This window comes from Silurus aristotelis (assembly GCF_946808225.1).
Source record: "Silurus aristotelis genome assembly, chromosome: 26".
In the NCBI taxonomy this organism is placed as follows: domain Eukaryota; kingdom Metazoa; phylum Chordata; class Actinopteri; order Siluriformes; family Siluridae; genus Silurus; species Silurus aristotelis.
The window spans coordinates 4664501-4736118 of record NC_139599.1 but is presented as its reverse complement, the minus strand read 5'-3'; the positions used below and the strand labels follow the sequence as shown (position 1 = coordinate 4736118).

General features: G+C 39.4%; 5 protein-coding genes across 8 annotated transcripts in view; 1 reads left to right on the top strand and 4 right to left on the bottom strand.

Annotated features, from left to right (window-relative positions):
• The window catches only part of LOC310720699 (mediator of RNA polymerase II transcription subunit 13-like), a 102093-nt gene extending 79670 nt beyond the window's left edge, over positions 1 to 22423 (bottom strand). Inside the window, exons 1-2 of one of the 2 annotated variants that reach the window (XM_083531561.1) lie at positions 20928 to 22423; positions 4386 to 4623 (exon numbers count right to left, since the gene is read on the bottom strand). In XM_083531561.1, the coding sequence (XP_083387687.1) occupies positions 4386 to 4623; positions 20928 to 20999 (310 nt within the window). In that variant the 5' untranslated portion in view covers positions 21000 to 22423. The remainder of the gene's footprint in view (positions 1 to 4385; positions 4624 to 20927) is intronic. The other variant, XM_083531560.1, reaches the window with a different exon arrangement.
• Positions 22424 to 35188: 12765 nt separating this feature from the next.
• Positions 35189 to 39566, bottom strand: LOC310720557 (zona pellucida sperm-binding protein 3). 2 transcript variants are annotated; one of them, XM_083531213.1, is made up of 10 exons: positions 39462 to 39566; positions 39139 to 39314; positions 38507 to 38604; positions 38351 to 38418; positions 37403 to 37586; positions 37178 to 37292; positions 37012 to 37100; positions 36590 to 36675; positions 36292 to 36381; positions 35189 to 35359 (listed from the first exon to the last, which is right to left on the bottom strand). In XM_083531213.1, exons 1-10 carry the CDS (start codon positions 39535 to 39537, stop codon positions 35205 to 35207), a joined length of 1137 nt encoding a protein of 378 aa, XP_083387339.1. In that variant the 5' UTR covers positions 39538 to 39566; the 3' UTR covers positions 35189 to 35204. The 2 variants fall into 2 exon arrangements, with proteins under 2 accessions (XP_083387339.1, XP_083387340.1); XM_083531214.1 differs by having other exon boundaries at positions 37187 to 37292.
• A 2717-nt stretch (positions 39567 to 42283) lies between these two features.
• On the bottom strand, positions 42284 to 48931 carry mtfp1 (mitochondrial fission process 1). 2 transcript variants are annotated; one of them, XM_083531650.1, is made up of 4 exons: positions 48768 to 48929; positions 44201 to 44328; positions 43413 to 43645; positions 42284 to 42657 (listed from the first exon to the last, which is right to left on the bottom strand). In XM_083531650.1, exons 1-4 carry the CDS (start codon positions 48835 to 48837, stop codon positions 42591 to 42593), a joined length of 498 nt encoding a protein of 165 aa, XP_083387776.1. In that variant the 5' UTR covers positions 48838 to 48929; the 3' UTR covers positions 42284 to 42590. The 2 variants fall into 2 exon arrangements, 1 of the variants encoding a protein (XP_083387776.1); XR_014531808.1 differs by lacking the exon at positions 42284 to 42657 and adding an exon at positions 42844 to 43007 and having other exon boundaries at positions 43115 to 43645; positions 48768 to 48931.
• Positions 48932 to 50292: 1361 nt separating this feature from the next.
• On the top strand, positions 50293 to 56998 carry lman2la (lectin, mannose-binding 2-like a). The gene is made up of 11 exons (XM_083531054.1): positions 50293 to 50526; positions 50879 to 50997; positions 51910 to 52027; positions 52116 to 52198; positions 52337 to 52369; positions 53217 to 53378; positions 53475 to 53589; positions 54284 to 54403; positions 55142 to 55510; positions 55605 to 56228; positions 56701 to 56998. Exons 1-9 carry the CDS (start codon positions 50400 to 50402, stop codon positions 55282 to 55284), a joined length of 1020 nt encoding a protein of 339 aa, XP_083387180.1. The 5' UTR covers positions 50293 to 50399; the 3' UTR covers positions 55285 to 55510; positions 55605 to 56228; positions 56701 to 56998.
• A 7908-nt stretch (positions 56999 to 64906) lies between these two features.
• wbp1 (WW domain binding protein 1) lies at positions 64907 to 71266 on the bottom strand. Its single transcript, XM_083531053.1, has 4 exons — positions 70993 to 71266; positions 69050 to 69152; positions 67973 to 68140; positions 64907 to 67422 (listed from the first exon to the last, which is right to left on the bottom strand). Exons 1-4 carry the CDS (start codon positions 71080 to 71082, stop codon positions 66953 to 66955), a joined length of 831 nt encoding a protein of 276 aa, XP_083387179.1. The 5' UTR covers positions 71083 to 71266; the 3' UTR covers positions 64907 to 66952.
• Positions 71267 to 71618: the final 352 nt, after the last annotated feature.

Genomic DNA, 71618 nt, shown 5'->3' with positions numbered 1-71618 from the left:
GATCCTGTCCTTCCCCTGACCCCTTCAGCAAAGGTCACTTGAAAGAGGAGGAGTGTGGGAAAACAAAGGTATTTCCTGACATTCAAGGGATAGGTTTTCTCTTGACCAGTGCAGCTTGAATTGTGCAGTGTTTGACTACAACTCGGGTGTTTCAGACTTCCTAAAAATCTTATTATTTCTAGTTAGTTCAGTTAAATATAGAATAGAATATGCCAAAATGACTGCTGACACCAGAAAGTACCACTTTTCTTTTAAATAAGATTTGTGAAAAAAAATACAAAGAAAGACAAGGAGTGAAAGAAAGAAACAGATATACATAAAGAGGCAGTGACTTTAAGTAACCTTGTAGCAAAAGCACTAAGTGTATCTGAAGCTCCAGTCAAAGTTAAATCGTGAAGTTTTTATGTCCCATTTCAAAAATAAGAACATAAGATTAGCATTAAAAAACGTCTCATTTTCAGACGGTTAGCAGTATATAAGCCATCATTTTTATGACACTTCATAAATACACAATATACTTTTTTTTCTAATTGACATTATGGTAATGAAATAAATTATACGTACATGTAAGGTTCGGCCTTAGCTATTTGCCTGTTGAAGCTGTTAGCAAGGTTCTAGTTAGCCGCTTAGCTAGCTCGCAAACTCACCAACTAAAACCAAGTAGCAAAAGTACAAGCAAAAGTAACAGAACCATACCAACAAAAGCATTTCAGTTAGGGCGTTTGTAGAAAATGTCATCTCTGCACACTGATAAAAATTAATACTTCCTCAATTAAATCAGATATTAAGAAATTAAATACTTCCTCTGTAGACTTCTATTCCGAATTAGATGTGATTGGTGATTGGTGCATGATGTAATGCCAAGTATATCTCATTACACCTTAAAAATTTCTCATACTATTTTTCTGAAAACAATCCGCATCGAAATAAAATTCCGCTAAACGAAAAGCTAATGTGACACACAATGTGGTACAAATTTGTAAAAGATATGAAGAAAGTCAAGAAGTAGAAGCCTTTTTACAACGTTTATATAAAAGCCAAACATATTTTCTAGGTAATTTTCATGAGATCAAAGTTCAACTAAAGGACTGAGGACGGAAATTAGGAAAAGTTGGCATTCGAGGTGCACCCTTGGATTGTTACTTTTACATTGCATTATGAATCTAATATTCACATCTCTGCAAATATTTTGACAAGCAAGACATGCCTGGCATGCCACCAGCCCAGGCTAACAAGCAATATCACACACAATAACTGAAAGGCGTGATTTAAGGCTTCACATAATCCTTAATGCTAATGGGATTATTACAGAGCGACATTATCTGCCTTTTATTCTGCCACTGTCAACAATCAATAAATCTGGCACAGCGAGTCAAAAAAAAAGGGGTGTAGTGTAGAGATTATTGGACTTAACCTTGTTCTGTCATTTACTCGATGCAGTGTGTTGTGCAAAACTGTGTGTGAATGTCTATAAACTGTGATGAACACAAATATATCCAACCAATTTTCGCTCTGTGAATGAAATGTAGCCTGCTTTTAACCAGAGCTAAGGACTTGTACTTGAGTTTCACTTGAGTTGCTCACTGAATGACTTGCGCCTTGACTCGACTTGACTGACGGAATAAGCTCCAGAATTCTGAAACACTTGCAGCAGGTGCCAGGTGGAAGGAGCCAGCCCTCAGTCCTGCTGTCTGCCAAGGACTCAGACACTGGGTTCTCTCACTGCCATAGCTCTGTCTTGAAAAAGAGAAGACAAGAACTCTCCTCTTCCATCTTGCCTGGCCGCAGCATAAAGCAGTCTAGGCGGGGTATGTTTTTCCACCCTAGAGAAGTCACCCACCTCACTGCACAATGCCCAACATGCCCACGAATGTAAGAGGCTCTGCTAAGGGGAAAGTGCATGGTAGACGTGCTTCATGCAAATGCGATGAGTCACAAACTATCTTCTCCTTTACCACCTTTTCATACTTAAGGTGGCATTACCTAATTTGTTTGTTTTTCAAGCACCCATCTGCACAGGAGCCATGGGGAAATCAAGAGCTTGACTCAGAGTTACAAACCCATACATCAACTGTATGTACTTCAGGGCTTGAATAGCCAGAACAGTAGGGGTAAGTGCTCTCGCCCCTTGCATCTCATTATTGAGTCAGCAAACAGTGTTCTAAGCCAGGCTGAGATCACATGACTGGAAACAGGAAATCTTTTTTAATCTGTATTGCATTGTCTGTATTGTCTCAGATCGTCTGTTTTGTCTTGTATAGTCTAAGCTAAATATATAGTGTTGTTTATGTCTGTACTTTGAAAGTCACCAACAGCTGGAACCAAATTCCTTGTGTGTGTCAACACACATGGCCAATAAACCTGATTCTGATTTCGATTATGATTATGATACAGCTTCACCCAAGTCCCCAGTTTCTCCACGACTCCTTTAACTCCAAAAGTACAAACCTAAATTTCCCTGGTCGTCAATACAAAACTCCTGTATGAAAAACTCCTCAATTAACCTTGACACAAATATTGATATTGACATTATTACCCCTGATATACACAATATCAGTTAAAAAGTACATGGACACCTGACCATCACACCCATATATCAGCCTTCCCCAATCTGTTGCCACAAAGTTGGAAGCACACAATTGTGAAAGATGTCATTGTATGCTGTAGAATTCGATTTCCTTTTACTAGAGAAGGCTTACTTTATGTCCCTGTTCCAGTATGACACTAAAGACATTGTTTTTATTTGACAAGATTTGGGTGGAAAAATCTGAGGGATTTGGATCAGGAAATTCACACCAGGTATTTCCACCCAATATCTTACTAATGGAAAGTATTCTCAAAAGAATCAAACTTATTCTAAAAGGAAATGGACTACTAAATCTGGAATAGGGTGTTTAGCTACGGCATATATGAGTATCTAGACAAGTGTACACATACTTTTTTGCTATGCAGTGTACCTTCATGTTTCTCAGAGCACAACAAAGTTTTTAGTAAAGCCCAAACATTTGCCCTTCATATAGACTGCATCTACCACTAATACCCAAAATTTGGTGTGTGGCTTTTGGAAAAGTCTGGAGATGGAAAAAGCAACGAGACAAAATAACACATTTGTAGATCATCACCATGTTCCACAAAACTTTTAAGAGCCAGCAAAGCTGAGGGCCAAATATGCAGGAAGATAATGGTACATCAAGCCCCTGAGGATTTTTCCAACAAATCCATGAGGTAGTCTGTAAACTTAAACAATTTAGACTGCTGACAAAGTATTACTCAAACATCATATGTCCCTGATTGCTAGTTCTTTAGAGGAATGATCACCACAACCATGACATAGACACCTCTAAATCTGGAGGTACAGTGGACAGATGTATGGTCTTTAAGTAGGAACCATTACGTATGTCAAGGATGAAATAAGCTAACACACCATTACCTCAAACCATGTAAGATTCTTCAACCTATTCCTGAGGTGACTTATACACTCGCACCTCTGAGAAAGTGTTGCATTTCCCCCACATTTCAAAGCCTTGGCTCCTAGTGGTTTTGATAAAGGGTCAGCAGCAAACTACTATTAGGGAAATCACGGAATTTTGTTGCATGCTTGGTGGGACAATGCGATGGCTGATGAACTAGGAGAAATGTTGTCCTGAGGGGGTTGGTGACTTGTATAACATGCAACGTGGTCGAACAGACATTTTGAACAAATATACAGTCTGAGGAGAATCTTTGCATTGGAAAAGGGAGGGTTTTTTAATGCTGATATTTTAGTGCCTTTTTCTTCCACCCTTCCCCCCACTACAGGTTATAGACATGGTTAATAAAGAGCTATGAGATAATGCAAATGGATCTATAAATAGTGTAGATTCAGCTGAACCCACACTCAATGAAACACTCAAAGAGTCGCACACCATGCAAAATCAAAGTCGCCTGCATACTGACATTCTCTCTCTCTTTCTCTCTCTCTCTCTCTCTCTTGCTCGCTTTCTCTCTCTCTCTCTAGCATCTGTGTGTCTCCCTAAGGTCCCGCAAATCCTGGGGAAGAGCATCTGGAAAATGATACGGCTCTACTTTTATCTCAAGAGTCCATTTCGAAGGTTACAAGGGCTCGTCGTAAAAGCTCCATGCATTATTAGCATCGTCGTAGCCATAATATGGGTAATAATAGAAATTAGGCCACTCCTGCAACATCCGTTTAGGGAACTCTAATGAGACGAGGAGGAAAGCGGTACGCATCAGCAGTTCATGTGTTCTTGAAAACCCCTGTCTTTAACACAAACATCGAAGCGCCGCGAAAAATATCGAACACTCAAGCGGCCGAAGCGTACAAACCCGCTCCGCACAAACACACACTCGTACACAGAATCTAGGGTACTATTCCGCAGACTCACCTTCAAGCTCATGGTGTATGATGTCACTCAAGTTGGGCTCATCGCCCCACCAGAAGATCCAGAGCTCCTTGGCGTCAGGTTTGAGTTTGCGTCGCCAAACACACAGCAGGTTGGCTTGCACGCAGCGTGTAAAGCTGCACAGCACCGGGTCATCCTGCGCTGGGGCCGAGATCACGGGTCCGTATTCGCCGCCACCACGAAAATTGTAGCAGCGCCATTTGATGCCCGTCAACTCCGCCTACCAGAGACCAACAGAAAGAAGCTTAAAATTGGAAGGACAAGAGATGAAACAGAATGTATGCAGTAATGTACTACAGAATGTTAACATTTATATAGGCTTCTTCATTATATACATTTTTTCACCACTACAATCCCAAATTATGTTTATTCTTTGACATATACACTAATAGATACATTTTTGCACTGCCTTCTAATAAATTGTATGGCATTTTGTTTAACGTTGGTTTGAAAACTGTGCTTTAAAAAATATAAGTTAAACAGAAACATAGTGGTGTAGTGAGTTGACGAAACCAAATCTGAAACATTAAAGTATATTATAATAAAATATTTTAATATTTTCCCACTTTTTCGCCTCACGCAATTGCTAATGTTTACCTTGTGTAAAACTGTACGCTCAATATTATTAAAAAAAATCTTTCTATTTCAAGAAATGAATAAATCGTGTGGGTCGACTCTAACATAAGCCATGTCACCTAGCTTGCAATTAGCGAATGCTAGTCGCATTTGAAAGTCAGACACTTCCTTCTTAATACTCAGGTAGTACTTAGATGACTACTTTTACTTTTTATAGGAGACATTATTTGGTTTTAATGCCAATACTTTTACTTTAATTTGGGTTTTTTAGCTTCTTGTGTTAAGGCTCATGTGAAGTGCTATTAAACAACCTTCTCTATTACCCGAAATGAGCAGTGGCGGATAAGAGATACAATGAAAAGGTCCTTGGCAAAGATTCTCCAGATAATTCACAAGTATCTATTAATGGTGTGTTTATGACCATCGTTTTCCCGGGTAGTCATTTCCTGAAAATTACTGTTGCTGTATAAACGCTAGAACAATTTGCATATGGGGTCGAAACACAAGTTTCTCTTAGCATTACTGGTAGGAGCAGAGAGGATAAAGAGGCAGCAGAAAAAGGAAAACCTTCACTCCAAAGACATGAAATCTAGAATGGATGATTTTAAAGAGTGAGCTATAAAAAAAAAAAAAAAAAAACATGAAATGAGAAGAAGACTGAGACAGAAAAAAAACAGGTAGGAGAGAGTGAGCGAAATCCTGTCAGAGTGAATCACTCGCTATTTGACGTCTCCTTCGTGTGGCTTGATGGAAAGCCGTACGGTACTCCCTTGCCGCAGCCGGGCTCTGTCAAACACAGGCTGACGCTCGGCCTATTGATGAGCAGTCAAAAGAGCAGCGCGCCGACGTTGTTTAAACAGAGATATCGCTGTGTTGTGTGGAAAACAGAAACGAGGCCAAAAGTGGAACGTCCTGGTTCAAAGCAGGACGCAAATTTTGGGTTTTCTAACAAGAGGACAGAAGGGAAAGGATAGCTGAATACTCAAAAAAATACTGTTATTTAAACTAAAGCAAATATATATATATATTCAAAAAAATGGTTGCAATAATAATTAATTGCTTATCCATATGATCTGTCTTTCACTAAGTGTGTTCGTATGTGTATATGTAATAGCTTTTATACCTGTAATGAGATCCTGTGCTATAAAGCACAACCCTAATGGCTTCATAACAGTACGTAATGCTGTGTTACTCTTACTGGCAGGTAGTAAAGAAAATGTCTGGGCGTCCTATTCAATATCATTGCCAGCCGTCACCAAAAATAACTCTAATAAAAGCATCAGAATTATTACCTCAGTAAGACCTAGCAAACTCGAGTAACGTGCTAGTCATTACACAGGATTTCAAACCAAGCAGTCAGAATTCTTAAAACCATTCAGTGTAAATTAACAGAGATGTTGCTTCTGAGGTAAATCAAACTGAAGGTTGACTTTTGTCTATGAATACGCTCAATATGCTCAGCATTCTCGACTCGCTAGTTAGGTGACACGGCTAGTAGTAGAAGTTTTCTTCACATAATATGGATGTTTCTGATTCCACTGAATTCCAAATACATGTATGCGTTTTAAGTTTAGAGTATGTCTTTCACAGAAATAGAAAAATGGTTTACTCTCTGATTTACCATATATATATATATATATATATATATATATATATATATATATATATATATATATATATATATATATATATATATATATATATATGCTCATTACCTGTGGTATAAATGTTTCTATAGTATTGTCAATAGAACGCTATTTAGGATTTGGCTACACAGACAAAAAAAATGACAGACTGTTGCAAGGGCTTAATTTTTTCCTTGCAACAAAGATACAAGTATGAGAATTATGAGTACAATTTTGTACAAGCGTGCTTCAATATAACAAAAATGTAACGCCATGCTACTCAGACTAAAGCACTGAAAGCTCAAAGGAAAAAGGAAAAAAAAAAGTTTGAGGTAATGCAGCCCTTCTTGGCACCGTCGTCCAGAAATCACGTCACACTGGTCTTTGAAAGCGTTTAAACCACACGTGCACTGCTCCTGGATTGCAACCTGGCCACACGTGTTACACCCGGTGCGATGAAATCTGTGTTCATACACGCGTTCTTGTGTATGCATCTATACTAGGAACATGTTGTCTCTGTTCTTATGAAAGCGAGAGCATCCATCCATATCAGGATCTGCCAACATGTAAGCGAGAACTCCAGGCCTGAGCCATAACATCATGCAGCTGCTTAGTTTCAGTGTGTGTGTGTGTGTGTGTGTGTGTGTGTGTGTGTGTGTGTGTGTGTGTGTGTGTGTGTGTGTGTGAGAGGGTGTGTGTTCGAGACAGAAAGAAAACCGGAGAAAGAAAGAAAGAAAGAAAGAAAGAAAGAAAGAAAGAAAGAAAGAAAGAAAGAAAGAAAGAAAGAAAGAAAGAAAGAAAGAAAGAAAGACTGTCACAAGACTATATACACAAACACATACACTCGCTACGTCCTATCATGTATAGCAGAAATATAAACACAGCCGTGTCAGTACCCAGGAACAGCCCAGAAGTTTAAAATGAGGCCATAAGGGAATGTCACAGAACGTGTAACGTAGCACAGACTATAAAATGAACTAAAGCTAATTCAGGTCTGTCTGAATGCTCAATTTTGATTGGCTGGAAGGTGTATGTTCAAATGGTATCATAGTGTGGTCTGAAGTGGTCATTTATATTTAGTGACATTGGACTACTGATCGGAAGGTTGCGAGTTCAAATCTAAGCATCTTCGAGCTGCCACTGTTGGTACCTTGAACAAGACCCCTCAACTGCTCTGCTCTATAGTTCAGATCACTGCCTTACAAACAATTGCATGCATAATAGCATACAATTATAGTTGCATACAGAATAAAGCAGCTACTGTAAACATTTCCTAATGACCTTACTGAGCTAAATGGAGTTTTTTGTGTTTAACCTAAATGGTGAATATGGCGATTTGTGTATGTGAGTCGTGGAACAAGGCTGCTTCGATGAAAAGGAGAAGAAGTTAAAATAAAGAAATATATTAAAAACGGTAAAAGGCGATAACACCAACAGCTTCATTATTAGTAACACTCTGTCGGCATCACACATTATATACCTCCACATCATGCTTCAAAAAGGCTAAAACTGTGATGTTTCAAAATGGAAAATGCAAATAAAACCTTCCCAGTACATTACTTACTTACTTATAAAAGTAAACAAAATATTTCTAAAACGATAAAACTCTCGCTGCTGTAAAAGTTGCTGCTGAAAATCCACTCTGATACATTCATTCATTCATTCATTTGCTCCCGCTTATCCGTAATCCGGGTCGCAGGGGCAGCAGTCTAAGCAGGCCCCCGCCTTCAACTGCTGCCCAATCCTCACAGCACCGTCCCTTACGGTCCCTCCTGCAGGTGGTGAGCCCACGGGAAGGCGGCCCGACGTCACTTCGACGTCACGGAGCTTGATATTTCCCTCGTAAGGGACCCCCGGAGCATAGAGGGTTAAGGGCCTTGCTCAAGGGCCCAAGAGTGGCAGCTCGGCGATACCGGGGCTTGAACCCCAGACCTTCCGATCGGCAACCCAGCGCCTTAACCGCTGGAGCCACCACTCCCCCTACTCTGATACATACAAGGGCTAATTGTTTCAACTGCTTTCCAAAAAGAGTAGAATATTGACCATTGGGAAATAATAGAAATATAACATGTAAGTAAATGATTGTACAACATTCATGTCGAAGCTTCTTTAGAAAGAAATCACTGTCTTAGTTCGAGAAATAATGCATCAGGTCTCTCACTTCTCTTCAAACTTTGCAGCTGGTGATTCTCTCAAATTAAGACTCTGGTTCCACGTTGTCGGTGTTGCGCACTAAAAAACTATCTTTATATCATGTTAGTGCTGTGAACAGACTTCAGGTAATGACATGCTACAGGCTGTTTCAACATTATCTTTCATACATTTCCAAGGTCAATATAAAACAATGAGACTGTAGGCCATGTAAAGCCGGCAGAGCCTGAATTGGCATAGCAGTCGGTAGCCCTAGAGGCCTTTGTAACAAAACTGCAGAGCCTTAAATGCCATGCTGAATTATTACAGTTTTACAGCCCTATAGGTCCCACTTTGCTAGATGTGCACAAACATCTAAGGAGGCTCTGTGTTACTAAAGGTGCAGTCTTAAATATCCCTTTCTACAGCAGCCTGGAGCCATAGAGGCCTTTATACCAGAGCTGCACAGCCCTAAAGGTCACTCTGTATTAAAGGTATCTAGTCATATAGGGCTTGTCTCATTAGGTGTAAACATTCCTAAAAAAATCCCTCTTTAATACAAGTGTTAAGCCTTTTATGCTACAGAGCCTAAAATGCCACTCGTAAGGTTTAATAATAATTTAACAGCCCTATAGGTCTGTCTATGCTACATGTGCACAACCCTAAGGGTCCTGCGCTACTATGGTTGTTTAACCTTAAAGATACCAGTAGCTATAGAGGCCTTCATAATGGAGCCCTAAAGGACACTTTATTAAAGCTCAACAGTCCTAAGAGCCCCTTCCTGTTAAGAGTGCACATCCGTGAAAGTCTCTCTTTTCTACAAGTGTACAACCCTCTCAGTAACACCCAGAGCCATAGAAGCCATTGTAATAGAGCCACAGCCTCTGTAGTAAAGTTATATAGCCTTTTGGGCCTCTCTTTACTACAGCTACACAGTCCTAAATGTCCCTCTTCATGGATGTAACGGTCCTTAAGGAACCTCTGTACACAAGCGACAAGTACCATAGTTCTTTAGGTCCCATAACAGCCAACATCCCTAAAGGCCACCATGTTTGTAGATCTGTATAGCCCCAAAGGCACCTTTCCACTAAACAGCTCCAAAGTTTGTTTTTATTTATTAGCAATACAAACATTTTGTGTCTATTTTTATCCACAAGGAAGTCCATGTTCCCACCAGCCAGCTGCCCTGAAAACGACATTGTAGAGCATCAGAATTCTAAAGACCACTTGGCTGCACAGCCCTAAACACCTTTTCCGATCTAGCAGCACAATCCGAAAGGCCACACTTATCAGCAATACAGCCCTAAAGGTCCCATTCCAAAGCAGCAAGCAGTTCTAAAGGCCACTCTCTGCTACAAGAGCACACACCCAAAGACCACTCGCTAATGGAGCACTCTTCAACAACAGCTGCAGTGTCCCAAAGGGGCACACTATAATATGGCTTAAAGCCTCTCCCTTAGCAGTACATCTCTAAAGAGCCCTCTAGGCAATGCCTTGATATGCCATATTGGAAAAAATTTGCAATGTCTGCCATATTGGAATAAATAATAATTTGATTGTATGCCAATAGGGATGCAGATTTGCAATAAATACTTGCAGGTAGTAAATATAAATATACACACATTGGTGCAATCTTCTGAGGGGGGGACACATGTACAGCTGGACGATAAAACTAAACTTTCTTTTCGGCTTCTCCCGTTAGGGGTCGCCACAGCGGATCCTCCGCACGTTTGATTTGGCACATGTTTTACGCTGGATGCCCTTCCTAACGCAACCCTCCCCAATTTATCCGGGCTTGGGACAGGCACTAAGAGTGGCTGGGGATGGTTCCCTGACCGGGAATCGAACCCGGGTCGCAGCGGTGGGAGCGCTGCATCTTAACCACTAGACCACCAGGGGACCTATGTACAGCTGGACGATAATGACCCTAAACCGAGAAGCAAACATCAGCAGCTTCGACATCTGAATGAAATAAAATCGTGAAGTGTAAATGCAAATATCCTGGCCAAAAGCCAGAGACTATACACGATCAAAGAGGCTAATCCTGCTAGGCAGCATTCATAGTAGTCATCAAATAAACAAACAGTTCGGCAAGTTGTTGAACTGAAATCCGATCAATAATAAATGCAAAGTGCACAATGTGCATACTTTTTACATGGTCTTTCTTTCTTTATTTATTTAAATGACCAGTTAATTCTGCACCGTGCTTCCAGAATAAAATGAGCAACATTTTCTGCCAATAATTGGAAAGCGTTTGCACGTACATAAAAGTACCGCAAGACAAGCGCATGTTTGCCAGAGGTGGGCGTGTCACATTTAGGCAAATTTACTCTGCGACAACTGTGATTTTGATAGGAAAAGTAAACACAAAGACTTTATCAAGATTTGCAAACAACGTCCTACTGCATGCATGACTGACACTGACATCTCTCCTGAGCTATGCAAAACTGAAAGTAAAAGAAGAAAGCGTTATTCAGTATGTCCTCGACTTTGCAAAATGCGTTACACAAACACTAGCGCTTAAAAACGGTTCCTAGACGGTAACACTGTATCCTATTGTATGCAAAGGCTAAACTCGAGGAATACATGTATCAGAGCTAAGGGATTCCACTGAGTCTCAGGCATGCTTTGGCACTCTCTAACCGTGTGCTTTACTGCTCCATCGACTGAACAGTCGAGCGGCCTTTTTGTTATCGTACCAGGTAAGCAAACACAAAAGTCCCCATTCATAAAAAAAAAAAAAAAAAAAAAAAAAAAAAACCCAACAAGCGTTCTCTCCGAAGAGCCGGGCTTCATAGGGAGCCTGTAAACTGTCACAGCAGTGAGTTTATGATTAGATACACAAAGTCTACCATGCTGCTGAGAGAAGCCGTTTATCACGCTGGGGATATACTGAATAATACAATCCTGACTGCAATTGTACAGTTCAGATTATATTGGCACTCTTGTTCGGGAATATTTCGCCTACCCTCGCTGCACGTGTAATTATACACCGTGTAACTTCTATGCGGCTTCGCCTTATTACATCACGACGCGGCGAGACGTCGCAAAGCGTATCGCCGCTAATTGCGCTTGCTCGAAGGGAGTGGTTGCATAAGTGATACACGTACAATGGATGGTGTTGGCCAATTATAGACAGGACAGAAGAAATTAAAAGGATATACCAGCAGGAATAACAGGTTCTTCAGCTGAAACGAAATACAGGAACAAGTGTGTATTTCTCTGACAGTACCTCCCTCTGATTACCGCTCGCAAGGTCTTGGCGGCAGACAATTGAAAACAAGTGAGGTAATCCGGACAGGAACATATCACTGGTCGTAAATTTAAGTCTCCAAGGCCGTATTTCGTAAAAAATCAAATTCTGGGAAAAAGTAAAAAAAAAAAAAAAACTGATCAGTGATCATTTGTGGATCGTTTATTGTTCTGATTTTATTCTCTTGGACTTAGAAGAGGAAAAAAAAAAAAAGATTTTCTACTTCTTTTGCTAAATATCAACAAACATTTAACATTTTTGTGTTTATCTATTGTAGTCCATGTGTTTATTCTTTTGTTTTTTTCTATCCCAAATCCGTGTTTTGCATTTCAGTGAAGGAAATAATTTTCAACTGCAAACGCTGCATTCAGATTCAAATCTTCCAGCCATTTTTGAGGTAATACTTTTGTGTTTTCAACCTCATCTCTATCCACAATATCTGGAGCCTCTGTGTAATTATAAACCACAAGAATTTCAACGCTACACTTTTCAGAAACAGACAAAAAAAAACAACACAAAAAACCAGTTTATGGGAAACTCCCTCATCGTGGAAGCCCTAAAGGCATTCACTGAACTTAAGTAATAAATGCCTAGGTGAAATGATTTTCATTTCATAAACTTTTATTTCACATCTTATTCCATGGACAAAACTTAACATTTTCATAATTTATATTCTTCTTTTAAAAGGAAGGGTCTATGGTATCCTCCTTCTGAGCTGTTTTTGTTGAATCTGAGGTAAAAGTTGTCATGGACCTAAGCAAAAAAATTCGATCATCTCAAAAATCGTATTAAATATAAAATCAAATTCAAGATTAAAAATGTTTATTGATGAAAAATTGCCCACAGATTAACAATTTGAGTCTTTCTGTTTTGTCACAAAACAAGCCTAAAGCGGAAGAGGAACTTGCGAGTCTCGGCTCATCCTTAATCCAGCGAAGGAAAACGTTAACTGTCTTTTCTCAATAAGGAGGAAGACTGACTTCCTGCTGTTTCGATGGTCTCACTATGGTGTAAAAGGTTTTTGTGAACAATTCAAGCCAGAGAAATCAAGTTAAGCTGATTGACTGCATCTGGTTTGTCCATGGATTTGTTTTTTTCATTACACTGTGCAAAAGCTAGGTAAAACCACAGCATATGTGGAAAAGCATGAACTTAAATTTTATATATAATAGCACATGTTACCTCAGCTTACTCTGAGGTAACGGCTAGATTAGCACAAAAGCAATATTGCCTTAGCTTGTTTAGTTAGCATTGGGGCTGAAACAATTCCTTCGAGTAACTCAAATAAATCAAATACAAAAAAAAGTATCAAGGCAACGTATTTGCTTCGTTTAGTCCATTTAACTACACACAGAGCACTGTGTTTCCCCACAGACCATTATTACTGACACCACCTGCTAAACTCTGGACTGCTCTGGGATCTCATTTATAAACGTGGAGGGGAATTGTAGACATAGATACATAAGGCACAACCTGGAAAGTGGCGTACGTACATTTACATCCTTGTTTTGCGCGTACGCCACTTTCCAGGATGTGCGCGCTAGCTACGTCGATAATTTCTCTTCTAGACTTCTGTGTTTCCACACTGTGCGTACGCAGGGCTCAGAGTTTACTTACAGGTACTTTCTTCCGTCGAGTTTTTCTTTTTATTATAAATTACAACCTTTGCGTGTAAATACGAGGCTGAAAACGTGTGTACGTTATATTTATAAATGAGACCACAGGACAGGTAACACAGAAGACGCTGCAGAATGAAAAATGGAGGGACTGAGGGAAAACAGCGAGGGCTGAGGAGAAAATTCAGGCCAAAGAACACAACAGAAAGTTTCCAAAGTATGGGATCATTTCATACTAATACATAAAGAAAACGCCATACGGTGCGTTTACCTTTTTTTAAATGTATTATTATTATTTTTTATATATATTTATGTTCATTTTGATGTAATATGGCAAATAAATGCACTAAATGGGTTTAGTTTTCGCAGATTGCAATTTCAGCAATAAAAATTCAACATTTTCTAAAAAAAACAAAACAAATGACTTGTTGTTCATTTTAAGAGAACCGTCTTATTTTCTCTTGTATATTTAGTATTGCTCTTTAATAAAGAAAAAGTACTTCTTATCCGATTAATCGATAAACTAAACGGCAGAACACTCGATTACTAAAAGATTGATCGCCTCAGCCCTAGTTAGCACCACACCATTTGTGAGTTCAGCTCAACTTTCTTTTTTTTTTTCTGAAAATTTTTTTTTTTTTAAATGCAAAATTAATGGACTATTGAAGGACTACAACGACAAATGAGAAATTAATAGACTATTGGAGCAACATGAATTTTTGTCGGAAATTATCTCCTGAGGGTATTTAATAATTTTTTTTAATTAAAAAAATTAAGATCTTTTAATTGCCTTGTTATGAGGATCGCTTTTACAATTGTATAGTTTACCAGAACAGAATTTTCTCTAAGATTTACGCAATCTGGAATTCAAAAAGGCAAGTCAACTGCACTTGACTGCAACATTAAGTGTCCCCCTACAATCAAACCCCTGTCCATCTCCCCCGGTGTATAATAACGTAGCATCTATTTAAGATTTTTGTATATCTCTGTGTACAGACGCACCAATAACCGTCACGCCCATATATTTGGGGCACAAAGAAAAGGCTGTGAGTCAGGTGTGCAACCCAGCGTCGCTCAGCCTCTCACCTCTACAGGGCATTCTGTGATGGGAATATGGGGCTGCAAGGCGTAGCAGGGATGTGGCCCTACAAGGTAAGAGTAAGCGACCTAATTAGAGCAGTTTGGTCTCCCTCGGGCAGAGCGATGGATGGATGTGCCAGTCAAGAGATTCACCTTTCGCATAAGGAGGGGGCTGGTGGTGGATGCGAGCCAAAGTGTGACAAACAAAGCTGCCTGGAACCCTAACATTTGCACAAAGATACAAGTCAAGGTCCATAAAGGCGGCTTCCTCGAAAGACTGGCTACCCTAAAACACTATCCCTGTTTAGCCTGAATTATTAACCAGGCAAATAAATAAAGCAGGGCCTCCTTTACCAGATTCTCTCCGGTGTAACTTAATTAACTCTGACAGGCATGGAAAGGAAGAAGAGAGAACAAGAGAACAAGAGAGGAAGGGTGGAGGGGGAAAAGAGAGGGAAGTAAAAACAGTTGCTAGGCAACATATAACATCTGTAAGACTTCAGCAACTTATTCAATTTTCAAGATTCAGTCTCCAGGGTTACAGCAGACAGATAACATTGCAGGCTGTTTAGGGATCCTTCTTTTTTATTTACCTACGTTTTTTTGTTTTGTTTTCAATGGACTGCAAAATTACAAAGAGACCTAATTCCAGATCGTCAGGCAGTCTTCTCTCGTTTCTCTAGAGTTTGACACCTGGTGCTTTTTTGTTCAGTAAAAAAAAAAACATGAGCGTCTTATGACTATCAGACTATAAAATCTGACTGTAAATTCATACCGGTGAACAGTAATCCAACTAAAGCCCCGGTCAGAACAAGTGCTGAAGGTTTAGAGGATTTGCTGAGGTTTGATTCCAAAGGTGAGGAGGGAAAACGAGCTGGCGCGGAAGATTACAGGCTTGTCAGGCCTCGCTAGTGTAATATTCCACAACCGAACGCAGGCATATAATCGAGTAAGTGCATAACAGTAGCTACCTAAAGGGAATTCACTATTATAAACAGCATCCTAACTGGGCCTTATTGTACCCACAGCTCCTTTAACAAGATCTGCATTCCTGGCTTGACAATACCGACATCAGTATTACTCTGCACTTTACTAATTGAGGAAAAAAAAAGGGTTGGGAAAACTAATTTAAGGTAAAGGCCCTTAAAAAGTTAGAAAATAACCGCATAATTCATCCATCAACAATTGTAATACAATTAGACTACAATTTCACATTTCTTAACCATGGACATGTTGCAATTGGTTTTTTGCAGAACTGCTACAGGTTCCTAGGCATTTCATGTTTAGAAAAAAAAAGAAAAGAAAACCTGAAATCCTTTGTCTTGAAGACATTCCAAGCCAGAGAAACTAGAGACTGCTTCCAGCGTAACGATTTTATAAAAATCTTACATACCGGCTTCGCTATAATCTGTTTATTAGAATTACCAGTTTAGATACAGTGGAGCATCCACCAAACAAGTCCTGTGAGCAGCTGAATTTCTCATGCTGAAAGTGCACACACAGTACTATCAAATCAGTAAAAAGAAGATATGTTTATTGGAAATAAAAAATTTCAAAACGAGTCAATGAGCAAGTCTTGACCTGCCATAAGACCTTCCTAAAACCCGCAGTCTGTCATTTCCCTACAGAATGGGTGTGCCCTTTGATTCGGCTGCTAAAACTGTGACCAAAAGCACCTGCAGCAGCCAAGATGCTAATGACTCTTTTATTACACTTATATACATAGTGGTACGCTGCTGATCAAGTTTGCTTATCACAGCATCAATGAGTCAGGACCCTTGGGGGGGCTTTATGAACTGTCTAATTAGGCAAGGCATACTTGATTCACAGACATCAACATAGCCAACATAATTACTGTTCTTCAAGGGGCTTTCCATGGACCAGGGCTGTCAAATTAGGAGATCCTACAAGCTTTTTATTACCTTTCCAAAACTGAGCACTCAGTATTACTCGGTAACTACTTTATTCTAGACATGTGTAGGATCAATGGGAATCCCAGGAATACTGGCAACAAGGTGGGAAGATGCTGTAGGTGGGAACTCCAGTCTCACACAGGCACTCACACACCCATTTACAGCATGGCCAATTTTTAGTTATCCAACCCATCTACCAGCATGTCCGGTCTGGATAAAAGGAAACCAGAGAACCTGGAGAAAACCCGCATTGCCACTGGAAAAACATTCGCAACTTAACTGTACCTCAAGTTTAGACTCAAGCAAGGGATTACATCATTGGGGATGTTCCCATTTGGTTACTAAAGTAGACTACCTTTAGAGTAGTCAAGAATTGAGAAACATTTCTAAAGAAAAAAAAAAAAAAGGAACTAGGAACTAGGAAATTCTTTAATTGCCCCTTATAATGACCTCAAAACCTCGATTTGTGGGCCAACAGATTTACAATCAAACGCATATTGTATTAAACGTCTTTTTAGTCGCTCGCCTTTCAGACCCCATGGTATCATCCCCCTGTATCAGAATACACCCTAGAGATTGAGAGTGCAGACGAGGCGTCGCTTTTTACGCAATTCAGTTCGGGCGACTCCACCGGATGAAGTCACTGCAGTCAGAAACTGGAGCGATCCAATGAGACGCTCGGATTTAGAGCCATCAATACAAGTTTGAAGGGCAGCAGACTGTCGGCGATGCCGAGGACAATCGCTATCCGTTATCTGGGCTTTCGCCCTGTGTGTGTGTGTGTGTGTGTGTGTGTGTGTGTGTGTGTGTGTGTGTGTATGTGCGTATTTCCTCTCTGCCAATTCTTCTTCTACTACTCCCTCGTGTCGCACCACGCGCAGAAGCACCAGTCGACTAAGAATAGCACACACAGCTGGCACTGCAGGGCTTACATATTTCACACTCAAATCGACTCCTAAATATCATCCACACACAGATACACATGCGCAAACTCTATACCCGAGGACCAACGCAACGGATGCTCTTTAGTCATACTTCAACCCCTCGACTTTCAGGATCCCCCCCACCCCGTACAAGATCCATCACTTTACAAAAGAAGGATTTATTCCACTTTTTTTTTTTTTTTTTTTTAGCCCCTAAAGCTTTCATTCCTCTTAATCATTGCGCTTTGCTCGGCAGAAGCGGCCAGGCTTGTTAATAGATCGATTTTTTTCTAGTGTACTGATCTTTAAGGGGCATACGTGCTTGCAGGGGGGATGATTTGGGGTGATGAATATTATTCCTAAGGGAATTATTATGAATAATATCACTTTGAGGTTGAGATTGTGCCTGGTGATTTGTTCACCTTTAGCCTGACCGTTCATCTTTTTCAAATTGATGAAAAATACGCTGCTAGGCTTTTCATTATAGTGCCAAATCTTGGACAGTTGAGCCATTAAAAAAGCTCCATGGTGGCATTTGCTGTACCCCTGTAACCCAACACCGGGGAATCCCTAGCAGTCTGAAGACACAGACAAAGCTTTTGGGTTTCCTGCCCCTCAGTTGGCTGATACCAAACCACGGCAAATCTCAGTTATCTAAGGGAATTCCTTCCATGTCCTTTTCACGCTTTTTTTTTTCTTTTCTTCTCCCCCTCGCTGGCTATGTCGCAGAATTGTTTCCAGCCTACTCACAGCTCACTGTCTGACTACAGTTTGGTTAATAAGCGCCTTTTAGATGATCACATTATACCGCCACTTGACAACATTTCATTACCAGCGTTTCAGTCGGAGCAGCCCTGTTAGATCAGACCACAGAAAATCATCATAAAAAAACTAAATAATCCTCACAAAAAGGGGAAAAAAAACGAGCTCTGCACTTTTATCATGAATCGATTCATTCTGCAATAAAATTCCAAGATTTTCACCAACATGCTGCTTTTGACTCACTGCATCGGAATTCTTCTCTAAGTATAGACGGTGATGCTGCAGCTCTCTCTGTCCAGCTTTCTCACCTTCTTAAACCCAAAGATCAGCTTCCCAAGCGTCAGCTTTCATGCTAACACCACCATCAAAGACCTCTGACTAGCCAATACTACCATTATATACGTTGCCTCATCGTATTTAGATTGTGAGGCCAGCGTTTGCACAATCCTTTCCAAATTTTGTCATTAATATGAAATAAACTAATGCTGGACAACATTGAGCAAGAACAGAAAAACTTTTTTTTTCCCCTAACCAAACTGCAAAACATGAATTATGACTTATATTGTGAGTTTGCTCCTTTTTTTTTTCTCTCTCTCTCTAAAAAAAACACCATAGCAACCGTTCTAGCGATATGACATAAGCGTGAAAAAAAAAGTAACACGGTAATTTCTACAAAGTAAAAAAACTAAGAACACAGCATAGTCCAACGATGAGCGCCGGCATCGTAAGACTTCATTTGACGACTATCTGCAATGTAAACAAATGGGGGGGGGGGGAGGTGGACGTTTCGAAGCATAGAACCCATCTTCAGAAGCCTGTAAACACATGTGTACTTTTTTTTCGGTCTCGTAATTTTTCCACCCGCACTTCATATTTCGGTGGTGACTACACCATGAGTCAGGGCAGAGCTAGAGAGAGAGAGAGAGAGAGAGAGAGAGAGAGAGAGAGAGAGAGAGAGAGAGAGAGAGAGAGAGAGAGAGAGAGAAAGAGAGAGTGACAGCTCCTTTTAAATTGGGCCCGGGCCCGAGTTCAGGAAATACATATCACACATAATACTTTCCTAAAGCGAAAACAGATTCCCCAGCTCCCACTCACTCACTCACTCTCTCTCTCTCTCTCTCTCTCTCTCTCTCATTTCCTCACTCGGATTTTTTTCTTCCCTTCCTAAACGCAGAAGAAAATAGCTCAGGAGCTGGACAACATTCTTCAAGCTTAAACCAGGGCTCTGTTTTTTAAGACTCGGCCAACGTGTTTTCCTGTCTGCTCTCGGAATTTTCCATGTGTTCCGATTTACGTCCGTTCTCTTCCGGACAGCCGAAGGTTCCTATGAACGCCTCAGTCTGTGTATTTCCGACCACTAATTTCTGTTTTATTTTATGCATTCTGTAGCCAAGAACTGTTCATCTTAGTGCCCTCGTTTCTTGCTATTTCAACAAGTGAATGAAATATTGGGGTTGTTATTTTATATCCTTTTGGGTTCACGTGATAAAAACTCTCATTTCAGCATCCAAACGTTATCTCGGGTATCTGGAGAATCTGGCTACTTGGAGTAAGTAACGCACATAATACACACAAGGCACAATCGACAGAAGCAAAAAAAAAAGCAAGAAGAAAAGGTCAGACACTGGCTAAAGCGCTCATGTTTCCTCAAACGCTGAGTATTTCAACTTCACAGGGAGTTTTAAGAAAATAAACTGGGCCATCCCATACATCTTGGGGTGAATAAAAATCTATTGCATGACCGTAAGAGCTTCTAATCACGACCAAAGCGTTTGCCGTGTAACCGCTTCTGATCAAAGACTGGAAATGGTGTTTTTGTTCTCCATAAAATCGTACGTCATTTTCCCTAATGCTGACTCAATAAAGAGTAGGTTTCAGAACGTCAGAACGTCTCTTAAATCCTCTTTAATCCACTGCAGCTCTGATAAAAAAAAAAAAAACATGACACATCGGGTTGCATCGGTGCTCTAATACAATACATGGATGGATGGATGGATGGATGATATCGATCATTGTGATGATGCAATTAACAGAGCTTGATATGCATAAATAAAAAAATCGAGAGCGGACAAAATGAAGTGTGCAGAGACATGACATGACATCTTGAGACATGAGACAAGTTTCCTTAAGGAGGATGGGCACGAGTCCTGATTTCTATGGTGTAAGGGAATTTGGCTTGTCATCCCATCATGTGTTCTTTTTCATAATATTTATGTATATATTTATGTATATATTTATATATATATATATATATATATATATATATATATATATATATATATATATATATATAAACTCAATGGGAGTCAAGTTTAGATTGGACAATTGGTCAGGAAGCAATAAATGAAACACACAATATAGGAGACCTATCAATCTATGAGATTCTTGTCTGATTGATCATTTTCATCATCGATTGTCTACTACCAGATGAAGAAAAAGAGAAAAAGAAAAGAGAGAGAAAAAAAAGATCTGCTTCACCTTTGTACACTAAAACAAGGCTGCATCCCAATCCTATGCATGCTCCCTTTCACCTCGAGCCCTTGCACACTCATCATACTCTGTTCACTACTATGGGATTCATCTATTACTAGTGATTGTTTTAAATGAAAAAAATTAGGCAGAAACTATACAATAATCCCACCGTACCAAAGAGAAAAGGTTGGAATGGCAGTCTTCGAGGCTTGCCCCGTTCGCCACCCAATTCGCCGCTGTAGTCATAGTGGTCCGCCGATGGCTTCCTCAGAGAAGGGCATGTCGAAATCCTCGATCGATCGGTATTAGGATCGAGCCCACGGTGCCGAAAAAAAAGGGTTCCGTTTTCAAACAAAACAAAAAAATAATCAAACAGGATCCCTGTTTATAAACCTGATTGCTTTCAGGAAAAGGCGTGATGAAGGTGTGTGTGTGCGCGCGCGCGCGCGCGTGTGTGTGTGTGTGTGTGTGTGTGTGTAACGGAGGATCCTGTCCTCATGCAAATCGATTCTTTGTTTCGCCGATCCGGATGTGTCCGTAAACACCGGGCCGCTTTCCACCGTGAAACCGGATCATTGTCGGCCGAGATGTGGCGTGTAGCCGTGCTTCTTTAACCCGAACCGGGAGACACGACGCGCCGTGGCCATGCCAGATTTCCTCCTCTTCTTCTCCTCCTTCTTCTTCTCCTCCTTCTCGATCTTCTTCTTCCTCCTCTTCTTTTTCCCGCTTGATTGTTTCGATCATACAAATCCTACAGTAATCTCACGCGCTGCTGTAATCCAGAACACGGCGTGTTTTGTGTGTGTGTGTGTGTGTGTGTGTGTGTGTGTCTCTGTGTCTCTGTGTGTTTTTTTTTCCTTCCTTCCTTCCTTCCTTTCTCTCGTTTCTTCTCCGAGCACAAAATCCATCCGATGGTCTGATTATTGTCCGTCGCCAAGTCGCACAAGTTTCCCCATAATCCCAGTGACACGTTTTATTGAGCTGTCTCGGTTAGGAACAATAAACCGAGCGCGAGGAAGAGAGAGTGTGTGTGTGTGTGTGTGTGTGTGAGAGAGGGAGAGAGAGTGCGTGCGCGCGCGCGATAGAGAGAGAGAGAGAGAGAGAGCGAGCGAGCGTGTGCGCGCGTGTGTGTGCGCGCGAAAGAAAGAGATACCGAGAGATCCACGGCATTCCGCGCGAGACGCGGACACGGGTGTGGGGTGGGTTTGAGAGAAAAAAAAGTGCTCGTGCACGAGATGTGTGGAGGGTTCTTCTTTTTTTTTCTCTCTCTTTCTTTCTTTTTTTTATTCTTTTTTTTTTTTTTTTTTGCACGCTCTATTTATAGCATAGAAATTGCATCGCCGCCTTCTTCTCCTGCACGAACACCGTTCCGGGGAAAGAGAGAGAGAGAGAGAGAGAGAGAGAGAGAGAGAGAGAGAGAGAGAGAGAGAGAAGGAAGGAATGTCCAAATCCCCGTTTCACTTTGTAGCAACACACCACTGCAGGGCTAAAAATAAAAGCCTGACCCTCTCCGATCAGTCACGATGTTTTCGGCTTGAGGATGCACAAGCTTCAGGAAGCAACAACATCAACAGAACAACCTCACACACACACACACACACACACACGCCTGCGCGTGCACACACGGACGTAATTCTTCCTCAAACGAAATAAAAGTTGTGAGCGCCACCAGGAACATAGCAGAACAACAGAAAAAAAAGATCTTCCTTCCTTTTTTTTGTATTCGACCATTACGAAACCTTCTTCCTTTCTTTCTTTCTTTCTTTCTTTTTGTATCTCACGTTGCTTTTTTATTTCAGATCTGATCAGATTTTGGGAAACACATTTCAAACATTGCATGCTGAGAGAGAGAGAGAGAGAGAGAGAGAGAGAGAGAGAGAGAGAGAGAAATGTGTCGACTGGTGCAAAAAAAAAAAGAAAGAAAAAAAAAAAAGAAGATGGGGAAATAAAAAAATGCATTCAGTGCGCGTGCATGTGTAACACAGTAACACACCAGTGGGCGTGCATGTGATGCATAGTTATATGCAAATGAACAGAATGGGTCTTTGCGTGTGTGTGTGTGTGTGTGTGTATGTGTGTGTGTGTGTACAGTAGCTGGAATATTCTCTCACCCTTCACGCATATCTATGTAATGGCGGCCGCCAGCGCTGCCAAACAAGAGACTCGCTTTCCCATTGAACCGAGTGGCGCGCTCACGTGATCAAAGCGCGCGCCCGCGCTACCGTATAACACAGTGTATTTAATATGAGGCAGAAGCGCGGCGGCGGCGGCGGTGGTCCGGTTCATGAGCTCTTCACCGCCGTTTATTACAGCAGGACGCAGGACGCAGGGCTCGGGGTGAAGAGCAGGCAGGCTGAAGGCGCCGGGTTTCCTGCCCTGAGAAAGTTAAAGGGATTACATCAGTGGAGTTAAAAATCTGATTACAGGATTTATAGGACTTGCCGGAAGAGAGAATGTCGCAATTTCTTATAATAAACCTTTAACCGGACTGTAAACTAATAGAAAGTATGTGTATATATACATACGCACGCGCACACACACACACACACACACACACACACACACACACACACACACACACACACACACACAGACAGACAGACAGACAGACAGACAGACAGACAGACAGACAGACAGACAGACAGACAGACAGATAGATAGATAGATAGATAGATAGATAGATAGATAGATTATCTCTCTATCTTCTATATATTTGCACATTTCTTTTCTTTGCTGCTGTAACACAGAAATGTCCCCACTGTGGGGCGAATAAAGGTATAACTTATCTTATCTTATCTTATCTTATCTTATCTTATCTTATCTTATCTTATCTTATCTTTTATATATATATATATATATATATATATATATATATATATATATATATATATATATATTGTCCTGTGTGTGTGTGTGTGTGTGTGTGTGTGTGTGTGTGTGTGTGTGTGTGTGTGTGTGTGTGGAGAGTGTGTTCAGGTTTATAAGTTGACAAGAATCTCCAAAAATAATTAGACATACATCATAAAAATTTTGTTCTGAAGTGCGTTTAACATTTAATACTACACTATTTTACACTGCACACTTCTATACAACCCACAAGACACTTTACAAACAAATTGACACAAATTACCCAGTTAAAACACACACGCGCACTACATTCTTTCTTAATATTTCTTGTTTGCTTGTGATATGTGCTGATCATATGATCATTTTATGTGTTGTGATCGTATATATATATATTGAGAGAGAGAGAGAAAGAAAGAGAGTGTTCAGGTTAAAAGTTTACATGTATTTTATTACATGTGTATAAATATATATATATATGCAGAGGGATAAAAGGTTCAAAGATAAGTTCACATGTATTCGAAATCACGTGTTTACGTAAATATTTATTTACAAGAATCTCCATAATGCTTATTATTTATAACAAAAAAACAGACATCATACAAATGTATTTCTTTTTTTTAAATAATACTTCCGATTTCACACAGTAAACTTCCATTCCATCCACAAGACAAGATAACATCTGAATTCACCAAACTGAACTAGTTGAAAAGTTTAAATCTTGATCAAACTTGATTGTCTGTGTTGTGTGTTAATCAGGCAATCCTTTTGTGTCTGTGACAGTTTCTTCATCAGAGTCAACATTCCTTTGTTTGTCCTGAGCTGCTAAACTGCCCAGAATGCCTTTGACAAAAGACAAACTTATTGAAATGTCATGGCTGAATCAAAAAGCTGTCACAAGCTCGTAAAGGTCTATAACAGGAAACATGGCAAGCACATCACACACATCACACACTGTTAACAAACTAAAAAGACTGCAAGTGGATGTGGAAATAAAGTCCACCAACATCCATTTAAACTGACAGACAGACAGACAGACAGACAGACAGACAGACAGACAGACAGACAGACAGACAGACAGACAGACAGACAGACAGACAAAATAGATAGATAGATAGATAGATAGATAGATAGATAGATAGATAGATAGATAGATAGATAGATAGATAGATAGATAGATGGATGGATGGATGGATGGATGGATGGATGGATGGATGGATGGATGGATAGATAGATAGATAGATAGATAGATAGATAGATAGATAGATAGATAGATAGATAGATAGATAGATAGATAGATAGATAGATAGATAGATAGATAGATAGACTGTATAGCTTTGAACACAAACTAGACAGACACTTGTAAACCTGGAGATTTAAGCTAGCAGTGGATATAAAACACATATAAGGACACAAACAAGGACAATACTGTAAAAAGTTTCAAGATTAAAAAAGTTTTGAAAGTTGAAAACAGTGGATAATTTGCCAGGAATTTGACCCATAAGAAAACCGAACCCAGGCTTAGTAGTGAGGAAGGTGCAGCAGGCAAAGAAGAACCGAAATATTACAGTTTAATCAAATTCCACAGCTCATCTGTGCACAGATTCTTGTCACTATAAACCATCTCTTTTACAACAAGCTACAAGAGGAGTCACTGGATTTACAACTGGTGTTGTGTGTTGTGGTCAGATTTGTCTATAAAGGAAAGTTTTTGGCTGTGATCTTTATCAACATTTTTAATAGACTGTAAACAGGAGCATAAAAACGAAACACATGCCCAAAAACATGACCTAAAATATAAAAAAGCTCTTGTGCAAGAAAGGGTGTAGCAAGATCTTCGACATCCGATTTAGGATCAATAGCAATAGGTGCTGTTGAGGCTGTAGTAAATATTTAATGCAGAGGGTGCCAATAATTCTGAAACCAAGTCATGTTCGATTAAATAAACCGCTGCAAATGTACAAAACATCGTTTTATTGAAGGATAATATTTATTCTGGCACTTGCATTAGAATCCGTATATTATATGTTCTCAGGATTACATTGTGCTACATTATGAAAAAGAAAACCGAATGACAGAGAATAAAGAATAATAAATTAGGCCACAGTCACTCTAATATATGGCTTTCAAAAAGTAATAGAGAGCACTGGGCAGATCCCATAATTCATGAGTGATAGTGTGAGTAATTACAGTCGAGCAAATTTTAAAGTACGCTGCCAACCACCATGTGCAATATTAAACGCGAACGATAGAACCATTTTCAATTACTTCTCTTTATCTTATCTGTAACAAAAATGGCAATCATAATCCAATAAGTGAATATATAGATATCATAACTCAGTAGATAACGAGAGGCTTTGTTACTGCATGAACCGCTGCAAGTAAAATGGGGTGAAAATCCAGTCAAGCCGCACCAGATCCGAAAGGAAAACACTAAACATCGGGCTGAGGGATCGATGCAGTGAGCGGTATTCAATTTGCCAAATTATGGTTATTTTGGCAAGCGTTGTAAACCCCTGCTGTATCTGATAACCCTTTCTGAGTGAAGTGGCTTTTGGCTTCGAGCCGCTTCTTATAGCTGGGAGGATACTGAGAGAGTAGAACCGAGAGGAAAGGGAGATGGAAGAGATATGTATCAGACTTGGCAAGAGCTGAGCCCAGCATTTATTGATCAGGTCTTTGTAGCAACACGGCAGAATTCATCTGGAGTTTCTTCACCTTGTTCAATATGTCCTCGAGGCCTGGAAAGGTCTTACTTAAACAGCACTGCAGCTTTGTTTGTTCGGTGTCTTACTGTGTAAATCCTTCTGACGGAGCCTTATCGTCTTTGATAAATTACAGGAAAAAGTCGACGGCGGTGTCAGATCAATCATAAAGCCAGCATTAGCAATTATTTCCTCATGGATTGCTGGATTGGGGGTTTTTAAATAATGAAAATGACTTTAGGGAATCTGTAGTCGGGTTCACTCACGATTATGGTGGCAAATGGAAGCGAATTGTTGCTATCAATTGTTTCTTAACGCTAAATAAATAGGAAATATCGACCTGTTTAGCTTTTTCTTTACCACAGCCAAGTTTGACCTCATTGCCGAAGCACTAGATTTACATTTAGAAACTACAATCTATTTTTATACTTAATCTAAGATTTCTTCTGACCACAAGTATAAACACTTGGAGTTCACTAGAATCCTCTGGAACCTTGGCTGAAACCAGTTTCTATGACCTGATGAAGCAAAACATTTTGGGAAATGATAAACTTGGTGATAACTGGGTAAAAAAAAGAAGTTTGGTTATACAGAATAGAACCTAATTCCCACTATTAGTTATGCATTTTATTCACAAGCTTTTTGTACACGTCTATACCAAAAAAGTATCACAGGGAGCACCAACCTTTATAAGTCAGTGTGCCAAAAGACATCATCCTGTGTACATCGGGAGCTGTGGAACTGGTGCTATTCTGACCACGTGCGTTACCACGTCTGCTATTCTGACCACGTATGCAACCTGTCACTGAGCTCTCTTCACACGTGAGTTTCATTTCAGCACCCACCCTACTCACTCCTGCGGACTTCGCCCTCAACGCGAACATGAAGATCCAGCTCAAAGGGTGCCCTTTTGATCTAGCACGAATAGTTACTGAGGGTCATTGACACGCTTCCAGGACATATTCCAGAAGTGGCAGGAACACTGGGAGCACTGTGTTGCTGTGCAAGGGGACTATTTTGAAGTTGTAAATAAATAAAGTACATTCTTGTAAACAGAGCCAATCTCTAAACTTTTTTTATACTTTTTGATATGTAATATGTCAAGTGTTTTATACCTTTATCTTCTTTTTTCGGCTGCTCCCATTAGGGGTCGCCACAGCGGATCAACCGTCTCCATACCACTTGTCCTCTACATCTGCCTCTTTTAACCCAACCACCTGCATGTCTTCCCTTACCACATCCATAAACCTCCTCTTTGGTATTCTTCTTTTCCTACTTCCTGGCAGCTTCATCCTCAGCATTCTTATACCGATATACCCCATGTCCCTCCTCTGCACATGTCCAAACCATCTCATTTGGACCTCCCTCACTTTGCCCCCAAAACATCCTACATGCGCTGTTCCACTAATAAACTCGTTTCTAATTCTGTCCATCGTCGTCACTCCCAACGAAAACCTCAAAATCTTCCACTCTGCTACCTCCAGCTCCGCCTCCTGTCTTTTACTCAATGTCACTGTTTTTAAACCATTCAATATTGCAGGTCTCACCACAGTCCTATAAACTTTCCCTTTCACTCTCGCAGATACTCTTCTATCACAAATCACTCCTGTCACTCTTTTTCACCCACTCCACCCTGCCTGCACTCTTTTCTTTAGTTATCTAACACACTCCCTATTACTTTGCATTGTTGACCCCAGGTACCTAAACTTCTGCACCTTCTCCAACTCTTCTCCCTGCAACCACACCACTCCACTGCCCTCCCTCTTATTCACAAACATGTACTCTGTCTTACTCCTACTGACTTTCATTTCCCTTCTATCCAGCACATACATCCAACTCTCCAGGCTCTTCTCTACCTGCTCACTACTCTCACCACAAATCACAATTTCATCCGCAAACATCATAGTCCACGGAGACTCCTGTCTGACCTCGTCCGTCAACTTGTCCATCACCACTGCAAACAGGAAAGCGCTCAGAGCCGATCCTTGATGCAGTCCAACCTCCACCTTGAACCAGTCTGTCGTTCCTACTGCACACTTCACTGCTGTCACACTGTCCTCATACATGTCCTGCACCACCCTCAGTTACTTCTATGCCACACCTGACTTCCTCATACAATACCACAACTCCTCTCTCCACTCTGTCGTACGCTTTATCTTAATCCACAAGCACACAATGCAACGCCTTCTGACCTTCTCTATACTTCTCTATCAACATTCTCAAAGCAAATAATGCATCTGTGCTGCTCTTCCTCAGCATGAAACCATACTGTTGCTTACAGATGGTCACCTCTTCTCTCAGCCTGGCTTCCACTACTCTTTCCCATAACTTCACTTTGTTACTGATCAACTTTATTGACCTGTAGTTACTGCAGGTCCGCACATCTCCCTTTTTCATAAAAACCAGCACACTCCTTCTCCATTCTTTAGGCATCCTCTCACATCCAGAATTTTGTTGGTTAAAAATCTGGTTAACAATCTGGTTAAAAAGCTCCACTGTCATCTCTTTTAAACATCTTCACACTACTGGTATGTCATCTGGGCCAATCGACTTTCCAATCTTCATCCTTTAAATAGCTGCTTTTACTTCCTCCTAACAGATCCTATCCACTTCCATCTTCACCATCTGCACCTCATCCAACCTTCTCTCTCTTTCTCTAATTTTCCTAATTCATCAGCTGCTTCATCTTCTCAACACACTCTTCTCACTAGTCAACACATTTCCGTCTCCATCCTTTATTGCTTTAACTTGTAGCACATCCTTCCCAGCTCGATCCCTCTGCCTGGCAAATCGCTACAAATCCTTTTCTCCTTCCTTAGTTTTCAACTTCTCCTACAGCTCCTCATATGCTTTTTTATTTGCTTTACCCACATCCCTCTTTAACTGCTGCCTTTTTCTTTCCAGATGTCACACCAAATACCTTTCTTGCCCTTATCACTTCTGCAGTATTTGCCCAATCATCCAGCACCTCTTCACCACCACAAGCCCCTGTCTGACCTCTTCCCTGAATCTCACACTACAGTCTTCCTTCTTTAGTTTCCACCATCTTATTCTTCTTTCAGTCCTCACTCTCCTTTACTTCTTCACCTCCAAAACCATCCTACAGACCACCATAGGTAAGTCTCGCTAGCAGTAGATTCTCTATTAGTGACTACCAATGAAACAAAGGTCTATTAAGGAGAAAAGGATGACCCATCTGTGTAACATTCATAATTGGTCAAGTTTTCATCATAATTGAAGCAGAAATACAGTGGCAAGAGATATCAAATTTCCCTTTATATGAGAACAACTTTAAAAAGCAGGGTCGCACTTGTGTATTATCCTAAACTAATTAGGCTTCTCTGATGATAGCAGCAATGACAACAACTGATATCCCTCCAAAGATTGTTTTTTACAACTCCTTTTCCAAGGCTGACGCTTTTGACTATTGCAAATCGCCCGAACAAAATTCCAGTATGAAATGACCAGCTGGGCCTGAAAGCACTCCAGGGAGTGCATAACGCAAACTTGTTATCTGGAAAGAAAAATGCCTCTACTTTTCATAAGCTCAGTCCATAAGAACAATCACAAAATAATCACATTCTGCTCCCTCTCTCTTTCTCTTCTTCTCTCCCTCTCTCTTTTTTCCACTATGGCATTTCCTGGAGAAGAGCCTGTCTGGGAGAAGAATAGATGGCATGCATTATAATGAACCGAGCCTGACACCGGCTCATCCATCATCCAGCCTGGGAAAATTATAGCACTCCGGACGGCACGAGAGCCACTCACAAGCCACTTCGCAATGGCACGGTGCTGGCTAAAAAAACCACGCTATCATTGCCTTAGCCAAAATAAACGCACTGAGAATGGAAGAGGAGTGGGTGGGGTGCTTAGGTGGGGGTGGGGGTGTTTGGGAGGCTGTGGATATGTGATGCAAGATCACAGCTATGCACATTTAGTGGTATTATTCCCAGCTGCTGATTGAGAATTGAAAAATGTTGTACCTGAAATAATTATTTAACTATTAACAGGAATGCAATGGATCATTTAGGTGTCAGACCATACTGTACATACCATACGATCATTAGATCCTGATCATTTGAAAGAGTTGTAAAGGAATCCGTTTTTATGCCATTGACAAAAGCTATTTGTTGCGAAAAATAATGTGTTGGCATTTGTTTCCCAGTAACAAAAAAAGTAAAACATTTTATAATTTAAAGAAACTTTGTATAGTTTTTCCAATAAACATGTACAACATTATGTATTTGTGTTTCTTTTTTTTTTATTTTTTTTTTATTTCTTTAAGCACTTTTCAAACATTCCCTTAATTTTTTATTTTTATTTTCGAGGCCATTACAAAACTACAGTTACTGCAATAGATCTGATATATATGTGTATATGTGTGTGTGTGTGTGTGTGTGTGTGTGTGTGTGTGTGTGTGTACAAAAACTTTTTTCAATGAACCATTTTCAGTGAAAATCCTTCAAATAACATCTTTACACACTTTTGGCATCTAAACAGTTAATTTTTCCAAACATTCAGCTGATTTATTTCTAACTTTGCGATCCAGTTCATTCCCAGAGCAGTTCAATAGGATTTAGGTGCAGTGAGTGGGCAGAACGTTCCATGATAGATATCACTCCAGTCGACTGTCTGCTCTTTAAATAACGCTTACAGCACTTGACTTAAGTACGTTTCAGGTCTTGTTGTATGGTGAAGTTGATTCCAGTTGTTGCTGTCCAGATGGAATTGCATGGTGTTGAAGTATGGAATGGTAGCCATGTTAATTCAGTATTCTTTTCGCCCAGAATAAGTCTCCAACTTTCCCTGCACCAAGAAGTTTCCGTCCACAGAACAATTTTTTGTCATTCAGAACAATATTATACTTCAATTAATCCTTATCAATTATTTCATGTTATTTTTGTACATTGTCTGCAAAATAATACAGTAAAACGATTGGTTGCTGTCTATCTGCACATCTTAGCTACCTAAGTAATAAAATTCATACTGTCCAGTTAATACAGCACTCCAATAGTGATTAGTGATTTATTAGTCCTAAAGTGTTTAAACCCCTAGTGTTTGAACGTCCACAAAACAAGTCTGAACAAGATTTCAGCTTTCGCCAAATAACCGGAAGAACGTTCTACTTTTGAGCTTTTTTACAAACACTTTAGCTGCGCTTACTCCCTGAGGATCTGAACTTCCTCCACTAAGGATGCCATAAATTTTGTATGATTATGAGAAATTTCTATTCTGCTCCCCGATTTTTTAGATTTTTTTTATGGATGATGAATTTCGGCGTCTTTACTCCTTTACAAACGAGCTCCTGATTAATTCCGTACGTCTGTTTTTTTTTTTTTGTTTTTTTTTAAGAATGCAATAACCCTGCCAAGGTCCTTGCATGCTGCAGGAAGCCTGCCATGCCCAATAGATTTCCCCTGATCTGTTGTTATTTCCAACATATGGTGACTGTTAAAATTCTTTTGTACTTTCCAGCATTCCTCATCAATACCACCGAATCTTGTTTTGTTTCTGCTCAGCCCAGAGTGCACTTTAATTACATAAAATAAAATAAAAAGAATTTGTTAAATGCTCAAGATGAGGTTTGGCATCGGTTGCACTCTGCGGATTACAGTTTAGCGCTCATCTGTTTAGACGTCGCCAGCAAGTGCATCTCAGAAGGCAAACGCCTTTCGTTCAGGCCTCACACACTGCTGCTGGCGTTCTGCTCCGAATCTGCCACATGCCTTGATGCGTTCGCGTTGGGCCACTTCACCAGAAAACAATATGTCAAACATTTGTCTTCTCCTAAAAACAGCTTTTTTTTCACCCCTCACCATTTTGACCAAATGAAAAGCATCAGTCAAGTCATTCATAGTTGGCTTTCATGACAGGCTGTCCAAGCCACATAAATAATGTTGTTTTCTAAAAGAATAATGAAGCTTAATATGACTGATTTGTTTTTGTACACTTGGAAAGGAATATCCTACTGAATTTATCATTTAGCCATACATTTTTATATTTGGCCATTATATATATAACCAAGGTACTTTTCAACACATCTCTCTGGATTTCTAGGGTTTGTAGCAACATTTATCTGTACAAAAAACTAAAACTTTGAACCAAAAGTGGAAATTACTTAATTAACTGCACTCTAAGAGGGATGTGGCAGTTCAGTATTAAAGGCTTCTGGGTTACTGAGGAGAAGGTCAAGGGTTCAAATCCCAGTAACACCAAACTGCCATTCATTGGCTCTTAAGCAAAGCGCTTTAGTGTCTGTGCTTTAGGGACACTATCATGGCTGACCCCAGGATATATACTTCAAATTGTATTATATAGAGATAACAAAGAATATACAGAGTATAAAAGAACTTCAGGAGGTTTGCAGACAGTAAAACAAGTGTTCTAAAAGGTGTAGCGTAAAGTTCAGTAGTTTAGAGCCATCAGATTTCTATTTAAACTATTTATAGTATTATAGTATTTATAATATGCCAAATGTTAATGCATGCACAAGTATATTTTCCTCCCCTTGGTAAACTACAGAGCCATAGCCAATAATTGGGGGGGAAAAAATTTTTTTTAAATTAATGCAACAATGAACTTGCAGCAAATCTCTCCAGTGTTCTAGTAAATCATTATTTTTTACTTTATCAGACATAAAAAATCAATTTGGACTTGTAGTGCATTTGTAAGGGCAGCGCAGCGTTGCCCATTAGGCAAGCCGACTGGCCTGAGCCAGAAACTGACCCCAATAAATTAACCTCCTTAAGTTACTGCCTTCGAGATAACCTCTTTTTCTTCTTCCCTACTGACCGCAGAATTCTTTTCCCTGCACGGCAAACCAAATACAAGGAATGCAAAGGTGAGGCTTATGTCCGCAGTGCCTGAATAACCACAAAGTACTGTTTATAGATCATGCACTTATTCATCATTGATACATTTTATCGTCTCAGGGTCACCATAAGGAAGTACTTTAAGACTACCCTACTTATCATAGTATTAGTGTGTGTGTGTGTGTTTACTACAAACAAGAATGAACATGTATTCAGTTTTACTGAGAAAATAAAACTGAAAACCTGTTTATTTCAGCCTCCATTATAATGGTACTATAGGGGCAGATGTTGGATTTGAAAACATAATACATACAAAAAATATATACATTTTCTTGGAAATGCACCAGCGCTATATTTTCAAAGGGAAGACTTTCCGATCCTGCGTCAAAACATCTGGAATTGTTCTTTTATTGACCAACACCGAAGTTCAGCTTTATCAAGACGTCCATCTTCTAAGAAGTCAATCTCACACAAACACGTTTACCGTCGATGCACATTCGGCTGTGTTTGAATTTGCACCATGTATCTAGAGTACTAATTGACAGTTCAACAACTGCCCTTGGACTTTCATTTCACCGTAGCAGGTTCGATTATAACAAAAAGCAAACATGTCGAGATTCTTGCTTGTGGCAATGACACATCCACTCAACATGTGGTAGATGAAGATTAGATAAAGAAGGTTTCATAGATGGGTAAATGAATTCTTTAACACTATTTGGTTGACTGTTGAAAAGGTTAAAAATAGAAAAATGAACTTAGGGAACGTAAAAAAAATAAAAATGTTAGCTGAAAATATCCATCCTAGAAGTTTATGTTGGAGTCCACTAATAAAAGTGTAAATCCACCATGGCCACGTTTAAAGCATGAGTGTGAAGAGACCCCTCCTTGCCCACTTGTGGACTTCAATACACGGCTCAAATCAAAGTGGCTCTGTGGCCATTGAAGTGAAAGATGAACAATGTGGCCATTCTCCCAGCCTGGCTGAACAGGCCCATCTATCACCGAGCGCCGCAGATTAATTCAATTCATCAGCTCTTTGTCTCCTCAGGCTTCCTAATGCGACGTGATATTGCTCAAGGGAGCCTCATAATAAATGTTTGGATGCAGCCGGAGCCCGACACTCGTGCGGGCGAATTAAAACATTACTCTCTCTCCTGCTAGCTCTCCCCACCGACCTGCCCATCGCAGCAGCATTCCCATTATTCTAATGAGGCCACGGAGGCAGCCCTAAAGCAAGACAGGGTGGAGGAGGGTGGGAGAGAACAGAGCATAAGAGAAGGAATGTTGGTGTTGAAAAATTTCAAGAGTTTGAATTAATGCATGAATTGTTTATTGATCTTGAACTAATCACTAGAAAGTGGAAGAGCTTGATCTAGATTCTCCAATTACACAGCACAAAGCCAGATTAAAATATGCATTAACGTGGTTGGGTGGGTTCGTAACAACGTGTCTTTTCTGGAAACCTGGTACGAGTGGTTGAGCCTGAAAGAAAGCAAGTGTTAAAAACAGCTCATTTTGCCCTCCATGTTCACACTCATCTAAAAGGGAAACTAAAAAGGCATGCTTGATCGAATTATTCACTCCTAAATCTTCCTCGTTTCATTGTGCTTTGTCTTTCCCCTTGCACACCCTTCTGCTGAGAAATTCAGCCGTGATCGTCCCCAGAGAATGGAGGGCTGCCAGCTCATGTTTATGCTGGCTGCCTGAACTGTTCCTGCAGATTCTCAGCCAGCCAGAAGCATGAGTGAGATCGACAGTGCTGGTAGAGCCCCCTTGTGGATTCAGCATGACACTGACTGCAGTGTATCATGTTCAGGAGCCTCACTGTAAACATGGGTTGCCCTAACATTACACCAGCATGAATAATTAATGAGGCTTTTTATATCTGGCTTAGAGGCTGAATCATGAGCAGTAGCAAGAACCATACACCTTCCAATCTACTGGTGACCCATCACCTCAAAACAAATCACATCAAGTCAAGTCAAGTTTTCTGTAAAGCTGCTTTGAGACAATGTCTGTTGTGAAAAGCGCTATACAAATAAACTTGACTTGACAAAAGGACTAGTCAGAAACCTTTTAAATCAAGAAGCTTAATATTTATTGAGAAGTTCTCGACTCGGCCGGTATCCCATCCTTCCACCCCTCCAAAAACACAGGTAGTAGCTTGTTGCAATGGCTCCAGCCATCAAGATCAACACCAGGCAAACAGTAAGTGCAACAACCCATATGGGAACTCCTCCTAGTTCTAAAAACACACAACAGTAAGTGAGTAAGTCACATGGCATTTTAATTTTCAAATGGTCACTTGAAATACACAAAACGAGACTGTAAACATTGAGGGTATGGTAAAGGGGAAGGAGCCACAACTAAAGGCGAAGCAAAACGGGCGGACAAGGAACAAAACACGTACTTGTTGATTTAGAGATACACTTGTTTACTCCAGTAAGTGTGCGCCCATTAAACTTTCACTTGAGTAAAAAATACAAAAAGTATTTGCCTTTAAAGTTACTCAAGTATCCAAAGTGCTGCGATATATTATGGCTATAATGTTCCGATTACAATTGATCACAAGACGCTTGTTCAATTAACTCCGTTTAAATGAAATGTTACTTTTCGCACTGTTAGTCTTACAACAGAATGATACAAACAGGAATCACTATTAAAATAAACTCAAAAACCTTCACAACTATTTCAGAAAAATTGCACAAATAAGGCCACAGATTATGGCAAGTTCGTGTCAGGAGTTTCTTCCATCGTTCATTACACTCAATGTTCTACTTGCTGTTAAACTGACTAAACTGCAGGTTCCTGAAAAGTAGATGCCACCAAGGGGCAATCAAAACAAGTCCAAAAACAGAGCATGCGCTACCCTGATTGGTGACTTGCTGAGTGCTTGATTAGGTGCATTTTTAGTCACCCCACTGATTTTTGCAAAAAATGTAGTTTAAAAAGTAAGATATTTGACTTTGAAATGTAGTGTAGTTAGTCTCCCTAAATGCAAATACTTCAGTAAAGTACATATGCAAAAAAGCTATTTAAATACAATAATGAATTACATTTACTTCGCTACTGTCCACCACTGACCCAATCACTGATACACCACTAATCCCAAGTCACAAAACACCACTGCCTCTAAAGACAGAATGCCAATTTCAAATGTTCACTTGACACACTAACCTTGTTCAGCAGGCCAGAATGACTCATCTGATGCACTGGATTGGGAATCAACCATTGCAAAAGGACCTAGAACCCTGTGTGTATATATTCCTTGAGAAAAGAGAAAACAGGAGGTCATCATAATTGGGGAAGCAGAGATGAAGAAACTTTAGGAGCCCCACCTAAACTTCTGAAGTCACAGTATCCAATCCCCAACACTTATACACCATTAATTCAGAACCCAAACACCTTAAACTAAAGATACAATATCCCCATCAACACCACCGATCGTTTAAAAAAAAAAAAAAAAAAAAAATACCAGACTCCGAGTTAGTGCCGTCTATACAAGTGAAGTCGCAGCAGCTACAGAGATCACTTTGGGCTGGATCATCCAGAAGCTCCCACCTACAACATTAAAGTCCATTTAGCTTTTAGTGGAACCATTGTTAAATTTCACTATTAAAGTAAAACTCTGAATGCTGAAACTATTAACCAGCCAAGGAACCCTCAAAAGGTAACAATATACTTCATAAAAGATCGACTCTAGAACTCCAAATGGTCCGTGAGCTTGTTGTGTAGAACGATTCTCTGCAGAACCCTACAGACTTTTAGTAACCCCTTAATTCCAAATTAAATGTGATTAAGAAGTCAAGAACCCAACTATCCAATAAAGCAAGTGCATGTGCTGAGTATTCTTTGCTTTGGAAATAAGCAAAAGCATTTATTCACAGTGCAGATTACCTGTTTTGGTGTTGTAAATATTGGCAGGCTTTTTGAGTGACACTAAAGGTCTGAAGATCCAACGTGGCCATGTCACAATGAAGGAACACCTGAAAAGGTACATTTTTGGATCATGTACTCAAGACATTTAAACCCAAATTAGCCATTTTATGTTTAAATACAGAACAGTTCCCACTTGCTCTCCAGTGGCAAATTTGAAGGGTTGGAAATAAAAGCGAATTTCTGTAGGATCCCGTCTGGGCAAGAACTTGGCATTTCCTTCTTTGCTTTCTTTAAGGCAGCTTTAAGATAAAGCCCAGATAGAACATTTGTCAGCAAGTTAGGTATCAAAAAACTAATTAGCAGTAGCCACATTAATCTCCCATGAGAAATTGGACAAAATAATGTTTACCCAGCATCAGAAATAAGTGTATGCAGCTGGCTGGCCTGAGTGAGGTCCGTGGTGTTTGCCAACATGCAGCTCTGCAGGTAAATCTGCACAGGTGCAAGGAGGTCCTGCTGCTGCACTTTGGCCAGGATGTTAATTCTGGTGTCGAATGTGAACATGGTGAATGGAGCAGGCCCATTAAAATCATCTACAGGGGAAAAAATAAAAAAATCATGACCTTCATTGCTACAGTCACAGCTTTGTTATGAATCTGTGCTAAATACATACGCAATGTGAGAAACTAAGTTACTTCAAATGCAATAGACATAAAACCAGGCAGTTTTGCTAAATAAATAAAATGGAGGGGCAGTATCAAATTGGGGGGAAAAAACAAACAACTTCAAGCAGCTTTTTCTTACAATTTGTTACCAGGCCAAAATCCACTTTATGCTAACTCAGGTTTGTACACAATTGCAAAGGAAAAAAAAAACCCTAATAACGACAACCTCTTTAGATACATACAAGACAAGATTATGAACTAGTATCTAGAAATGTATAGACACCAGACATGAGCGCATCTTAAGTAAAAACTAGTGACAAAATATTCTGTAATAGTCTTTGCAGATATATAAAATCACTAAAGAACATGATCATACAAACCAATACCGAGAAAGAAATCTCGCTTGTACTTTGAGCCACAAGATTCGGTTTACTAGCAGCAAACATGAGGGATTTCCAAATGCCAATGTTTATGTACATTATACTCCTAAAAACTGGAAAAGAGTAAATGTCTAGAAATGTCTCATCCAATTGAATTAATCTTAGATAAGTGTAAATTGTTTTAAATTGCACTGGCATGTTCAGGAGAACTTTTCTAGCCAAACTGGCAACCACAGCTTTTTGAAGTTTAGCCATTTACAAAGAAATTAAACAATATATTGCATGAAATATAATCAAGAATGCCAAACCTACTGTTCATCAACTCCAGAGTGAAGACGAGATCACGTTTTACATTATTCACATCAGCACTACTGCTATATCTGTTGAACATACACCACAAGAGTAAACCGGCACATATCCACCAGACATCATGCGATCAAAACTTTTAAAAGAACACAAACCACTTACCGATCATAAATACACTCCACAGGCTCAGTAATCAGAGGAAGACTGGCATGCAGGTTATAAGTCAGCAGGTTGGTGTAGGTCACCCTGTCCTCACTCACCTGAAAGTTACACATCAGCAATATAAAATACACAAGTCTTTACAGCTCCTAACAGGGAAACACCACCAGGTAACATGAGCAAACTGTAATAGCTCTGACGTGTTTAGTGATGGAGCTTACAAGATAAAAAAAAAAATTGTCAAAGATCTAAATGTGAGAATTTCACAAAAATAGCTGGAAAACTAAGACTTTGGAACCTGAAGAAATGGTTAAATACTATCATCGTGGGCATTCCTACATGGGTAATGTAAAAAATCTTCAACCTTATTATAGAACTAATCCTAGATACCTTCAAGCATTAAGTATGTGGAGAATTAGTTGTTTGACAAAATCAACAATGCAACTAAGTTTTTCAAGCCATCATTTTATGAATCAATACCATTCGTAATTCTCAAAATGAACTGCTCTCTAACTCATTCAGAAAACATGATTGTAGTGGATTGATGGCTAGTTTCTGTGATTTATTCCCACTCTATACACACACTAGGAATTTCAAATGACCTAGTCGTTTAAAACACACGACAAGCATATTACCACTTCTTTAAAACCACAGTCATGAAGCCAGACGGAGAACAGCAGCACGTCGTCGTCAATAAATATACTCGAGGGAGGGCAAGTCCCCAGGTGAGCTTTGGAAAGGTCCAGCTTTTGGTCAGAGTTTAATGCCGGCCTCCACTGAATAGTGACCGCATTAGGTGTACAGTCGATCACTAGATTTAGGAGGGAAAAAAAAAAGTCTTACATGTTTAAAACATCACAAACTCAATTGGAAATAAACAACTATGATTTCATGTGGAAACCCAATTATCTACTTTGCACTTGATGGACTGATTAAAGATTTCTGTCCATCGCTTTACCTTTATGTCCAAAAGAGGAGGCAACTAAAAGGATCACCAAAACACCCTGCATTAACAACATCTTCATGCCCACCATTGCTATAGAAACAGTGGCATGAGGTGCTTAATTACAGCAATCATTCTTAGCATTTAAGGAAAGGGATAAAGGCGGAGCTATTTCAGTCATCCAATCACATTCTCGGAAGGGAGAATCAATTATCTGTTCTGAATAATAAAGTGGAATCAGGTGTTAGAAAGCTGAGAAACATGCTCAGAAATAGAATCATGGGCAGCACCATTTCTTTAAATATAACATTTGTAAAAATCACTAAAATGGAAGTGTTAATCAAACAAAAGAATTGTATAGAATTACACATATACTTATATTACAATAAAGTATTGGGATATCTGACTTCTCCAGCCATATGTGTTTTTCCCCAAACTGTGCCCACAAAGAAGAGGCTTTTTATTTATCACATATACATTAAAGCAGCAGTCCCCGACCTTTTTTGCGCCACGGACCGGTGTAATGTCAGACAATATTTTCACGGACCGGCCTTTAAGGTGTGGCGGATAAATACAACAAAATCAAATGATACCACCACAAAAACTGGTATTTTCTAAATATAATAATAATCGTGAATCCACTGTGTTGTTTTTGGTCCATTTCACTCGCTTGGGGGTTTTAATTTAGCGGTAATGTATTATGTGTTAGCGGCCGGAGCAGACCCTTTAAGAAGGTAGTGGATGGAGGTAAGGTCATGTGACCGAGGCATCATGACATGCATCAAGAGTGAGTCATAGACAGATGTGGTAGAGAGAGTCAGGTCATTTTCCAAAATAATACATCGTTCAGATTCAGATAATAAATACAACAAAAATAATGTCATTTATGTATTCTTTCTGTGCAGCCCGGTACCAATTGACCCACGGACCGGTGCCGGGGGTTGGGGACCACTGCTTTACAGCACAGTAAAATTATTTTTTTCACATATCCCAGCGATTTTTGTAGGAAAATCAGGGTCAAATTACAGGCTCAGCCATGATACAGCACATATGGTTAAGAGCCAACAGTAGCAGCTTGGCCTTGAACCTCTGAATAATAACCCAGAACCTCTACTGCCCTGAGTTGATGGCACATCATTGTAAATGATCTCTTTGGATGCTGTAGCGTTCAATTTTCCCTTCTCTTGAACCAATAGACCCAAATCTGTGCCAGCATGACAATGCCCCTGTGCACAAAGCTAGCTCTATGAAGATATAGGCTGGGGTATTTATGAGTTGGAGTTGGCCTTAGATGGCGCCAGGTCAGTACCCGTCTGGCCGAATGAGCACAAATCTCCACAATCTAATGCAGACTGGTGGTTATTAGAACAATAAATGGAGACTAATTGTGGAATGGGATATCCAAAAAGCACAAACCAATCTTCTGTTGAGTCCACACACTTCTTTGTGTGTTTATAGGTCACATTTTGCACCATTAAAGATTAAGCAGCAGGATTCAGTAACAGACAATTTTTGAATACTTCAATTTATTAGAGACTTTGATAGCATTTCTTTTTATTACAAATTAAACATCCCTTTGAAAAGAAATATCCCAAGAAAAAGATTCCATCATAGTACAACAAAAAAAATTATAAACAATCTCATTTTTAATGTCACATTACTAATATCATACTAATATATTTTATGCCCCAGAAAAATAACAAAAGTAAAAAAAAAAAATAAATAAATCATCTCATTTTATCATGTGGTCATGTAAACAAAAAAATAACACTCTTTCTCTTATGTTTCCACATACATGTATATTCCTTTAATAAAATATGTGACTATTTAATTACAGAATAAAAATATGCACTATTCCTGTTCTTGGCATCACATTCATTTTTTATTATTATTTTTTTGCCTGGGATGAAAATTGTTTCACTTTTTTTCCCCCCAACGTTTTTGCTAGAATTAAAAAATCAGCTAAAATGCACAGGTGGCTTGGTGTCTTTTTGCATAGTGTGCTCTCGAACATTCACAACGTTCCAAATAGATCGGTTTTGGAATATTTGCAAATAATGCGCTCAAATATTATGCACCGATAGTATCATGCATATAAAATAGATACACGTTTTACAATAATGCCACTGTTTGTAGTCATTGGTTTTATCTATGAACATGTTAGACTAAAGATTTGAAAAGCAAATACGACTGTCTAAGGAAAAACCTTCAATATAACATCTATATCTATATGTGTGTGTGTGTGTGTGTGTGTGTGTGTGTGTGTGTGTGTGTGTATATATATATATATATATATATATATATATATATATATATATATATATATATATATATATATATAATGTGTGTGTATGTGTATATATATATGTGTATATGTGTGTGTGTGTGTATATATGTGTATATATGTATGTGTGTGTGTGTGTGTGTGTGTGTGTGTGTGTGTGTGTGTGTGTGTGTATATATATAATGTGTGTGTATGTGTGTGTATGTGTATATATGTGTATATGTGTGTGTGTATATATATATATATATATATATATATATATATATATATATATATATATAAATAAATAAAAAAGTGACACTACAGAACTGGGACCATTGTGCAAGAGATGCTCATATTGTGAAATACGCAAATCCAAAGGTGAAGCCACACCCTTAATAAACTTTTCTCCCTTTTTCCTTTACAACATAAACAGCATTATCACACAAAATCATCATCAATGGTGTGTTTTTAACAATGTAAACAAAACAAAAAAACACATATGGGTGTTATTTCTGATTGTTTTAGTGAAAGGTTCAAATAATAAGTAAAAGTCCAAAATGACCTGGTAAAAAATGTAATGAAAATAAATGCTTGTATGATCTAATTCAAATATAATTTGCTACTGTATTTTCATATACATCAAACTGTGTGCTGTGTTTGGTGAAAAAACACGTTATTATGCGTATTTTCGGAAATCTTGTATCAAATTATGGCTACGCTGCACTCCAAGTTACACCCCAAGAAACTTGATGTGCGTTGCTGTGACTTAATACAATCGAACAAAGAACAAAAAACAAAACAACACACTTGCTGCTGCGATCGGATGAGGTTTTTTACGTGGATGTGTATCCATTATCTTCAAGTCTCCTCTCTGAGCATCATTTGTGCTTTTCTCCTCCATGGTACATCTTTCTCAAACTGGAGTCCAGGAGAAGGTCTACAGACCTTTACACAAAACACAAAACACAAACACACACTTCAGAAACGCATCCAGTGCACAATATTATTATCGCTAGCCTCTAGCAATGTTTTGCTCTTGATTCGGCGCTTTGCTAGTTTTCTGAAGTGAACGAGAATGAAATGATAAAATCGCTCCAGGATTTGAAATGATGAGCAATTTGTCTCTTAAGGATTTTTTTTTCTGGATGATTACAGAATTAATGGCACCCTTGACCTGCCTAATATTGTGTTGGTCCCCCCTTTTGCTGCTGACCCGTCAAGCATTAACTGCATTAACGTCTTCAGCAGTTTGAGCTACAGGAGCTCGTCTGTTGGATCGGACCACACAGACCAGCCTTCGCTCCCCACGTGCATCAATGAGCCTCATCTGACCGTGACCCTGCGCCAGTTCACCACTGTTCCTTCCTTGGAGCACTTTTGATAGATACTGAACACCCACCACAGACCAGCTGCAGTTTTGGAGATGCTCTGACCCAGTCATCACAATTCGGCTGTTGTCAAACTCGCTCAAATCCTATCAAATCCTCAAGACATATCAGCATAAAAATGAAATCTTTGTTTAAAAAAAGGAAATATTTTTTTCTGCAAATACAAATTAACACTCAAATGTTGTAGCTCAGTTTTGATTAGTTTGGAGAAGGGTGCCAATAATTCTGCACAGGTAAAACATTCCTTTTAAATTGAATACAAGTAGAAATAAATAGTAAACAATACATAAAAAGTAACACACACAAACACACCTGTCGATGGGTTTGATGATGAATGGGATAGTTGAAAGGCCGATGGCGGTGGTGGTCCACTTGCGCACGGGTAAAGGCCAGCGTGTGGTTCTGCCCAACACATAGAGAGACGCAGCACACACCCGGTTGATGGTGAAGCCGGGAATGGCCACGGACGCCAACGCCTGCCAAACGAACGTGTCCACGACGGCCACAGCTACACGTGCAGTCTTACCCGGTTGATCACCGTGAGCCTTAACACACAGCAATAAACATTCAGATCATTTCTTTTTCACATCTCTATTGGCAATGAATACATCTGAGGAGTTTCTCCATAAATTCTGTTTATGCCTCAGTTCATGATATATATTTTTTTTTAAATAAATGTGTAATAGTTTTCCAGTTGTTGCTTGATAGAAATGATACCTGATGTGTCCTTCCGAGCTTGTGGCCAATATGCAATAAGTGTGTTGAACATTCTGAGGTGATTTTCTTGCCACCACAGTTGTATAGATGCACATTTATGGCATTTAAGGGCCTTACTCAAGGGCCCAACCGTGGCAGTTTGGCGTTCCTGTGATTTTCTGACCTTCTGATCCAAAGTGCAACGTCGTAATCACTAAGCTATAGTTACCTCAAGCTTTCTGTCAGCTTTCTGGCCATTTGTTTCTGAAAGCTTTCTGTTGTCCATGAAAATCCAAAGGCTCTATAATTTTTTTTCTCCATTACCTGGTAATTTAGAAGCCATGTCTCATATGTACAGCAAGTGTAGGAAGGAAAGTCTTGGATACCGCTATCCCAACACTTACCACAGCTGCCTTCTTGCCTTTATCCACTGCGTCAGCTGAGACGTATGCCGTAGCAACAGCGTAGCTCGCCCACACCATGCTGACGGGCACGAGGGCTCGAAAGGCCTCTCCCACCTCATTGGCATATCCTGAGGAAAAAATGTGAAATAATATAGAAAAAAAACTGCACGAAAAACCGACAGTTCCGTGGGTGGACACACCTTGTGGGTAAAAATGGAAATGGCAGTACTGGTTTGAACAGAAAACACATCAAACCTTCATGTGAAAGGGCTACAACAATACAGGAGCATATCAAGTCCCACTCCTTTCAGCCTAGACCAAGAATTTAAGGCTATTACCTGGTCTTTATTTAATCTTGTCAAGTCTGGTTCATGAAAGCCTCAAATTGTATATTACTATATATATATCATATATTACTACCTACTGCACCTTCTGTACATTATTTACCCTCACCCCTGTCCATATGGACCTTATACCCTATTAATCATATTGTTATCTATTGTAAATAGGCCACTTATACACTTCTGGTTAGATGCTAACTGCATTTCATTGGCTCTGTACATATACCTTGCACAATGACAAAGTTGAATCGAATCTAATGTAATATTTCTGTTTTTGTCTGCCAGGAGGGGAATCTGATGTGTTCATGTGCTGTTGGGGTCCAACCAGCTCAAGATTTGATGTGTTCTACAGTGCTTTTCTGCTCACCATGGGTTTAAAAAGTGCTTTAAAATGATTATACACTCCCTGCTTCCAGCTCAGCCTAATCCAGTGATTCACCTCTTATCGCTCTTATTAACAAGGTGCTCCAGCCTGCAGACCAGATGTTTTTTTTGTAGGGGTCGAGCGATAATGGATTTGACCGATATCGATAGATTATAGATCGTACTTGCCAATAACCGATTAATTAACCAATAGTTTTAAAATGGATACTTTAAGGCTTTAAGAGTATGGAAGGCTTTAAGAGTATTGTTTGTTCATTTCAACATTTACTTATTTAAGCTCATTTTTATCTGCTAACATTTTATGTTAACTTTAGTCAATGCACTATGACATAACGTGAATGAGGTAGCGTATGCGCAAGTGGCAAAAACAAACAGCACGCGGCGTCAGCGATTTGCCTCTAGAGGCCGCTGTCGCATTGTTTAATGACAGCAGACCCTCCGCAGAACAGACGCAACCCGGAAAAACTATCAGTATGTATTTTTGCGGATCGCCAATAGTTCCAGCAATCAACTATTGATGCCGATTAATTGGGAAAGGCGATGAATCGGTTGACCTCTATTTTTTTGATATGATGTGTACATTCCACTTGTTAGAAAACTAAAGAAAAGAGTGCAGGCAGGGTGGAGTGGGTGGAGAAGAGTGATAGCAGGAGTGATTTGTGATAGAAGGGTATCTGTGAGAGTGAAAGGGAAAGTTTATAGGAGTGTGGCGAGACCTGCGATGTTGTATGGTTTAGACACAGTGGCATTGAGTAAAAGACAGGAGGTGGAGCTGGAGGTAGCAGAGCTGAAGATGTTGCCTTTTTGTTGGGAGTGACGACGATAGACAGGATTAGAAATTAGTTTATTAGAGGAACAGCGCATGTATGACGTTTTGGAGACAAGGTAAGAGAGGCCTGATTGAAATGGTTTGGACATGTGCAGAGGAGGAACATGGGGTATACGGTAGCGGAATGCTGGGGATGGAGCCACCAGGAAGAAGGAAAAGAGGAAATTGGTTTGAAAGAGGCAGATGTAGAGGACAGGGTAATATGGAGACGGATGACCTAACAGGAGCAGCTATAAGAAGAAGAATGTGTACATCATACTGTGTAAACATTCCAGTAAACCATATAATAATCAATATGGCACCCACACCCATGCCACAATCAAATTCACAGTGATTACACCTTTTCCATATTCTGAATGTTTGACATTAATTGAAGCTCTTACTCCGTATCTGCATGATTTTATGCCCTAACAGTTATGTTAAACTAAATATAATAGCAATCGCTATATCATTTCAACTATAGCAAATATAAATGCGATTGTTTTTGTTTTTTTTTTTACCAAATTTCACAGAACAGTACAATATGTAAATTTTTAAGAGGCTCAACATTCGGCAAAAGAGAATGTGTGTGTGTGTGTGTGTGTGTGTGAGAGAGAGAGAGTTATGGTGCATGACGTTCACTACAGGACCGAATTTAGCAACTCAGCAGATTTCAAAGTCACCTTGACTAAATGTCAGTGTTCCTAAAAGCACTACACGGTGTACAGGATACGGCTTTAAAATAAAAATCCACCCTGAAAGATTCAAATGTGACCTAGATTTATTTTTGTAAAGAAATACACAACATCGGTCCGTTTCCTCACGTGAGAGCGATGCAGCAGCGCAACTGTGCCTGCAGTACTTTCTTGAACTTTGAGCCCGTCTTCTACTTCTGCATCAACATAAAATTAGATTTCGCTGGAAAGATTAAGTACAAACATACAGTGGTTGATTCGTTTTTCTCCGGGGTTTTTTTTTTTACGCCTATCTCTTACCACCATTGTAACCATGCCAACAATAACATCCTATTACCTCAGCACAACACACCAGAAATACATTACTAACCCACATATTAGCACCACAATCACAAACAAGTTCAATATAAACACATTCAAATGTGTTTCAACATGAAGATTTAGTTCAACACAAATAAAGCTGTAATGTGGGACTCTGGGATTTATCAGGAGATCATTTTTAAATGCTTTGAAGGACTTTTTGTGTAATTATTAAGTTGATACTGTTTTCAGACTAAGATTTTTCGTTTCAGACGAAAATTTTTACCGCTGTTATTAATATACTGTATACAAAAGTATCATAAATACATACATATATGTCTCTTTAGTTTATATGCAACAAACTAGTTATTTTAATGGTATGAAGATTTACTTTGACCAAACAAAAATATAAATGTACAAATATTAAACTTAATTTCATTTAGAAAAATCCACCCTTAGCATAAATAACAGCTTTTCGGGTTCTTCTTCACTAATTGGAGATTTCTTTCTGAAAGTTCATCCCAGAGCAGTTCAGTAGGATTAAGGTGCAGTGACTGGGCAGAACATTCCATGATAGATATCACTCCAGCTGATTGTTTGCTCTCTCAAGAACACATAGAGAGCTTGGACATATGCTTCGAGTCATTATCTTTGTTGTATGGTAAAATATGGTATAGTAGCCATGTTGGATTAGTGTTCCTTTCATCTGGAATACGTTTCCAACCTTCCCTGCTTCAAAACAACCCCCAAACAATTAAGCTTCCACCCCTATATTTGTGGGTGTGATGCAGCCTAACATCTCTCCTGTTCTCCGTCTTGCATAAGTTCTTCTGATAGACACAGTCAAATTTGGACTCGCAGAACTTCATTCTTGACATTCTTCAAGACATTCTTCATTCTATCACGGACATTTACACCCCACGCTGCATCCGCAAAGCCAACAGCGTTGTGGACGACCCTATACACCCCTCACACACACATTTTACCCTCCTGCCATCAGGGAAGCAGTTCTGAAGCATTCAGGCCTCCACATCCGGACTGTGTAACAGTTTCTCTTCCCTCACACCATCAGACTTCTCAACACAGAACTGCACTAAAACTCACACACACACACAACTGTGTGACTGATCTGTACAACCCGGACTCAACACACACCCGTACTCACTTCACACATCCATACCCATATTATATTACTTCATTATTAACTGTTTACATGCTGTTTTTGCACTTAAAAAAAAAAAAAAAAAACACTCCTGTACTCAGTTCTCTCCTACACACTGCACTGTGTAATATACAGTAGATTTACTGCCGGTGCTTTTTTGTGTTTTGTGTATTTGTCCTACACTGTCTTGTGTTGTCTTTGCACTGTTTGCACTTTATGTAGCGAGGATTCTTACTAGTCCTTATCCCTGTGTTTTCTGTTATGTAGCTTTATGTCATCTATGTAACACCAGGGTTCTGGAGGAACGTTGTCTCCTTTCACTGTGTTCTGCATCAGATATATATATACATATATATACATATATATACATATATATACATATATATATATATATATATATATATATATATATATATATATATATATATATATATATTCTTGACTCTATTGTCCAGCTCTTCTGTGTTTTTTTGTTTTGTTTTTTTTTGTCTTTTTTTGCTCTATAGAAACAACAGGAACATGCAAAACCCATACACGACAAGTCGTTTCCAAACTTTTGAGATGCACTGTATTAATAATACATTATGAAAGATAACAGGATGATCTGTGAAATCTGACCTTTACACGACCAAAAGTTTTGGCACCCCCATACTTTAGCTATTTTGACCTTGGCATTAAACAAGTTTAATAGAATTACAGTAAGTCACATAAGGGACTGATCGCTTTGCTTTTTTTTTCCTTTATTACACTTGAATTTCAGGATCACCAACACACTAAACGAGACAGTGTAAACCATAGTATACCTTTAATCACGTGTCTCTCTTTTTTGCCACACGTGACTTTTTTTTAACTTAAAATATACTAACTGTAAACTCACCCAAGAACCGAACCCATGTGTCACGATAAATGTCGACTTTTTTACTCTCACTCTCGGGGATGGGATCCATTGCTTTCGTTTTAGTAGTTTTCCATTTAAAACGCTGGTGTAGAAGGAAGACAGTGGTGAGTACAGACACGCGGTGTACTGCGGTAACAGCACCCAATGGGCAGCGCTTTAAAATAAGAGACTATCTACAAATTACCAACCCAGATGTGGGACGACTTTAATATTATAAAATTAAAATCGGTTGAGTTGCATTCTCGATAGATAGTAGACACGTTGGTAATTATTAGACACCTGAATTGATTACTATTTAGCTTAAAAAAACGATATTAAGTGATGTTTTTCAGATAATGGCAAAATAATGGCAATTTAAACACCACGTTTAAATACTTTTACAATTAAAATTGTGTATTTATATCATCTCGTGGTCACGACATAACAAAAGTTGTTATGTCGAGATCACGAGGAAATTAAGTGGTGATCGCGACAAACAAGAAAGAAAAAAAATGATAGCATGCACGACTTCTTAAAACTTCCGTACAACCGAGCCTCTGGATACAAATATTTTGAGATAGTCCCTTACTTTTGATTACGTCACGCAACCCGGAAGATAGGAATTGTTCTATTGAGCTTGATCAAGAAGTGAGATGATAATTATGAAGTAATAAAATGGATTATTATGTTATGTATTTACTGACTATATTCATTGTATTATATATACAATCAGATATGTGTGTATCTGTAGCTTGTTCTTTAATTGGCAAAGCAATTAGAATGTAATAATTATAAGACATTTTTCAGGAAGAGACAATAATAATAATAATAATAATAATAATAATAATAATTATTATTATTATTATTATTATTATTATTATTATTAATACTCTATTATTAATAATCCTCATCATCATCATCATCATACTTTTCATGCAATTTATGGTTGCAGATTGTTTTCGAATTGTCATTTGAAATCTTTGAACCTATTTCAATTAACACTTTTTTTGACACAAATAAATATAAATCCAGTTTTATGATCAGTGTGGAATAAATCTGATATTCTATAATCTTATTATTACCAAATACTGTACACAATCTATTCTGCGCAGATTTGCATTAAACCGTACACACCTAATGTTTGTACAATCAATAATATTAATACTATTTACCGAAAAAAAACCACAAACAAATAAATACCATTAAAATAGTAGTAAAATAAACAAAAACTTTTAATATTTTATATATTCATATATATATATATATATATATATATATATATATATATATATATATATATATATATATTTATATATATATATATATATTTATATTTATATGTAATCTAAAAAGTGTACTTTCTGTCTCTTTTCCAAATCAAAAATGTAAATAAATAATTTATCAGATAATTATTTTTATCTAAATTTTTAGGGTTAGCGACCAGTAAGTAGGATGGACCTCTGCTAGTGTGTGGATTTGATTGATTAACCAGCGGACCAATAACAATGCGCCATGTAAGAATCTCAGCCAATAGGAACCCGTCAAAGGATTGCTCTAGAAATACGATAGCCACCGCCTTCCGACCTCGTTGAAAACACACATAGGGCAGATTGAATTTGTGCAAAATAAAACATGGCTGCAATTACGCGTACCCTTTGCGTGATATTCATTGCTTCTTTAAAACCGTGCTTGTCTGATGATGGCCATGAGATGGAGGAGTTTCTCAAGAGAGAATATTCGTTGTCGAAGCCGTATCAAGGTAGGAGCCGGCGTAGTGTTCACGCATGCGCGCTTAGCTCATATAAAAAATATACTGATACATAATTATACAGAAGGAAAAGATGTGCAAAAGATGAACGTCTGTGGTTTGGTGTTAAATCAATTATGTATGACGTAGAGGAAAGGAAATGACTTGACAATCCCTGATAGAGCATCTTTCTATCTTGAAACACCAATATAATAGTATTTATTGTATAGTATTTAATAATGTATTTATAGTATTATTGTTGTGCATTAGGATCAATGGAGTCTAGGTGTAGAACATGTATGGCAGTGTTTAAAGGGATTATCTGACAGGTTGATGATCCTGCATGTGATTGTGATTGAATCAGGAATTGGCTCTTCCGGTTCTTCCCACTGGGAGCTGATGGGTGATGCCATGGTGACCACAGACCAGGTGCGCCTCACTCCTGATCTGCAAAGCAAGCAGGGGGCAGTGTGGAGCCGCATGGTGAGTATCACATCATCCAACTATTAAAGGAAACAAACTCAGCCTTTAAAGACTCCATATATAGTCATCATCAATTGTAGATTGTATTAAAACATGGCGAAAAAAAATCTCTTCCTCAACCAGTGGTTGCGAAACCCATTCATTAAGTCACTGCAAGCACCTCAAGGGCTTTTCTGCTTGCCTAAACGCCATCAGATTTAATGTTAATGTATTTTTTCAACGAACATGAATTCAGTTATTCCCAATAGTATATTCTCTTTTCTCTTGGTTGAGCTGCTTCCAGAAGTGTATGTTTATGCTAGAGTTGCGATCTGATCATATTTCAGCCGTCACGTGTTTCAGCCAGGGTCAGAGAAATCTGCCTTAAGCTCTTCAGAATCCACAATGCCGGTGCCTGTAGCTTCAAATACATGACAATGCAACTTGCTGTAACCAATCAAAGTCGAGCATTAACAATATTAACTTCTTCAGCAATTTGAGCTACAGCAGCTCGTCTGTTGGATCGGACTACACGGGCTTCTCACGTGCATCAATGAGCCTGGGCCGCCCATGTCCCTGTCGCCGGTTCACCACTGTTCCTTCCTCGGATTACTTTTAATAGATACTGACCACCACAGACCAGGAACATCCCACAAGAGCTTTTTGGAGTTTTGGAGATTCTCTGACCCAGTCGTCTAGACGTCACAATTTGGTTCTTGTCAAACTCCCTCAAATCCTTACACTCGCCCATTTTTCCTGCTTCCAACACGTCAACTTTGAGGACAAAATCACTTTCTGTCTAATAAATATATCCATCCACAAAACAGGTGCCCTAATAAAGAGATAATCAGTGTTATTGAGTTCACCACTCATAATTTTATAATGTCATAATGTCTGGTCGATGTATGTATTGTGTGTGTATGTGGTATGCAGCCGTGTCACTTAAAAGACTGGGAGCTCCAGGTGCACTTTAAGATCCATGGTCAGGGGAAGAAGAACCTGAATGGAGACGGTATGGCAATTTGGTACACAAAAGAGCGTGTGCAGAAAGGTAAAGCACTGAAGCGTGTGACAGTATACAGAATTTACTATATAGTCTCCGATCCTCAGCCTTTCCAACTCCATATCTATCGTTACAGGCCCAGTGTTTGGGAATGAAGACCTCTTCACAGGGTTAGGTGTGTTCATAGATACATACCCTAACGAGGAAAAACATATAGAGGTAGGATTCTTGTTAATGTTTCCTGTCTGGCATCAACATGCATACAAAATAATTTTGTTCCCATAATACAATATTCATAAGAAGAAAAGGTGTAATGGGTGATATTGAGTTTTTGCTTTGTGTCCATCTGGCTTTTAGGCTCAGAAGAAAAGGTACACCCCTCGCACACAGGTGCGTCTCGAATATAATAAATATATATTTTTTCTTTAAGTTGCATTTGCTTCATTTTCTGTTCATTCACACAGTCACACAGAGCTCATATTCCGAAATATTCTTATTGTTTCACAATAATTGAATTCAATGAAAGATGCAGGGAGCATATTTAGGGTTCCAGGAACCAATACTACAACTTTTACCTCAGCAATCGCAGGAAAGCAAAGGGGCAGAGGGGAAAAGGGGTGGAAAATTTCTATGGGAACTTCATCGGGGGAATTTAGGAAATAATAGTATATAAGCTGGAAACTTACCAGTTTATGAAAATGTATAGCAGTTTATGAAAATTAATTAGCAATGTATAGGAATTAATTGGAAACTTATGGAAATTAATATAAACAGTATCATATACAGACATGAACTGGACATTTTGTTTGGTCATGACATTTTTAAATTATTTAATTGTTAGTACAATTTTGTTGCAGGGACGTAAAAAAATATATATATATATATTTGTCGTTTATGTGATTCGCCAATATGGAATTTTTTTTTACAGGATTGTGTGCAGGATTTAAGAAATTGTATTGAAATGCAAAGAATGCACAGTGCATGTAGGGGGTGTGGGGTAACGGCTCCTGGGGTTATCCTGCAAGATTTCTTTCCACCAACTCTTAAATGTAACCAACTCTTAAATGTAACCAACTCTTAAATGTAACTATGAACCGATTGAAAAGTCTTTTTGGTGTTTTCCAGTTTCTGTGGTAAAATCAACTCTGAAATAGTAACAGAAGCTTCCATACATGACTCAATGTTGATATAACGATACTCAAAAAAAAAGTGTCCGTCTCGCTGAACTAATTTCCAGAGGATCTTCCCGTACGTATTGGCGATGGTGGGGAACGGCACGATCAGCTACGATCACGAGCGTGACGGCAGACCCACGGAGCTGGGCGGCTGCAACGCCATGGTGCGCAACCTCAAACACGACACCTTCATCTTCATCAGATACGTACGGCGCAGACTCACGGTGAGGAGAAGCGCAGGAGAGAACATCATAGTGGTCTCTGTTGCAAACACTTTTGCAGCATTGATTATAACTTGATCCTTCAACGTTACTCGACAGGTCATGATCGATATTGACGGTCAGCATGAATGGAGGGACTGCCTGGATATCCCTGGTGTCCGGCTACCTCAGGGCTACTACTTCGGCGCCTCAGCCATCACCGGAGACCTTTCAGGTAAGACATTTCTTTTCCCACATCTCAAACAGATGTTCCTCCTGCATTCGCACACAGCACCTTACATTGTCACTGTTTTTGTTTTTGGTTTGTTTTTATCTTACCTCATTACATTCCAGACAATTTGTACTTCACACATCTAAATATATTCGCACCATTTTTAACTACCACTTTATCATTTATCTAATTTTATTTTCTAATATTTGCGCTTATTTTATATTTATAGTGTCGTATAATTTTCTGAGCAGCCAATTAGGGTTACATTTCACTGCAAGTTGTATTCTGTATATAACTATATTTGTTCAAATAAAAACAAATCTTGAAATATTCGATAAGAATTAAACCCTGCATTTGTGTCAGAAAGCAATCCACGCTATGGCATTGCAATTCCCTTGAAGATTCCATGACGCCCAAACATCCCAGACTTACAGGCAACATGCTCCGCTGAAAGGCAGATGAGGACTAAAGTTTATTTATGTATTTATTTAAAATACATGGTGGAAGTGAACATAATTCCTCACTACATCGCACTTGTAGTTTGCGGACATGCCACAAACGAAAAGAAATCCCGTTTGCGTATCGGATTGCGAATGCTTTTTTCTTAAGACTTGTGAATGAGTAGGAATTGCTACAAACTATATTGTGATCTGTTTGTTTGTAAAAATAGAATTTTTACTTTTTCTTTTCTTTCAAGACAACCACGATCTAATCTCTTTGAAGCTGTACCAGCTGACAGTACTTCGAAGTAAGCTCGAGGAAGATGACGACGAAGAGGTCACCGTTCCAAGTGTGGACAATATGGAGTTACTTAGGAGTAAGGCAGAATTGTGTTCATATTGTGTATATATCCTGAGCAACAACTACAAACAAATGTAATCATCAAATCACAGGAGCGTTTACTTTTGTTGGAATCCAATTGGGAAACCCGTTCGTATCCTAAATGCGAACTTGGATTCATAAAAAGAAAACGGTGCGGCAAGTTGAAGTAGCTTATTTATTTCAGTTACTTATATTAGGGCTGTCGGTTGATTAAAATATCGAATCGCAAACTTAATCGCACATTTTTATCTATTTAAAATGTACCTTTAATTAATTCTAATCAACATGGGCACAGATAAATATGGATGCTTTATGCAAATGTATGTTTATTATCAGTGAAACCAAACTCAACATAGAGCATGAAGAAAAAAAACTACTATTAAGGTTTAAATTTCGCCTCATATATTTATTCATTTATTTATATTTTCACTAAAAACAGAAACGGTCACAGAAACGCACGCTGCATTAATCGCCTGTTAATAAAACGCCATCAAAATGAATTTTTGTTAACGTGTTATTAGCAGACACACAGCTGTTATTACTTAGGGTGTACTTACTTATGCTGACCGTTATTTTTACGGTAATGGCTGTGTGTTGAGAAGATTCTAAAATGGTTGCTGAAATAACTAATCTTTGTAAGATACGGTAGAAATATTAAAGAACATAAGGCCCTAAATTTTCCAGACCGTCTGGTTCATAAACTGTAGGTAAATTGTCTGTCTTTCTTTCACAGGCTACCAGGAAGAAGAGGGAATGAGTAGCATTGCTATCTTCTTCACCGTCCTCTTTTCCTTGCTGGGCATCTTCCTTCTTATCGTTGTAGTCCTTGTGGTCTACAGCCACTGGAACGAGAGCCGCCGCAAACGCTTCTACTGAGCTCTCGACAGGCTGAAACGTGACGAGAACGTGTGGATCGGGCTTCGACAGGTTCACAAGCTCCGGATCGACCCCCATGTCGGTGCTCACTGGGCAACCAGGTTTGAAAAATACAGAAGGATGAAAGACTTGACCTCGAGATCCAAGGGTTTTAAAACACTAAGAATCAAAGCATTGTGGGTAAATGGGATTCGACCCCAAAACCATTAGGGCCTTTATAAGAAAGGTATTGAAATCCAAGGGTTTTAAAACACTAAGAATCAAAGCATTGTGGGTAAATGGGATTCGACCCCAAAACCATTAGGGCCTTTATAAGAAAGGTATTGAAAAAGGTTTATTTTGTTTTTAAATGTATATAGAAAACAGCTTATTATTCCCAATATTTATGAAACGATATACTGAGCATTTATATCTGGTTTTCAATACTGCATTACATGGAAAAGTGATACTGACAATACAATTTGCTATCCAATATGAAATATTAAAAAAAGAATAAATAAAAGAAAGAAACATGCATATGTTGACCACTAGGGGGTGCAATAACGGAAAAAACTTTATTCGAATTTGAACGTGTTTTTAAGGAAAAGTTTTATCAGTGGGGTTCGTGTACGTTGCGTTCATTTGTTTACTTAATTCGCAGTGCATGGGGCAAGGGGAGGCAGTGCATTGGGCAGCGGGAGGCAGTGCATTGGGCAGGGTGAGGCAGTGCATGGGGCAGGGTGAGGCAGTGCATTGGGCAGCGGGAGGCAGTGCATAGGGCAGGGTAAGGTAGTGCATGGGGCAGGGTGAGGCAGTGCATGGGGCAGGGTGAGGCAGTGCATGGGGCAGGGTGAGGCAGTGCATGGGGCAGGGTGAGGCAGTGCATGGGGCAGGGTGAGGCAGTGCATGGGGCAGGGTGAGGCAGTGCATGGGGCAGGGTGAGGCAGTGCATGGGGCAGGGTGAGGTAGTGCATTGGGCAGGGGAAGGTAGTGCATGGGGCAGGGGGAGGCAGTGCATGGGGCAGGGTGAGGCAGTGCATGGGGCAGGGTGAGGTAGTGCATGGGGCAGGGGAAGGTAGTGCATGGGGCAGTGGGAGGCAGTGCATGGGGCAGGGGGAGGTAGTGCATTGGGCAGGGAAAGGTAGTGCATGGGGCAGTGGGAGGCAGTGCATGGGGCAGGGGGAGGTAGTGCATTGGGCAGGGGAAGGTAGTGCATGGGGCAGGGGGAGGCAGTGCATGGGGCAGGGGGAGGCAGTGCATGGGGCAGGGGGAGGTAGTGCATTGGGCAGGGGAAGGCAGTGCATGGGGCAGTGGGAGGCAGTGCATGGGGCAGGGGGAGGCAGTGCATTGGGCAGGGGAAGGTAGTGCATTGGGCAGTGGGAGGCAGTGCATGGGGCAGTGGGAGGCAGTGCATGGGGCAGGGGGAGGCAGGGTGAGGCAGTGCATGGGTCAGGGTTATTCAATGAGTGTGTAGATATTGTGCATGGTATAAAACTGTGAACATATATCTCCCAATTCCTGTCACTCTCTTCTCGCTTCTGAAAAGAACGTAATGATCCATAGGAACTTCTTGGAAAAAAGCTGGATTAAAGCCCCCCCGATGTGCGGATAGTTGATCAATTAGTTGACATCCAATTTGTTCACAAGTTCAACAAACCTAAATAACTCGAACCGAAAAAATAATATGGCAGGAACTATAAATTATCAAACAAAATATAAAACATAAAAAAACGTACACGGACCCCAGTGGGAGACTTCAGGAGATGTTTTTTTGACAATGATTTCTTCAATTGTTTGCTTCATTTTTATAGAAATTCTGAATACAGGCTGTAACACTACCGTTTCTCAAATATGGTACTGACAACAAAGTTGAAAAATTTTGTTTCGACGACATGGAAAATTTGCATCGTGATCCGAATTCACACCGTGGACAAAAACATGTCACTGTAAAGTCGCACCCTGGGACGAAAGTAATAAAGGAAAAAAGTGAAAGGACTGACAGGAGGAGAAAGGAAGTGTCGCATAAACGTGCAGGTTTCAACGGTTTGATTGGAGAGTTCCGATTCCTAAAACCCTGCCATCTTATAACAAGCAAATGTATTTTTTCCTTTTGTGATTATACGTGCGGGGTGCTGACGTTACAGTGGCAGCGTTTCACATGTACTTTATCTCCTGTGTGTATGTTGAATGTTGAGTTTGTGAACTCTGCATTGCACTGACTATAAAAACCTCAGACACTGAATGAAACCTACATTTATCATATACATCAAACTGTATTTTATGAAATAAAAACAAATGATTTTTTTTCACTTCTGGTTTGCTGAATCATTTAGTCCCCATTGCTGTTAAAAGAACCTCCACTTTTTTGGGAAGATGTTCCACTAGATTTTGGAGCGTGCGTGAAGATTTGTGCTTGTTCCGTTAGGAAGTTCGTTAAGTCGGGTACTAATGTAGGTGAGGTGAGGAGGACTGGGGTGCAGTCAGTGTTCCAATTCATTCCAAAAGTGTTCATAGGATTGATTTCAGTGCTCTTAAGCAGCAGATCTTTCACTCCAACTCACCTCATGGAGACATTACTTTGTGCACAGGAGCAGGTTTGGCTCTCTTAGTTTAAGTGAAAGGAAAAATTAATGCTACCACATCCAAAGACGTTTTCTACAATTGTGTGCTTCCAGCTTTGTGGTAACAGTTTGAGGAAGAAGCACATGTGGCTGGAAAAGACTGGTGTCCTAGTACCTTTGGCCATATAGTGAATTTGACTGCACACATGATTGTTAATTGATTTATGGAAGGAGTCTCCAGTGTCAGAATATGGGCAGAGGTAAAGCTGAAACTGTTTTCCAACACTGAAAAAAACCCACTAACATGACTTTGGTTCCAGTGTTATATATATAATAATATATATACACTACAGACAAGTTTGGACACACCTTCTCATTCAAAGAGTTTTCTTTATTTTCATGACTATGAAAATTGTAGAGTCACACTGAAGGCATCAAGGGATATTTGACCAAGAAGGAGAGTGATGGGGTGCTGCGCCAGATGACCTGGCCTCCACAGTCACCGGACCTGAACCCAATCGAGATGGTTTAGGGGTGAGCTGGACCGCAAAATGAAGGCAAAAGGGCCAACAAGTGCCAAGCATCTCTTTCGGGGAACTCCTTCAAGACTGTTGGAAGACCATTTCAGGTGACTACCTCTTGAAGCTCATCAAGAGAATGCCAAGAGTGTGCAAAGCAGTAATCAAAGCAAAAGGTGACTACTTTGAAGAACCTACAATATGACATTTTTCACACTTTTTTATGTATATAATTCCATATATAATTCCACATGTGTTAATTCATAGTTTTGATGCCTTCAGTGTGAATCTACAATTTTCATAGTCATGAAAATAAAGAAAACTCTTTGAATGAGAAGGTGTGTCCAAACTTTTGGTCTGTACTGTATACTTCGTTTACACTCCTTCGTTATTTTAGCTGTGTGCTTAGGGTCATTGTCTTGTTGGAAGGTAAACCTTCGGCCCAGTCTGAGGTCCAGAGCAATTTGGAGAAGGTTTTTGTCCAGGATATCCCTGTACTTGGCCGCATTCATCTTTCCCTCGATTGCAACCAGTCGTCCTGTCCCTGCAGCTGAAAAACACCCCCACAGCATGATGCTGCCACCACCATGCTTCACTGTTGGGACTGTATTGGACAGGTGATGAGCAGTGCCTGGTTTTCTTCACACATACCACTTAGAATTAAGGCCAAAAAGTTCTATTTTGGTCTCATCAGACCAGAGAATCTTATTTCTCACCATCTTGGAGTCCTTCAGGTGTTTTTTTTAGCAAACTCCATGCGGGCTTTCATGTGTCTTACACTGAGGAGAGGCTTCCGTCGGGCCACTCTGCCATAAAGCCCCGACTGGTGGAGGGCTGCAGTGATGGTTGACTTTCTACAACTTTCTCCCATCTCCTGACTGCATCTCTGGAGCTCAGCCACAGTGATCGTTGGGTTCTTCTTTACCTCTCTCACCAAGGCTCTTCTCCCCCGATAGCTCAGTTTGGCCGGACGGCCAGCTCTAGGAAGGGTTCTGGTCGTCCCAAACGTCTTCCATTTGAGGATTATGGAGGCCACTGTGCTCTTAGGAACCTTTAGTGCAGCAGAAATCTTTTTGTAACCTTGGCCAGATCTGTGCCTTGCCACAATTCTGTCTCTGAGCTCTTCAGGCAGTTCCTTTGACCTCATGATTCTCATTTGCTCTGACATGCATTGTGATCTGGAAGGTCTTATATAGCCAGGTGTGTGGCTTTCCTAATCAAGTCCAATCAGTATAATCAAACACAGCGGGATTCAAATGAAGGTGTAGAACCATCTCAAGGATGATCAGAAGAAATGGAAAGCACCTGAGTTAAATATATGAGTGTCACAGCAAAGGGTCTGACTACTTAGGACCATGTGATATTTCAGTTTTTCTTTTTTAATAAATCTGCAACAATGTCAACAATTCTGTGTTTTTCTGTCAGTATGGGGAGCTGTGTGTACATTCATGAGGAAGAAGAATGAACCTAAATGATTTTGGCAAATGGCTGCAATATAACAAAGAGTGAAAAATTTAAGGGGGTCTGAATACTTTCCGTACCCACTGTATATATATTCTTATATTCTATACTAATATATATATATATATATATATATATATATATATATATATATATATATATATATATATATATATATATATATATATATATAAAGAATATATATAATAGTAATAAAAAATAAAATAAATATATATATAAATTAGTTGGCCCACTGTCATTACAAGAGTGGCCTCAAGCCTAATTATTTGTTAGATTCACCCACCAACCATATGCATAAGCAAGTGAATGTTTTGATTTCAATATCAATGAATAGGGAAAAAAAAAATCATCATAATAGTAAAAATGCTCTTTTGAAGGTTATATCTCTCTAATGTTCGTCTGTACGATGCATAACGAAATAACTAATCTGGCATTAGGAGAAATAATATATAAAATTTAAAGTCATAATAAAGTCTCCACAATACTGGTAGTTACTCCAACCATTCTAATTTTATTTTACAGACTGACCCAGACTCCTATTTAGTAAAGGAAAAATTATGTGGCCCTCACAGGTAAAAGGTTTGGGGACCCCTGATTTAATGTAATGTCTGAGGAGATCAGCCTTTTTTTATTACAAGATTTGTCCACCAGGGGTGCTATCACCAAGTTAAATACCGCTTTGTTTCCCTCCTCGTGGCCTTTGATTAATAGTTCCCAAAATATCATTGTCAACTCCAAATATATCATGGATGTGGGAAGCAGATCCATTTTGTGCCTTTCTTTCCACCCAGTATTCAACATAAGAGTTCGGTCTCTCCTTGACGACGTGCCAGAGCTAAAAGGTCACGTGTCACTGAGGCGCCTGTTTGTGAATATGACTCAAGATCAGTTCATTGTTTGTGCCAAATCTTGTCAAGTTCCTGAGAGGAAATTCAGCAGAAGTACAATGACACACACACAAAAAAAATTGCAACAGCATGTTTTCTGGGAAGTTTTTGTTCGAGAACGATTGCACAGAAATAATTGCTGTTCCTATTACAATTGCTTATATCGTGGTGTTATGGAACGACTCGGGCTTCGCATTTTCGTCCAATAAAGACAAATACACAGACGTGTGCGATATGTCGATTTTATTACAAAAATAAAATACAAAGAGTACACAGCCGACCTTCTTTTTAACCCCGAGCGTTAGAAATTTCCACACATTTCTGTGATTTGCAGAATTTTTCCCACCGTTTCACCATCCTGAAGAATTTTTTGGCTTGATCTAAGTGACGGCAACAAAAAACAAACAAACAAACAAACAAACAAAAAAAAACAGTTCTGTGCTCTTCGGACGACTGCTTCTGCTAACAAATAAGTAACAAACAAAATCAAAATGTGCACTTTTTTTTTTTAACTGAACTTAATGATATTATGGATAATGAAGCTAAAAGAGTCAGGTGATGTATGACAGAAATTTTGTCCCATTTGTAACAAGAATGTAACAAAAACACAAAAAAAGACCAGACCCTTCAACAGGCTTACACAAGGACACGGCTCAATTACGCCACGTCTACTGCAAGGCGACGGTTCGGATTTCAGCCGCTCAAACCCGGATAAACAAAATTCAAAACCGGTTCTGAGGACAGGACGTGTTAAGGAGATCGCGTGTAACGTGCCAGTAACAGATCTAATCGCGAACTAAAGGCCGGTGCGAGGTATACGCACAGGCGTTACAAAAAAAAAAAAAAACGGGTCGGAAAGAGAATGGGTGCACGAGCCAGGCTGAGATGTTTCACTCTGCGTTTTTTTCTTCCTTTCCTTCCCTACTTTTTGAAGTGACAGGAAGAAAAAAAAAAATGACACTTTATGTACAAAAATCGTTCGTGTACAAAACGACCGTAGTAGCAAATTATTTTCCCGTCTCGGAGTAGACGTCTACTGAGATACAGTGCAATGTGGACTGGATAGTATTGCTTGTATTGACGACCGCTGCAGAGCTTTAACCTTTTTTCTTTGCGTGCATAGCCTATAGTTAGATACAGTACGGAAGTGTGAAGACACAAACAGAAATGAATTAAATAAAGTAGTGAGAGAGAGAGAGAGAGAGAGAGAGAGAGAGAGAGAGAGAGAATAGAGTAGAGAGATAGAGAAAGGGGGTGGGAATTTTTCCTTAGGAAAGCTTTATTGGGAAGAACAAGGCACGGCGAGTGTAAACATCCCTGTCGGATGTGTTATGAAAACTGAAACGGAGTCGAATCAGGGCTAAATTCTTGGAAGGAAGAGAGAGAGAGAGAGAGAGAGAGAGAGAGAGAGAGAGAGAGAGAGAGAGAGAGAGAGAGAGAGAGAGAGAGAGAGAGAGAAAAGAGCTGAAAGCAAAAACAGAAACCAAACTTCCCTGAAATGCTGCAAGGTGGCTTTCCCTCTAAACTAGAACAGGTTATATTCAATACACATTAGAATTCACCGTAAGGGCCATCATGCTTTCTTTTCCTGAACGTTCCAGAATTCGAGGTGCCATTACTTATTATAATTATAAAAAATAAAAAAATAAAAATAAAAAAAAAAGAAGAATCTCCACTCTAAAACCTTTGGTCAAAACCCTTGCACCTTGGTCGCCACGGTTTTTGTCGCCACGTTCGTGTGTTTGGTAAAAAAGGGGACCAGGGAGACCGACGCAGTCATGCAAATCTCCATGTTAACACACCACACATCTCCACATAGACTCACACGTATTCTCACAGGTACACAAGACATAGAGATCATTGCACGTCTCTAAGTACTTATATATACACACACATATACACTGAATTGCAGAAAACATGGCGGCCAGTAAAAAAAAAAACCCCAAAAAAACCCCGACCATTTAACCTCTAAGCGACCACAACGGCAAACAGCCTTAATTATTTACTAGTCTTTTTGTTTGTTTGTTTGTTTAAAAACAACAAAAGTCAGCGCCATACAGTTTGGGCAAAAAAATCTGCCGCAGATTATATGAAGAAGCTTAAATGCTTCGTTCCCTAACGTAAAAAAAAAAAAAAAAAAAAGAATATCGGAATCTCTTTCAGATCGTACGGCTACTCGGCAGACATGCAACTTCGCATCTACACAACCGCATGCATCAGTTTCTCAGACCACTAAGATCGTTCCAGGATGGAAGCCTGATTCCACTGAGAAGGAAAGTTATTACATTTTATATATTTATTTATTTAGTTTTTTTTCCCAGCAAAAGTAAATCATAATGTTCACGTATTTTCTTTGTCTTTACTTATATGACTTAATATCTGGCTTATATTGATTTTAATTTTTTTTTTTATTTATCAAAAGGTTTGATTCATTTAAAAAAAATAAAAATAAAAAAAATAATAATAATTCACTTCTCAAATTTTGACATTTACGGTTTTTGGCACAGACCCTTATCCGAAGCAACTTGCATTCATCTAATTCATACAACTGAGCAGCTTTGGGGTTAAGGGCCTTGCTCAGGGGCAGCTTCGTGTGGTAGGGGTTTGATCTCAAACGTGCACCTTTAGAAATTCAGATGTCCAGTGCTCTCAGAAAAAAATTTACTTCTCAACGTTATGTTTTGTCAAAACTAAAAACACTGACATATATATGTTTCTGACATATGAAAATTCTGATTTTATCCAAATTCTGCCATCTAAAAAAAAAAGAAATTCAGACTGCAAATCAACCTGACAAATGATTATTACATGAACAAAAAATGAATGAGAAAACAGTTGAACAGCTATATAGACTAAATATCGATCCATTGACCTGTTTACCTACAAAGCAGGTTAATTATTTTATCCTTTTAAACAAAATTCTGAAGTAGGGATTCAAAAGGCCACTGTGTTCCAGAGAAGTATTACATATGACGTAAAAAAACTATGAAATTAAGTCCCAATTTTTGAATTAACTCCTCTGAGCTCATATATCAAATTCATTGAGATAATAATGCTACACTTTTACATTCTGCTGCTGCCAAAAATAAGTTATTTTCTTCTTGGCAGAAATCGCATGCGTATTCCTGAAAAAATGGAAAATATCTACACTACCGAAAGTACAAACAACTTCCTGCTTGACATCATCAGTACTGTAACCAAAATCTGGGAAAATCTTCTGAACCTTAGAGGATCTGATAATATAGGTGAATTTTCCAAGAATAATTCTAGAGCGAAGTCTCGCGCAAAGAAGAAAAAGTCAATATAAAAGTTGTACGTGTAAAAAAAAAAAAAAAAGGATTATATTCTAGGTATGAATAAAGCTCTATAACAACATTAGTACGTTGTATATTACCACCATGTGATAGCACCACGGGTTTATCTACAAGCTCAAAACGTTTCCATTTAGCATTACAGCTTGGTGGTGCACGAGTTTTTCACGTTAGGAAAACGATGAGATTCGACGAAAAAACATGCCGTCCGAACTAATCGTTTTATTCAATGCGTGTTTCGCGTAGTCCACAGGATCGACGACGTTGGAGCGTCTATTAAAAGCGTGCAAACCCCCTCCTGAGAAATTCCAACGTGAACGCAAAATATCAAGTGGTTCACACTAATTCGACGGGCCCCATTAATCCAAGAACTAATTCAGTGGTAAATTAGAAATGCATATCGTGTTAGAGCTCCGAAGTCTATATATAACAGCCGACTCGCTTCAGTGGCTGAGCTGCATTACTGGGATATTTGGCGTATGCTGCGATAACGTGGAGCTCTTCAGTTTTTAGCTCACTGTAGGCATTTTGCCGTATATGTCTTGTGGGCGTGTCAAATTGCTAATTTACAACTGCCGTTGATTGGTTGTAGTTTGGTTTGGGTAATAAAATCAAACAAAAAACCTAAAAAAAAAAAAAAAAGATTCATGGGGCCCAGTGCATACAGAAAGAAAGCCAGCTGAAAGAGCGCAGTCGGACCCGGTGCAGTCGTGCGGCACAATTCGAAACAATAAGAACACGTCGGTTCATCTGTGCATAAAACTCTGTCTGAAGCCTCTCAAAAAAAGGGTGAAAATAGCAGCATTGACTTCGCTTTTCTGCTGACGACCTCTCGTGTACCTACAGAGTACACATCTGTAGCGTATCTTTGACTGCCATGGAAGTTTTTCGAGCCGACAAGGAAATCAGAGCGTTTTTTTTTCTCTTTTTTCCAGTCGATGAAACGGCTAATTCTTTTTCCAGATGTGCCCCAAGCAGAAAAAAAAAATCCTGACAAAATTCAGGTGTGATCCTACATAAGTAGCTCATCCAAGCCCTGCCTTTTTTTTTTTTTCTTTTTTCTATCGGCTCTCAAGACCGAGGCTTGTGAATTCAGTAGGTTGAAGGTTGACATGGTCAGAGAATTTGGAAGTGACCACTACCAGAGGTGCACGCATCCCGGCGTTAATCGCGCAGATCGGATAGAAAAGGGTCGAAAAATATGCTGACTTTACAAAAGTGGTATAAAATGCGAGTTTCTCTTCTCAAGAGGCGCTTACAAAAATCCAGACTCGGGTTAAAAAGTTCACGCAACGTATTCAAAGTTATCGTTCGAAAACACCTCGCTTCGTATGAGAAAAAACAAAAACAAACAAAAAAACTAATCCTTGCGATCAGAAGCTTTTAAACCCTTATTTGTATGTATTATGCATTGAATTAGATTCATTTTGGTGTAAATTGTTTGTTTATTTTTGAATTAATGCTGACTTTACTGGAATATGGTTCAAAGGTGAAGCTGGCAGTGTCACTCCTGAACAAATAGGAGCGTAAGTGGAAGTTTTCTCCGTCTGATACGCTGGCTTTAGTCACGATTTTTGTAAACGAATTGTAATTTGAGTTCTCCGAGGCTGCTTTCATAGTTTATCACAGCACACCATTTTACTAAAGCAGAGTTGCAAAAGCAAAAAACAATAATTTGCGGGGGGAAAAAAACCCCTATTATAATTTTTTTATGAACTGACCAATCGGACTTAAAAATGGAGGACAAAATGCTGGTGAAATTTATAATAATAATAATAATAACAAAAATAAAAAATAACTAAAATAAAAATAAAAAAGGAAAAAATTTGAATTATATTGTATGTTTGGGATTTTCGTGTTTTTGCTATGCAACTGCGTACAGTAGCATCAATTCTTTTCGCTGTCTGCTGCTGATGTTAGAGAGTAGCTAAAGAAAGTGTGAAAGCAGCCTAACTTCAGAGACCTAGCTATTGCTCTCTCATATCCACAAAAGGCAAAATCTTCAGTGGAACTCTAGCACCTGCCAGCACCTCTGAGAACAGCCATATCAGGTGCATTCTCGCATCGCCTTAAATCGTTTACTTTCGCTCTTGTTTAAAAAAGGGAGGTGGTATATTATTACATTGCTGATTCGCTGGTGTGGGGTTAGTATCAAATCAGTATTGTGTTGTATCGTCCTAAACCTAAATTAAAACGCTAATAAAATCAAACCTCAAAATGCGTACAGCTTGACAGCGTGCCGTCTCGCAGGTCGTGCATGACCGTAAGCAAGCTGGGTAATGTACGCAAAAAAAAAAAAAAGCACAGGGTGTGAGGGTGTCTTTCTGTGGCTTTCCTGAAGAAGGTGCAATCTTACAGTTGTGTGTGGCTGTGTCGCCCTGTTCCTGAGGGATGAGGCTCAGCTGATGTCAGACCCACAGCTGCACTCTCTTTAGCAGAGCCTTGTGGAAAACAAAACAAAGCAGGCAGTCAGACTTGTCCTGGTCCGTTGTTTTGAGCTCTGTCTTTCAGTCTAAGTGCAAGGAAAGGCAGTGACCGGCAGGCCATGACGCCATAGCTGATCTGAAATGTCACATTGAGGACATTGGGGAAAAAGGGGTTCATTCCAGGCCACAAAGACGAGTGAGATATTTGGTTAAATGAAATGTGAAGCAGCTTCAAAGCACGGATCTTTCCTTCTTCTGGCTAAAACGAGCGCCACTAAATACAAAAATCCCCTCTAGGAACAAACTAATTATGTTGTTGTTAATGGTAACACAAGAGCAAAGTATTATTCAGTTGTTATTTGAATGGCAGAACATGCCAACACCCTGCCTTGTGCACTTCAAGGCCGCCTTATGGCTCCAAAAAAGAAAAAAAAAGAAAAAGTATGCTAATCATGAACAAGCCGTAAGCCTTTCAACTACAGGCAACGGTACAAGTCATGTGGCTCACACTACATGATCTCCATTGGATGTTGGTGAGTGTGAGATCTCCTTGGGTCTGAGAGCCTGTCTCTCCGAGCAGCAGCTCCCATCGGGCACATTACACATCCTGCCCTCATCCTCCTCCAACCCAGAGCATTCGTCTGTATCCAGCTGGCACACGCACATCTCGATGCCTGAGTCACCAGTCACGTGTCTCCGTCTGGTGTTCAGCTCCTCCTCTGGGGGGACGTCCGGCTCTTCGTGCTCTGAGCATTCTGATCGGGCTGCGGCTTCTGTGAGATTCGGCTCTTGAGCCTCGCAAGCGCCGTTCTCCGCCTGTGCCGGCTCAAATACCACGGCTGACTCTGAACCTCTGAGAGGTGGTTGGGTGCAGGTTGAGCTTTCTGGGGGATTCTCAGAGTAAGGTGGAGGAGGGGTGGGAGGGTGGCCTACAACTTCTTCATAGTCAGGGAGCTTGCAGTCTGTCCAGAAGCCTGAAATAGAAAGAAGGTCAGATACCTGAGCAGCGAGTCAAAGGGTCTAAAACAAGGACCAAACTAGGGAAAGACAGAACAGAAAAACAACGAATATTAATTGAAATGATTTAAATGAACATCCTCAACTGATACATGAATAACACTCACCCTTTAAAAAACTATTAACTACACTTAAACTATTGGTTCTATCTTACTGGGTGAACTAAAAACAAGATACAGCAGACCACATAACGGAAGCTTTCATACACAAGATGAAGTCATCAATGCCGAGGGTGCTAATTCTTGGGAACAACGGAACGTGACCTTACTCCACTACTTAAATAGTTTAAACTCGTGAAAAGAAAACATATGTGGATTCACCCATATGCACAATTGGAACTGACACAGTCTTGTGATTCCCATACAAAATCTGTCATTTCCCAGTTGAGGCTTCAGAGTTATTATACATTATACATTATAATCAGACATAATGTTAACACTATTTTTCCTCCTGTCCAAAATCCTGTTCTCAGATCAAATCGCTGGTGAGGGAGTTGGTCACACTTACGCAGGTTAAGGGGTGGTGGAGAGATGAAGGAGCTGGAGGCCCCCTGATAGGCCATGAGGCTGATCTCTCTCTGCCTCTGTTCCTGTTGCAGGCGCATCTTAACACGCCGGTGTCTGTATGCACAGCAGCAGCTCAGCATGATGATAAGAGTCCAGACCAGCCAGAACCCTGAATGCATACACACACACAATATTTTTTTTAATATATCGAAATAAAGTAATACACTAGGCACTCATTTATTGTTCCAACCAGATTTTCTTCCCAGAGGCAGATTGCTCTTCTTAGGTCCATTCGGACCACATGTGCATGCTTATAATATGCTTTCGAATGACACGCCTACAAGTGCATTAGATGTGATTAAACATTTGCAGGGTGGGTGTACCGGTCAGCCAAAAGTTCAAAACAAACAAACCAAAAAAAAAGACCATTTCCCTCCATTTTACAATTTATTATTTTTTTTATTCTACTGGGCAGTTGAAGGTTAAGGGCCCAGCAGTGGCAGTCCTGGAGTTGCTGTGATGTGTGCTGAGACGTGTGCTGAGACGTGTGCTGAGGCGTGTGCTGCCGATTAAAAGTGCAAAGTTTTCACCACTAAGCTACAATATATGAACAAATATTTGTGGACACCTAACCATAAGATTGTGCTATTCCACATTTACTTTCCATTTCCAGTTATATCTTCCACTCTTCTGGGAAGACGTTAGACTAGATTTTAGTGTGCGCTTCTGGAGATTTTTGCTCATTCAGCCACAGTGTTAGCCAACTCATGTTACTGATATACTGTAGGGTGAGGCCTGGGGTGCGATCAGAGTTTCAATTCATCACAAAGTTGTTCAAGAGGGTTGATGTCAGACGTTCCACTCCAACCCGTGTAAACCGTATCTTCATGCAGTTTGCTCTGTGCACAGGTTTGGCTCTTCTGGTTTAAGTAAACAAAATGTGTGCCTCCAACTTTGCGGTAACAGTTTGGCTACAGCTACAAAAGCTAGGTGTCCAAATACTTTTGTTCGTCTGCTGTCCCACTTACACCAGAAAGCCAAGATGAAAAAACAAAGCAGGGCAGAGTATGACACTCACACCACAGTTCGTAGTAGTACGTGCAGCACTCTGTCTCGCCGCAACAGTAGCCCATCTCACATCTGTACTTCTCATTGTTCACGCCGAAACAGAACTCCTTGCCCTGTCAAGGAGTAACAACATAATCAATAACACAGGAAGGACAACACTTACATTGCATGCATATATTGCATTGCAATTCTAAAAAATTATAAAAATACCCCCTTTTTTATTATTCAATCAGCATGTTTAGAGGCATTAAAAAATATATAATAAAAATGCACATGAAGGAGTCCATAATCAGATTTTTGATCGTCAATGCATAGTCATACTTTTTTAAAACAAAAAGTAAGGAATAATTTCTTTCTAGCAACATCAAACTGGTACGTGGTTTCAGTACTGTAACATACAGTCTATATTCATCCTGTACACTTCTTACTAGTTGCCTGGATAGAAGCAGAATCTGTGTTTTAATATTCAAACTGAAACCTGGTTTATTTATATATTTATTTTGGTGGCAGCCCGTTATGTAAAAATATCATTATTTTGACATTTTGTTCTGTCCCTTAAAACAATGCCTGGCTTGTTTACTTCCTTGTACCGAATAAGAATTGAACAGTTATTAATCAGCAAATGAAGTTTACTGATTAAACTGTGGGGTGTTAGACGGTAAAATAAGCAAAATAATATGGAAAATATTAACTAAATAATGAACCTAAATAGAGGGTAAGACATTATTAAATCTATTGAAATAATAAAACATTATTCTAATTTATTGCCAGTAAATAGAAATAACCCTATAGCGCATACAGAATCCATGATATCGGATCGACATGCACTAGAAATACCGATTATTGGACTCAAATATCTGATTTCCCAAAATAAAAGTGTTACATTTAATATAAAGTTGTTTACAAACAACATTTATATAACGATAACCACCTGGTTTGCTCGATTTCTTTTTGGGGGAATTGTAGCAATAATTGTGAGATATAAAAAAAGATACCTATAATATAACGCTTATTGTATAGAGGCATGAGGTAAAAATAAACGGACAAAAATAAACTGCATTTGTTTGTAATACACAACAGGAGCAGTGGCAGATGTTTATTCTCTATTTGTTTTTCAGGCACAAATACACTACGTTATTAGACATTATTTTAATTGAGATTCATTAATTTATTAAACGTAGTAATGAAAAGTTTTTTGTAATATAAAGTAAAAGGGTTTCAGAAATTCAAAAATGCAATATGAGGCTTTAAAAAAGTGAAAATCCAGGCAGAAAAGTGAATAACAAAAGGATTGGATGTTAAAATACATTCTTCGGTATCTGTAAAATAAAATAAAAATAAAAGTCAGAGGAAAAAGGGACAAAAGAACAAAAGAGAAAGTCGGGATAGTTTCTGAAACTTGGCCAACTCGCTCATTTACAGTCAAAGAAACGGTACTCGCCTTTATTATAGCCGGCATGCTAGCTAACAAATAATACGATTTTTCGAAAGATTAAAAACGCATTATTTCTATTTCAGTTCAGGTCATTTATTTTTGCAAACTCGTAATCTAACTTTCAACCTGAACCGAGTGTCAACTTTTACAAACGTCTATTCACAATTCATAAAAACCGAACTATTGTTCACCTTGATGCCGTTACCGTTAGCCGGCTAGTTCCGTGTCAAGCTAACACCGCTAGCTTTGATTAGTGAGCAGAAAGGAGAGAAAAAAAGAACCTTCTATTAAATAACTATCAAATATTATTTGTCAGGGGAAAAAAACCCAGAAGGAAAGCAGACAGTTCAATATCATGTCGTCCTTTTCCTCTTTCATTTATCCTTTCGAATAAACGTGCACAGGTTATTTTACGTAGAAAAACAAAAACAGTGCACAATAGAGGGCCTGCACCAGCTGTGAGCCCCGGAGCTCGAGTTACACATGCAGCCGCATCCAAAGCGCTCAGCTCGGCTTACCTGCGCCAAACAGGTCCCTGTGCAAAGCAACCCCACGACAGAACCGAGCGTTTTCTGCCTCATCTTCGCTAAGAAAGCGCCGGAAACCATATAGAATGGATTTTTTTAAAAACGATTAATCGCTAGAATAACCGCCACAAAGGACAAGCGACATATTTTTGTTTCTAGTCCAGTCGCACTGAGGCAAGCCCCTGGAAAAGCAATACCGAAAGCAGTGCACTGCAACCCGGCTGTAGGGGGCGACTTTCCCTTATGTTTCCACTGAGGGGAAACTTTCACTTCACTCCTGACCAGACTCTTCAATTTACAAATGATTATTTATCATTATTGTATTGAAATATTTATTAAATTATAGAAAAATGTCTTTTCAATTTTTTAATCTACCAGCTGGATTAAATGAAGGTGAATCCAGAACCTATAATGGGAATCCTAGGGAACGACAGGAGCATAAACTGGGAAAATGATCATAATAAGATACCAATGCATCTGATAGCATTTTAACAAAGCTATAAATCCATTTGAGTGCATGCTTCTGGGACTTAATATGACACCAGAAAACTCTGAGAAAACCAACACAACCACCTGTACAGTAATTAAACTCAGGATCAAACTCCAGACCAGTGCAA

Excerpts from the sequence above, each read along its gene's own strand:
- LOC310720557 (XM_083531213.1), bottom strand. The coding sequence starts at position 39,537 with ATGGTGGGCATGAAGATGTTGTTAATGCAGGGTGTTTTGGTGATCCTT. Across the intron at positions 37,101-37,177 it reads CTGGAGAGCAAGTGGGAACT|GTGTTCCTTCATTGTGACAT; the intron begins GTTCTGTATTTA and ends GTACCTTTTCAG. Across the intron at positions 36,382-36,589 it reads CGGCACTAACTCGGAGTCTG|GAATATATACACACAGGGTT; the intron begins GTATTTTTTTTT and ends TCTTTTCTCAAG.
- mtfp1 (XM_083531650.1), bottom strand. The coding sequence starts at position 48,837 with ATGGATCCCATCCCCGAGAGTGAGAGTAAAAAAGTCGACATTTATCGT. Across the intron at positions 44,329-48,767 it reads CACATGGGTTCGGTTCTTGG|GATATGCCAATGAGGTGGGA; the intron begins GTGAGTTTACAG and ends TTTTTTCCTCAG. Across the intron at positions 42,658-43,412 it reads ATCATCAAACCCATCGACAG|GTCTGTAGACCTTCTCCTGG; the intron begins GTGTGTTTGTGT and ends TTTTGTGTAAAG.
- lman2la (XM_083531054.1), top strand. The coding sequence starts at position 50,400 with ATGGCTGCAATTACGCGTACCCTTTGCGTGATATTCATTGCTTCTTTA. Across the intron at positions 52,370-53,216 it reads GGTACACCCCTCGCACACAG|AGGATCTTCCCGTACGTATT; the intron begins GTGCGTCTCGAA and ends ACTAATTTCCAG. Across the intron at positions 54,404-55,141 it reads CAATATGGAGTTACTTAGGA|GCTACCAGGAAGAAGAGGGA; the intron begins GTAAGGCAGAAT and ends TTTCTTTCACAG.
- wbp1 (XM_083531053.1), bottom strand. The coding sequence starts at position 71,082 with ATGGTTTCCGGCGCTTTCTTAGCGAAGATGAGGCAGAAAACGCTCGGT. Across the intron at positions 69,153-70,992 it reads CAGGGACCTGTTTGGCGCAG|GGCAAGGAGTTCTGTTTCGG; the intron begins GTAAGCCGAGCT and ends ACTCCTTGACAG. Across the intron at positions 68,141-69,049 it reads GTACTACTACGAACTGTGGT|GGTTCTGGCTGGTCTGGACT; the intron begins GTGAGTGTCATA and ends GTATGCATTCAG.